Raw genomic sequence first — 72,089 nt, forward strand, 5'->3', positions numbered from 1 at the left:
GGCCGACATTTAGTGGCTCATATACAAATAAAACTTGAATAAAATAACCAAACATAAAACGAAAATGCAATGAAACGACAATTTATGTAGGATGTCTTTTAAGATGGAGGCCACAGGTGTCACAAAACATTCTATTAATTGATATTTAAGTGGACAAAATATTTTACAAATAAAGACAAAAATGATTGATTGATTGATTCAATCATGAGATCAATTGCTGTAATTTATCTTTGGGTGGGTGATAAAGAGGATTATGTTGTCATTATTATTAAGAAATCAACAAATATGTCACAATTAATAGGGGTTTGTGATAAAATGACAATCAGTGATGAACATGATAACACATATGAAAATGACTTATTTTATGTGATCTCCTAAAGTTCACACACCAGACATCATCACATGTGAGAACATGTGTTGACATCTAAAAACCACAATCTTTGACTTTTTTTTTTCACACGTTAAGGTTCAAATTTGCGAAACATGTCAGATGTCTGATAGAAAAGAAAAGGGAAGTCAAGCTCAAGATTTCAACAATATGTCTTACGCTCGTCCTCTTCGATGGAGTTCACATGGTTGTCACTAATGTCCTTTTTTCATAACGGTGTATATCCAACAAAACAAAAACCCTAAACAAACAAACAACCAATAAAAAAAACATGACAAAGACATTACATTAATTTCTTCTGACTATAAAACTAAAAGTTTTCTTGCCTTTCAGATAACATGCTCCTGTATGGATTAGGAAAGTGTGGTTAATAATTTGCTCATCATGGCAATTTCTCAACCTTTTTAAAAAAATTACAAATCACTTTGAGTAGTGTCCCAATGCAAATAGTCAGTGATAGCTCACTAAACAAATGGCACCTCTGCGCACTTTTGTTCTACTGTTTGCTTCTACTCAGGATACATTTATAGTCTGTGGTATAAAAGTAGCAGCAGGCTGTGATTTCGCACTTGTCTGACTGGTTTAACCTGTTCACCTTTGGCGTGTATGATGTTAGAAAAGCCCAATAAAAGCTGTTAACGCTCTGCAATTTGTCCTTTTAAGAGTGAAACTCGACTCAGGGCTGAGAGGTAACACAATAGTTGCACACTAATACTTCCTAAATCTCTGAAAATACAGTTTAAAGTTTGACAAAACAAATTAAAGTGCCAGCCACTTTCAAATCACACTCTGAAAGAGAGAATAAGTAAGTGCACTTTGTTAATTTCTACCTCAGGCAGATATTTTTATCCCAGTCAGATTAACCTAAAATCCTCTAAACCTGCAGTGTTGGCTCCACAGTCTGCTCTGAAAAACCATCAGTGGGTGAAGACAGACGCAGAACATTGCTGCATATTACAGAGTCAACTGCATAGAACCAGTCAGATCCTGTAGATTAACATTTAATAATCTTAGATGCACAAAACACAGTTATCTCTTATATATGTATGCAGTTAAACTGATATTATCCAGAACAAAGCAGTCAGCCTTTTAAACCAAATACAAATACCATCATAAGCATGTGGACATAATATAAAGTATGCAAACTTCATGCAAACTACAGACAAACCATACCATCACATCTCAAGCCACTACTGTTCAGGACCTCACTATTCCCGAACACACTTGTTTGTTTAATGATGAAACTTTCTCGTAAGAAACATAATAAATGCAGATGCCATCCGCAGGGCACGAGGGGTCACTGTGCCCTGAGTATGAAAACGATTTGAATCAGATGTTATGACCTATAGGAGACTTTGGACCAGTGTGTTAGACGGCGCCTCCTCTCCACCAACATCATTAAAACACAAAATGAAGGAATGTGTGTGTGTGTGTGTGTGTATGTGTGTGTGTGTGTGTGTGTGTGTGTTTGCGTGTGTTAGATATACACCAATTATAATTGTTAAAAAAGAACATTACATTAAATATTAGTTTATTCCACAGATACAAGACCAAAGTATTGCTATGATACAGTTAAAGGCCTATAAATCTCAATAAAGCACAGATTTTTAAACAGTTGCCCCAATGTATAGTATCATCATTATTTTACCTGCTGGATTTAAAGCAGTTTTAACAGGCATTAGTTTGAATAAATCCCAGGAAAGATGAGAGAAAATGATACATTGATGTATGAAAGATCAATACCAAAAAAAAAACTGCCTGGAAAGGTTGTAATCACAGCGTGTGGCTGCAGTATGAACAATAAAACATAAAAACCTTCTTGTTGTGACAAGAAACTGAACAAATACTTCTTTTTCATGGTGGTAGCAGATTCAATACAAAACAGACAAAAGATATAGAATAAATTAATAATGGTAAAATCAGTTATACACCATGTTTATAAGGGCGTAACATCGCTCTAACATCTCATCATGAGTTGGCATTTTTAATTCAGATTCCTGAAACCACAATGATCTCAACACATCTCTGTATATCTATAACAAAATATAATATATAACGAAAATAACAATTACTTTCTCTGTAGCTGATTAAAAACAATTTGAACATTTGCACATAAAATCAGACATCCGAGAGGAAAAGATCAATCTGAAAGGTTTCTTTAAGCACTGTTGTTGAATTAGCAGCAAAATGTACAATAACAGGAATAGAAACAGCTTCATAGTGTTTTATTTGAAACACAGTGATCTTATCCATGTCTGTTGGGACTTTTTCAAAAGAACCAGTGGTTTGGCACATTTAGTTTGACTAATCAGGGAAAGTCCCAGAGGCATGGAGTGATGCTCACAGTGACAGAACTCACTGCCACTCTGCCACTGCTTGTTGTTTGAGTAGCCTTTACACTGTCGAGAGGTCCTGATGTCTGTCCTCTGTCCTCGCCTCGTCTGGGACTTGGAGGTCGAAGGTCAGAAGTACAGGTGGCTGGAGCTGTCACTCATTTCTCCTCACTATAGAACAAAGAAGATGATTTTTGCCCCTTTGTCATTCAGGTAACAAAGGACAGATCAGTTGGTGTTAAGAGTCAAACTAATTAAGACTTGAACATTTACAGTGTTGACACAGATGGATCACTAAACAGGCTTACAGGCCCAGGGGCCACAGAGCGTCTGTTTGAAGTGACTGACATTATTATTTCTCTTTAGAAAGTCAAACAGTTTAGTTAACACTGTCCTGATCACTTTCTTTTTGCCCCTGAACCTTTAACATTGAATTGTCTTCCTGTGACAGGTCAAACTTTTGCCTTTATGTTTTCCCTACCTAATACAGTCAATGAGAAATTAGCATCTAAAATATGTTTTACAGCAGCTATGGGTGGGGTTGTTAGTCTACATCGTCTTTAATACTCATATTTATCTTGTGACAATTGCCTACAGCAATGCAAACAGTTTTCTTTATGATTGTAATGTTACAATAATGCTTCAAACACACACACACACACACGCACATAGCGTGCTCATCCACTCCCAGTCGTGTACAGGTGCAGAGCAAAGGGTAGCTTGTTAAGGAAAAAGCAAAGTGGTCAGACCCCAACAAATTGTCAGGGCTCATGTCTGTTTCAGGTTCAGGGTTTTAAATGTAATTCATAAAGATATTTCTCTCTTTCTCTTGACTGTTTTAATTGTCTGTGTTTGATATGCCATGTTCAGTGCATGCTGGGTTCAGGCCTCAGACACATATTGGTCTGTCAATAAAGCAAAAGTGTTTCTGGAGCTGAGAGAAGCGCAAGCAGTTCCTGAACACTGACAACGTTTCTGCCATCAGAGTCTTCAAAAACAATGAAGGAGAAAAACATGATATGACATGATAACATAATAAATAACATATTGACATTCACATCTGTGTATCCTAAATAGAGTTCAACTTGTTTTTATGAACACTGTGTATTAGATTTTTTTTATTTTTAACATATACTGTGCTGCTGTTTTTTTTTTCTTTGCGTGTATGTTTTGTCCGATGAAGATCTTATTAAAGCGTTTCCTCTTTATACTTTTAGAAGCGTGCTATATTCACTGTGTGGACCATATCGCTTTATCAGGGTGTGTGGCGTTACCGCTGACCGGTTTCCAAAACATCCTGCAGTGTTTTTTATTTACTCATTTATTCTTTTCCACCCTTCAGGCAGCAAACAGATGGTCCATCAAACAGAACATCAGATATGAAAATATTTTTGTAAATATTGCTGTGAGTATAGACCACGCAAGAAATATTTGAATGTTGGCTTTTGTTGATTTTCAAACCGTACTGATATCGCTGAGAACCAGTGGCTGCCTAAAAGGAAGGAAACAGATATTCCAAGATTTAAAACACTAAGACAGCTTTGAAAGAATGGTCCGCAGAAATGTGAAGTGTATGCAATTAGTAATAAATTGGTTGCTAAAAAACGTTGCCATGATTCTTTTAGATAAATACTAACAGTGATATAATGGAACAAAGAACACCTCTGGCTTTGTAATATAGACTGGACTTTATTCTATTTTGGGGATTAAAGTTAAAAAATATCTGGAAATGATCAGATCCACTCTCTGAACCAGTTAAAATTAAAAGTTCTAGATTTCCCTTCCACCCTCACTATACTGTAGTTTTTTGAATCCCACTGTCTCCTGTCAAAGGCACTGAGAGTAGATTAACTCAACGTCTGCAGACTTCCCACAGAGCCTGAGTAGAACTGCTTAATGTGGGCTGAAGAACGGCTTCACATAAGCCTGAATGAGGATTTGTTGATTATGTAAGAGAAGTACTGTAGAAAAAAGGGATTCACGAGGTTTCTCAGGCTGACACAGATGCAAGGACTGAAGAGTAGGGGGGGTCCAGGGAACAGGACTGAGCTGAGTCATACAGTATAAACGTCACATGATGCCAGCAGGGCCTCTAAGACCAAAGCTACCGCAACCAAAAAAAGAAAAAATCTACATAGAAGTGAGAAATTGCATACTGTGATAGTGACAAATGACAGACAGGAAGGTGTAAGCATTGTCTTCTGCTGAGGCAAAACTGAGTCATCATGAAAAAAGACACGGGCATCCCCGTTGTCAGTGCAGTATCACACAGAGCGTGATTGCCCAAAGGAGAAGAAGATTTTTTTTTTTTTTTAAATCAAAAAAATAGTCTATAGATACAATTTGCTGCTTACAGTTTATGGATGCTGGGACACAAACGACTGATCAGCTCCAGCTGGGTCGTCTGGGTGAGACTGTGTGATGCTGAAAATGCAGAAACACCCAGTAACCCCTGGATTCATCATGGATGATGTTTCCAAATACAGCAGTACAACAAAGGCCCCCAAAGACCCACTATATTTGCACCCGGGAATACAGTTCCACCAATAAACACCTCATTACCATTAGATTTTAGAACATTGAAACGTTTGAGCTTGATCACCCCCAATAATTCATGACAAAATAGTATAGCTTATATCAGATTATGTTGAAAGCCTGCTATCAGATTTCCCTGAGCAGTGGGTGTCTCAAAATCTCAGTGCTCACACACTGCATGTACTACATTAATTATCATCATCATCACAATATGTATTGAACAAGCAGTATTTAACCATTTCAGCAAAAGTTTGATCATTTCTGAAAAATACACTTATTTACTTTCTTCATAACACATGATACCACTGTCATAATTGTACATATGAGGCTAGCTGCATAGCACGTACACTAACCACTTGTTGGATGTAGCTGTGAAGACAGTAAGCAAGAAAAAAACTTTTTTTAAAGAAATTTTGTGAAAAGCTGTGAGCTTTAGAGGTGTTTGAGGCAGATTGTGTTACTATTGGACAGATCCAGACAGCATAGAAATGAAATATAAGTCAAACCAAGACTATGCTGTGGTGGTTGCTGCTTGCTCGTTCATCACTCAGGCTTTGACCAAATTTGGATTTTCTTGCTGCGATATCTGATAAAATGACAGCAAGTGTAAATCCAAATACACGCCTGAAGCCATCAGAATGTTCAAAAATTAGTGGTTTGTCTTTAAAATAGTAACCTTGTGGTTTTATTGTTAGCAAAATATGAATTTACATTATTGGATTAATGTCTCAAATTCAAATTCACCTGCATTCCAGCAAGTATAGTTATAGTTAGTATAGTTTAAAGGATAAGGTTGGTGAGATTTTATATTTTCCTTGGGATGCTATAATGTCACAGAGAGGGTAGAGAAGATATTGACTCAAACATTGTTTGGGGATTTGTTGATAATAAGATAAATATATCATAACACCAGCCTTATCCTTTAACACCATGTACTTGATTAAGTTTTTCATGCAGATTGTATAAAATCAAATATTTCATACCAAGTAGACATCCAGTTCAGAGTCTGATTGGCTCCTGCTGAGAGCCGCCAGAGGATCATCCAAAGCGATCGTTGAACTGGAGTCTCGTCGGTCTTCACTGCAACATAAAAATATGAATAAATATGTTTTCAGTTTTTAATGGTGTTTTTTTTTTGTGAGTCAACTTTAGACACACTTGATCAGATTCTCTTGGTAATGTACTACTTAATGTAATGCATTTTGATTGGTCGGGCCTTTTTGAAGAAAATAAGTAATTTTCTTTATAATCATTTAATAATGTTAAAATTGTGTTTACATTAATGTCAATAAAGTTAATTAATGTCAATAAAGTTTCTGGAATGTTTTTGTTTGAAAGTGAATTCTGCTTTGATGTTTGAACTTAAAAGGCACGGAATGGAACTGAATGATGTCAGACCGCCTTTAGTGTCTGCTCACTTAACTTCTGGTTACCTTCAGAGTAAGACAGCAAGTGCATTACACTGTGTTTGGAAAGTATTCGGAAACATTTGACTGCAAAAATGTCTTCCTCAACTTCATCCTCCGAGAGTCCAAAAAAAGAAAACACAGACACGCCATTTGAAGTACAGAAGCGTGATATACTGCACAGCAGCAATACACGCTATCTGCTACTGGACTTCAATGGTGAAGGATGTTTTGGCAAAGTTGCCAAATGCCTTGATTTAACAACAGGCAAGCTAGCTGCGATAAAGATCCACAAAAAGAGCCAAGACCACGTCATTCAAAGAGAAGTGGACATGCTGCAAGCAGTTGGGACTCTGGACCCAGACAAGAAGAACATTGTCAAATTCCTAGACAATTTCAGATTCAACAACATGTCCTGCCTGGCCTTCGAGATGCTGGACAAGAGCCTGTGGCACCTCATGAAAGAGAGGAGGTGGGCACCACTGAACCTGAATGAAATCCGTCCTGTAATCCGCCAGCTCATGGTGGCATTTGATGCCCTAAAAAGTATCGGCATCCTACACACCGATCTGAAACCTGATAACATCATGCTTGTTAACCATGACGATCAGCCTTTCAGAATTAAGCTCATTGACTTTGGACTGGCCCTGCCAGTGAGCAAAGTGCGCATCGGGATGACGATGCAGGCTTGTGCATACAGGGCTCCAGAGGTGACCTTGGGCCTCCCCCTGTCCGAAGCCATGGATGTCTGGGGTGTAGGATGCGTCATGGCTTTCCTTTATTTTGGGACTAACCTCTTACCTGGAAACTGCATGTACAACTGTGTTACATCAATGGTGCACCTGCTTGGTCAGCCGGATGACCACTTGCTGAGTGCTGGAACACAGACCTTCAAGTATTTCAGCATGAAGGAAAACAAGTCCGGTCCAGAGTGGATACTGAAGACACCAGAGGAGTATAAGGAGGTAACAGGTGTCAACCCCAAAGTTACGCAAAGGTTTTTTGACCTGGCCAAAAACCTGAATGATGCGGTACGGAGATGCCCAACGAAAAGAGACATAACTGAGTACAAAGATAGGATGGAATTTCTTCGCCTCCTAAAATCATGTCTTCGTCTTGATGCTGGAAAGAGAATCACACCGAGGGAAGCCTTGAAACACCCTTTCATCACTATGGCTCACCTAGTAGATGTGATGAACATTGGCTCACATGCTGACAAGGCACTTCAGCTTATGTCTGTGTCTGCCTGGAATCATCTAGATGAATTTGATGATTCTTTCAATGACACAGACATGGACTCAAGTGAGACATCTGACACTGACTCCAGCTATGAAGTTTCAGTCTTTATGGAAGAGCCATCTCCTGCCAGTCTCAGTGGACCACCTGAGAATTCCAGTGCTGAAGGTTCAGGCATTGAAAGTAGTGATCGTTCAGACACTGAGGATTCCAGCAATCAAGATAAAGACACAGAGGGATCTTCGGATATTGAGAGCTGCATCGGTTCACACATCGACAGTTCCAGTAGCAATGAAGAGGACATTGAGAACAACAGAGAAAAGTCATCAGACATAGAGAGCAGCATTGGTGAATCTTCACACACTGACAGTTGCAGTGCTTACAGTGCAGACATCGAGAGCTCCGCTGATGATGACATACAACCAGCCAGAACCAGACATATCCGACGTTCCACTGATGAAGACGACACTGAGCCCGCTTCAACTTACTCCAGTGGCGGAGACTCGTGCAGTCTTTCAAGTTCCAGTGAAGAAGAGAGAACCAAGCCAACCGAGCCAAGTTTTCATTTTGATGAAGCTTGTGTAGACGACAAACAAACTGCTGAGAGTTCAAGTGATGAACTCTCAGAGGGTGAGATTTTGATGCTTGAAATTTCACCATCATCAGGATGCAGTGACTGTCACGAAGAAGTCAGAGAGCTTGCTGGGCTCAGTAAAGAGTCTGGTGCTGCTCCTTCTTCTGCTACTGTCAATACAGTTACTGACTGTGGACAAATTTCCAGCAAAGACAGAGTTTCAGCAGCAGCTGGGTCAACTAATGGAGCTGCAGCGAACATTCAGCCTGCTGACATGGAGAGGAAGACTCTGGTACAAAGGATCAGGAAATTCTTTTCAAGACTCAAAGAAAGAACAGTTTCCATCTTCAAGCCTCAGAAGCACTGAGCTACATTTTCTTGACTTTTAACCTGATGTAAAAAAAAAAAAAGAATAGAAAATAAAAATACAAAAAAAATGTATTTGATTCATTGTGCTTATTGAGAGTTTCAGAAAAAAATAAGAATGCTTGCAGTGTCATTTACTGGGTACAACATTTACATTTCAACAGTACTTTGTTGGTTTACAGGGAACAATAAAATGAAAATTCAAACATGTACGGTAACTGTAAGACTAAAAACTGAGTAGAGCCAACGTGAAAAAGCCAAAAAAAGTTAAATCAACTTCATTAAAATCATTCATTATCCATTAATTAATTAAAACAACTATTAAACTATCAAACACATACAATACTGATGCAGTGTATACAGTCACACCATCACCATACGCACAACTCAAATAATCAAACAATCAAATAAGGACTACTTTAACAGTCCATGCAGTGTCATGTGTTATGTATGTGTAAGTGAAGTACATAGCTTGTTTACAAATAATGAAATTATTAAGTTTTCATTCATTTAAGTGTATAGCTCTAAAGCATGTTTATTTGTAGAGTACCAATTGTGGGTATTTGATTCAAACTAACAGCACCTTGACTGGATCATATATGTTCTGGAGGTTTTCCAGCAGAGTTTAACACTCTATAATGAGCTAAAACTAAGGTTAAATTAAATATATTATCTATTGCACATCTTGTCTCTGCTCAGTTACAGTAAATATTTTTGGCTAAGCTGATTTAAGATCAGAGGACAGATTTGAGAGCTGCACACATAAAGTACCTGTTTTTAAGCTCCTCTTCATCTTTTCTGGTAGATTCGAAAGAAACCACAGATTTTGGCAGGAGATCTGGTTGCTTGGAGGAACTGTAAACTGTTGCAAAGAGAAAATACAGAAATATGAAATCCTCTCTTAAAGTTACATGATGGCATGATAAATGTATAGGCTTACAGTTCCCATCCAGGTTGTCCAGGCTCTGGGCCTTCTTCTCCTCCTTCCTTTCCTCCTTGTCTGGAGACAGAAACTCCTGAGAGGCTGACTTCTGTGCATAGACGGAACCCTTTTTCCTCTTTGAAGAGGCTCCTCTTAAAGCTGAGAGACAGAAGAGAAAGAAAGTTGGAAATAAAATAATAAGCAGAATAATATGCAGAAAGCAGAATACAGTAGTTATGTCAGTTCCACCACGACTTACAATGAATCTTTTTAAATACAGTCGATCCCATGAATTTCAGAAATCTGTCCGCATAAAAACTGGGCCTGTGAACCGACACCGTGTCCTGAAAAGCAAAGAAAGCAGTCAGACACACACACACACACACACACACAAAGATACACATGTAGACATAAAAACCACGTAAGGAGGATGTGAAGTTACATACCCCATCATGTACAAGAGCTTTCCAGGAGTGTTCCACCTTCTTAATGAACCTGAAAATATAAATAAAAAAAAACATGTTAACTGTTTCATTATAATAATCATACATACTGTAAGTCTATGGAGCCTAGTGGCAAACTCCAGACTTATTATATATTATGTGTATGGAGTCTGGATTCAGCCATCAAAATAATGCTAGTTTTTAAGATATCCATTAATTATATGAATTATAATCAAACAATGAAAAAGTCCCCTCTGGCAAAAGTGTGTGTGAGTTTGTGTGTGAAAGTGTGGGTGTGAAAGTGCGTGCTCACCTGTAGGACTGAAGGATGTCGATGATCCCTAAAAAGATAAGAAGGTTCTCATCTTTATGTTTGGCAGGAATTCCACCGAATCTACAAAAAAAAAAAAAAACAGTCTTCATGAATTTGACAGTTTTTAAGTAACTGAGTGTGCCTTCTTATTTCATCAGTTGTTCGCACATTTTGGTGAAATGTAGCACATACAGTGTTGCTGTTTTTTTAATGAAGTGGAAAGTGTGTAAAGCAGACCGTTCCCAAAGACTGTCACTTTAAGTTAAATGTTTTTTAACACTGCATAACAACATGTCTGGAAACCACCTACTCTCAGGTGGGTGCCAAAAGAACTTGTGAAATATAAATACTGTACTTTTCTGTGTTTTCTGCACTACAAAGGGGGAAAAAAAGCACAAGAACAGTGTTGGTATAATGTTGGTATAATGTTTTCTCACGTATCGTCATCAGCCACTGGTTCAGGGTCCTTCACAGTCCCCTGAATGGACTCCAGGGCGGTGGAGTAGAGGACTTTCTGTCCTTTCCTGCTGTCACACCGGCTTCCTCTGCCCAGCGGCTTTTTGTCCAAAACATGAATCCCCAGCAGGAGACTGTAGTCCATGATCTTAAAGCTCTCCAGGACCTGACAAGAGACAAAAACCCAGTTTTAATAAGCATTTAGACTAAACGTCTAGAAGGTTTTAACCTAAAACACCTTAGGACAACAGCTGTGTCCTCATTTAGGGGCTGAAGTCTTAATAAAAGTCACAACAGGCTGACAAACATGTCACATTTGTGGAACAAACTAGTATATCCTAGCTGCCATACAAGGTTTTGTGTGAAAAGTCTCAACTGTTAAATGGGTCGCCATAAAATTTGGTAAACATGTTGCTCTCAGGATGAATTGTAATAACTCCACTGATCATTTAACATTTCATTTAACACCAGCATGAAGCCAAAGATTTAAATCCAAAGTCCAAATCTTCAGGAGCAAATACCACATCACAAGACAGACATGGTACATGATGTACCGCACTGACTTTGACATTTGTGGTTGTGAGTGAAATGCCTCAACAACTATCGTGTGGGTTGCCATAAAAGTCAGTACACACATTCACGCCCCTGGTCTGGATAAATTATAAGTAGCTTGGTGGTGATCCATTAACTGCTGAACTGGCACTATTAGCAGGTTAAAGGTTGTCCAATACTTTGGTTTCAAATCAAATACCTGCTAAACTAACAGCATTCTCATGTGCTGGACTTTGTGTTTAGTGCTAATTAGCAAATGTTACCATGCCAACATGCTAAACTAAGATGGTAAACATGGTAAACATTATACCAACTAACCGCTAACAGCAACTTCACCCTGTTAAAGTTGCTGAGTCTGTTTGCAAATTCAGTTTTGTGACATGCCCAGAATCAGCATTACCAACATCCATAAAAAAAAAAAACTTTCTCTCTAAAGATTTAATGCTTCTCAGATCTTCAAGTGGTCTCACTACAGTTGCATCGAATAAATTTAGTCTAAAGATATGTCTATATTCATAAAGACATACTTTATGAGAAAATGGAACACGTGTTCAGGATTATTTTAAGTATGTACCAAGCAGATCTCAGTTAAAGAGATTAAACCTGGATCTGCAAATCAAAACTACAATGGAACACTTACAGTATATTAGCCTCAATCCCTCCGACCAAACAACTGATGTCATGAGGTAATTCCTGTAAACAAACAGGCCCAACCAGAGCATGTTGCACCCATTTGGGTCGGTTTGTGCTCCAGAGTCCAGCTGCTCAGCCTGATCATATGATGCAGGTGCTTCGCTCTAATGGACGTTAATCCTCCATTAAGCGGCAACTGTTGTTTCACACTAATCAAGTAACAGGCTGACGCTAATGAGGTTGTCACAACAGCTCAAGACTGAGCAAAGGGAGCGGGGGCTCAATGATGTGGCCTGTCATGATTGTGTAATGTTATGGAAAGTGAGATGAGGTGATCATGAGCTGAATGCAGTTCAGGCTGGTCAAGGAAAGATTTAATCACACTGTGAGCACTGAAACAAAAAGTGAAAAATAATCAACTTGGCCACTTTTCCCTGGTATATATCTTTGACTTGTAAAAATGAATGACTTGATACAGTCTCTAAAAGGATGCTACCTGCAGATTTTTCAGGTTGGTGACAAGCCTAAGGTTGGTGAAGTCAGATGTTCAACACTGTAATCCAAAGCAAGATATTTGGAAAGCCATGGTCCAGAATGTCATTTAATTTACAGTAGATATTTATGATCCCTCACTGACCACTGTGAGGTTATAATTCCTTTTGACAAACACCATAAAAAACATCAATCTTCATATCACTCTGCTACAGAGAATGGTGTGGTGTCGCTTACTGACTGGACAGGACATTGTCGCCAAGAATTCTCTCCACTGACACTTCTGTACTGGGATCTCACTGCATCAGGACGGATAGACACTATTAAACTTTCCTTTTGGACTCTTTGTGATCATCCTGTTCCTAGACACAGTTGGACCTATGTTGTGTGTATGAATTTAAAAACCACACATTACTTAAATTCAGTACCTGTGGTGGTGACAACAAACAGATCACATTTAGACCCCATAACTAACTGTACATCTGCAACTAATCAGCTCCTGGAGTCAACAGGATAAACACTGGAAGAAAGTTTATCTAGATTTTGTATTAATGGTCCCCAGAGGATGAACTATTTTCATTTTGTAAACTCTCTCACCTTTCCGTTAGATCCACTCTCAGGTCACAATGTCAACTGTAATCCAAAATGACTCAAACTTCAAACAAAACTTCTGATCACATTCCTGCTCCCCTGAGGTTAATGGTCCTATGATGACTGTATGGACAAAAAGGGTCCTAGCAACACTCTCAGCTCAAATTTTATATTTTTAGTTACTATTAACGCTCTTAGAAATCATACAGACCACCAGCTACTAATCTATGTTTCTTCTGTCCAACAGTATAATGGATATCATAGCCTTTAGAATTTATGTCGTGTTGAACATGTTTGTTTTTTTTTAAACATGAAATTTTCTTGTTAAATGTTAGGATAAAAATAAGTAATCTCTTATGTAGTAACAAATAGCTGTAATGCTGATTGCCCAAAGGCCCACTTCTAACAGAACAAAATCTTTCTGTGCACACACCCGACAGTCCCTCTGCAGAGTCTTGATTAGGGCATTGTAGGTATCCGAGTCAAAGTGCAGGCCCTCGTGCATATCCTGGAAATCCAAGTCCTTGAATGTGGGCGAGTGCTTGAGACGCTCTTTTCGCGAGGCACGGCGTTTGTATGAGGAACCCTTCAGGTCGTACTTATAGTGCATCGTCATGGCGCGTGGCAGCACATTGTTCATCACCACAATGCGAATGGTGGTGCCACTGGACTGGATGCAGTAAAGGCCATAGAACTTTGGCAGCAATGTCCTCGGGTTTTGATTCAGATTCTGTAATAACAAAGACAAAGCAGGCTTATTATTCTTTATTTTTATGAATAAAATGTTAAAGAAAGACATCTCTGGTGCAAGTCAAACCATCAAACAAGTATCATGAGAGGAATCTGATTTCCTAGTTATACTTAACTGTGTTATTAACGTGGTTTAAAAATGTGTGTAAGTTCATTCATTAAAAAACTCAAACTTAACAACACATGCACAAACAGGAAGAAACAAACACTGTCTCCAGACAGAACCTGCCCAAAGATAAAGTCTCGGTTAGAAGAGAAAAGGGTGTACCATCCGATTATGTCATCAGAGTTGCAGCTGCAACCGGTAAACAAGAAACCTCCTTATTCTCCAGATACTGCACTTATACTGGATATATGTATATTTTAAATGGAATATCTATGTTTACAAATTTTTGTTGTTTTTTCAACATAAAGTAAATTACACTGACATCTCAGTCAATAAACTATACATGTGATGCCACCTTTACCATAAATGTTCTTTTTGAGCATGCTTAAGGAACAAATTTGTATTTGATGCTCAATAATGCTACCTGTGAGAGCAATACTTTTTTTATTTGGTCAAGTAATGTAGCAATCTGGCAATAAATACTGCAAGCTGGCAAAAAAAAAGATGTAAACAATCTATGGCAGTACATTTTGGTGAGTAACACTCAGTCTTAACAAGAAAACTCCAAAGGGGACCTTTAAACACCCAAAAACTGAGCTCACCATGTAGTAACCAGGAAGCAGCTTTTGCAGGAACTCGGCCTCTTTAGGCTGCACTGTCTTAATGATGAACTCATCATCGCTGGTGAGGTAGAACCAGGAACTGCTGGCACCGGGGTTGGACAGCTCGATCAGAGGCTCGTTACAGATGGAGTACTGAAATTCAGAAAATGCAACAGTCTTAGCATGAGCATAAGTGTTGCAATTGAAATCAACCTAAACTTTCGCCAGTGCTGAGTCAAAGGATAATGGTATGAATCTTCACACTAACCAGATAGTCATCTGGTTTGATTCCAAACAGCTCTCTGAAGTAGCGAAAGGCCAGCGGTGCATATATTTTCAGACGGAAATCTGGAAAGTGATGTGCTGGAGTCAGGTTGCTGCCATCGCTGTAGAACATATTGTTATTGTGCTATTGTAAGTTGTAAGACACGTCACAATCAAGCAGATGCAGGAAATAAAAAAAATGAATTCCTTTTAGCTGCTTCAGTTTCTGAGGCCAGAAGAGACAAAGACTATTGCTGAAAAAAAATGTTTTCTAAGTGATTCAGCATTACATTTTCAAAATTGACTTCCCTTTTTCTTAACATTGTTACAGATCTGTTTGCTGCCACACCTATAATTTTGAAAAAGTTATGTTTGGTAACATCATTTTACAAGTCCCATTGGTTTCTGAGTCATTTCCATGAAAGAAACTTGTAACATGAAACATTACCAAGTATTTTTCATTACGGTTAACAGTAGTTTAAAGTTTGTGTAAGATCTGTGTTTGTGCAACTGCCGCATACCACATACCACATTGGCTCACTTGTACTGTACTGTATTTTAATCTTTTGGATATACTGTGTTGAGCAAGCGCTTTAATCACTGAGCAGGATAATGAGGCAGATTTGTGAATCTAAATGATTAACACATTCAAATAGCATTCCATGTTATTCAGGGGGACTTTTGAAAAAAACACCTAAGAGTTTTTCAAAAGTTTTCTATTCTTAGATATCAATCAAGATAGGTGGAAAAATATTACATTTTTAACATCTTTTACATGTGTAATTTGGGTGAACCTTTATTAACTTGAAATTGACTTTGAATACATGCAATAGCTTAATGTCAACAGTATGAGAGTTTACCTGGGCAGGAAAATGCTCTCCACCACAGAAAAGTCCTGCATGAGAACATCTCTGTCTGGTTTAGAGCTGAGGTTTCCCACAGCATAACCAATACCCAACTGGATGGCTCCTTTCAGGGCAGATGCCGTCGGCTGACAAACCATAACAAGAAGAAGAAAACATATTTGTTAAAAAAAAAAAAGAAAAAAAAAATCATCATTGTCATCTAGTTCTTTCATTGAGTTGCCTAACATTTCATCAGACTCTGGTAAAAACTGTGAAATACTTTGTGAAATACACCAAACTTAACAACACACCGCTAATGTTTGCTTATTATCCGGAATGCCATTAGTTTTGAAGTTTATAAACCAAAGTATTTGACAAGGTAAAATGTTGACCTTTTGATGGTTGTACAAGAAAAGTTAACAGATCGGCAGAGATGGTGGTGAGCTGGGTGAAAATGAAAATCCATCCAATAGTCGTTGAGATTAATTTAATTTCATTAAAAAATAAAACTTTCAATATGGAAAAATCAGGGGATCACTAAGCTTGAATGTGCAAAATGGCAATTAACCCAATTGTTGTTGAGCCAAACAAATCTACAAATGTCAACCTCATGATGGCACTAGATGAAAAGTCTGAGGATTGATCCCCTGGGAATCATGACATATTTTATGCCAATCCATCTGATAGTTGTTGACATATTTCAGTCTCAACTAAAGTGGTGAGTGGTGACAGATAGATATTGACTTCCCTAGAACCACAAAAACACTTGTGGTAATCAATCAACTGATTTATTATTTATTGAGAATCGTTTAAATGAAACCTCATTGTTATGAAATTGATATTTAAAATCGCAAGTCTAAATCAAGCTCTTCAGAGTTGAAAAGTACTTTAGTATGGAGACATTTGACTAAAGCTAAAGGTATCTACTATAGCATTAATGCATAGAAAATAGATCCCTCAAGTAAATTGAAAACCATTTCCATTAAGCTTATTTTGGAATTTTCCTCCAGCAAACTGCACTAAAACTAATCAACACAATCAGCTTGGTTATCACCATTCTGTTCCCTTCATCAGCAAACAGCACTGTTATGCAACACAGCTGACTAACAGAAAAAACACTTAGACTTTAGAATAGAATTAACAGCAACAAGGATATCAAAGCTTTTCTTTCTACATTTATGAAAATGATTTGTCAGGAAGTATGAAATATACAGAAAGGTTTTATTCATGAGAGTAAATAAGTCTAGGCCGATAGATTCAGTCTACTAAACTGTAATATGTTTGAATCTGAACTTTGTTCAGTGTTGATACTAGCAATGATATTGTAACAGTGGTTGCCAGTGTACAAACAGAGGATGTTTGAAATCTTCCCTTTCCTGAAACGAATCAGATGATTAATAATGACCTTTGCTTACCTTTTTATGATCCTTTGAGGTTTTGGTTCCTCTTCCTATACTGTCTGTGCTGGATGTTGACATCTTTTGAACAGACAGAACTTGATCAGAGGGAAGCTTGGATGTCCTTCCTCCAACTGTAAGTTCCTTTTTTCCCGTCAATGATGAATGACCAGATGCAGTGATTTACTTAGAATGGCCTTTACCAAAACTGCATTTTCCAGGTAGGTCGCTCCTGTGGAAGAGGTAGAGAGAATAGGAGTTATGCAATGTGTGGCATTTGCATGAATGTCAATGCAAAGCATGTGTCAGCTGCACTTCTACAACCGATTACCCAAGGTGTTTTAGCATTTCAGGTCTCACAATAATCTTTTCCTCAGTTTATCTGTCTAGTTCAAATGTTTTTTTTTCATGTGACTTACAGAGCTTTCAAATGTGTAGACCGCTCTGTCCAGACTGCTGCTAAGTTCTGAAGGACCACCAGTGTTTGTGTGGGTCTTTTGCTTCAGAATCCCTCACAGAAACCCTTAATCCCAATTAAGAAGGATTTGAAAACCATGACATACCAAATTCCCCTGTTTTATAACAGTGGGACTCTCAGTGATTTCCAAGTGACCCTCAACTCAAGTGGAAGTAATGATAGCTAAAGAGGAGTAGCTATGGTGATTTCTGCATAAATGTTGCTGGAAAATCCACTTCCCCCGTCATATATTTGCAGAAGGATCAATTAAATGTTTGTCATTGGAAACAATTCATGCAAATTAACTGGGGTTTCGCAATGGTTTTGTATTCTAAACTATTGAAGGACAGGTCCAGAAAGATCACACATATTCAGATAGCTTTATTTAAAATATATGAAAGGAATATCTGTATAAAGAATACTCCTGAAAGTATGTTGTGTCACATTGGACTGTGAATGATATAGAAATGACCATGTTACAGTGACGTTCTGTCTTTTATAGATTTACAGGTTACAGCGAACACTGCTATGACAATGGGTTGTCTGAATTGATCTGCTACAAGCATTTTGTCAATGAGCACTTTAATAATAATAATAAAAAGCCTCTGCAGAGGCCAGATCGGTGGCCAAAATGTAATTGGATTGGTCATAACAACTGTTAACTGATTGAGAAGAACAAGGCGGTTGAAACTAATCATAAGAACCGTATTTGCAGTATTTTGTAGTCTGTTAATGATTAAACATGTTAGGAAAATAGAAAAACAAATACAGTACTAATGATTACTTCCTACTAAACAGTACAATAGAAAATACTTTTGTTTTTGACCTTATATGATCCATGATTTCTGCATTGGTAGGTAACAGTTAGTTAGTTATTTGTTGAAGTAGTTTTGTTAATAATTTTCTTGGCTTTCAGTGGCGATAGATGGGGACCTGAAGGGGAAGCCCTCATAAAAAATGGTACGTTGTGGTTTGGTCGCCGAGGGAGAGGGGGGATCCAGTGTGGGGGTGGGAGATGTAGATAGTCAGTCACATGGGAAGGTGTGCACTGCATGCTGCAGGTTAGCACACAGCATTAGGCTACCCCTCTTATTTGGATGGATCCCATCATGTTTAAAAAGAGAGTCACGATCCCAGAACAAGTTAAAATTGTCAATAAAACCAAAGTTGTAGATCCTGCTGGCAGATTGGAGCCAAGTGTGAAGGCTGAGGAGTCTACTAAAACAGCCAACTCCATAACCCACAGTCGGGATGGGGCCAGATATGAAAATGGACTTTCCACAGTTCTTCAGAGCATCAAAAAGGAGTTTAAAATCATTTTAGTGTGCTCAGACTCCTGACAGGTGGTGTCATAGATAGATGGTAAAATGATGACACAATATAGAATCGAAAAAAACTTTAATGAGGAAGAACATATGGTTCTACCCCTAAAAAATATACATAAGAAAATATACATTAAAAAATATATGCATAAGAAAAAAATATATATCTATAACACTTGTCAGATTGCCTTTATATTGCTGTACTTGATTGACTACTATGTGGCATAACTTTCTTTAAAAACACAGGAATAGTACTTTTTTTCTTTACCAACTTGTATGACTTGGGCCAAACACAAAGCCTTGAGCGACTCCTTAAGTATATATATATGTATATGTATATATATATGTATATATATGTATATATATATATACATACACACACACCTTTGTTTGATGATAATGATGTACTTTCTCCAATAGACATTAGTAAACATCTCTATCAAAACTTTTTTTTTTCTGTACTAAGCGAACTTGCAAACTCTGGTGCAGATCCTTACAAGCCCGTTTATTTTTAAGTACTGTCTCAGGATGTGGTATTGTGGTCTGACTTGCGGAGAACGAAACTGCGTCATGATGAGAGAGCTTGTTTCACAAGGATTTGCCTTGCAGTTCTCCAGGTGGTAGGGGGCTAAAGAGATGAAGAAACCTGCCAAATAGTTTTCGTTTTTTTATGAATAGACTTTGTGATTAGTGTAATGAATGGGATTATTATATGTGTGGAGTCTTTGAAAGATCATATAAGGTTTTCTCTGTAGCACTTAACATATTGAAAAACATGCAGAGTGATGTAACAGCTCAACACAGGCACAGCATGTTGGATCAAGCATTAAGTAAGTAAGTACATACTGTAAGTTTGCTTTCTGCATAGTTAGAAAGATTAAATGCATAGCTTCACATTCACAGAATTCAAAAATACATTACTAGTCCGCTTACTTGCTGATTACTGTAATAACACTAATATCACACCAGAATACAAAAAAATAATAACAACAAAGCATGTGACTGTGCAGTAATTTGGATTGTGGAACTAAGTTATGGATTCAATTCCCACCTGGGACAATCGTCATAAATACAGAACTGCAAGGTGTTTTGTAAGAAATTGTCCAATTGCAGAGTATTTATGTATATATTTAATTATATTATATATTTATATAGTATTATAAATTATTATAAACTTGTTATTTTAAGAAATTCATTTAACCTGGGCTCTACAGTACTCAGTAAAAAGTACTTGTTTCATGAAAAGTGATTACCTAATTCTTCATAACAATGATACAGATTGTTTAGATTAGAACATCTCAGAGACAGAGACTAGATACAAAAATGAATACTATTCTATGATACTGGGGATGGCTGTGGCTCAGGTGGCAGAGCGGGTTTTATAGAAATCAAAAGTTCAAGGGTTGATGCCTTGCCCGGTTTGGTGCAGCTCCCTGAACTGAGTTGAGTTGAAGCGTCCTTCAGTGCAAGACACTAATAGCTTCAGAGCTTAGTATCATTGTGAGTGCTCTGACTAGGAGGTGTTAACATTGCTTCTAATGAACAGTTGGCAGAATGTGACAAATGTTATATGAGCGCTTTGAATGGTTGGTAGAGCAGAAAAGCATTGTGTAATTTCCATTACACATTTGAAAATATATCCTTGAAACCCATTAGGATGATTAGATTACAAATTTTTAATAGCCACAAGGTTCTTCTGCACTTTTTGAACTTTGAGTGACAGTTGTAGCTGTGGTTATCAGTATGAAAGATACAGATTAAACTTTTATTGTGTAACAGTTTTTATTCTTTTGATATTTTTTCATATTTTATATATTTTTTTTGTCATTTTACCATGCATGCATTTATTTGTAACTGTAATTGAAATTAATATTAATAATTAATATCAAAAACACACACAATAATATCAGGTGAATGACTTTAGGCCAAATCTTTCTATTCTCACTTCGTGGTTCACACACAAACTTATTGCACAGTGATGGTCACAGACTTTCTCCCTACCTGTGTAATTTGAATGTAATTCTTTTATCAAAAAAGAGATGAAACACAATAAACATTAAAGATAAAATTTGGCTCATATCGTGAAATCTTCTGGCCACCTTCATCATGTCGTAAACACTACCTCACACTGGCTGCTCTGCGAGGCTGTACTTTGGCACAGTGGTGCTCTGAGCTAAATGCTATCATTTACTAAGTAGCACAAAATACAAAGGATTATTGGACAAAATTATATTTTGACCTGATGATATCGATGTACAGTCATTACATGGGGACATGAATTCACAGCAATTCACCACACACATTCTCATTTTCTAAACACTCTAATGCACATTGACTGGTTGCAGTTTGACTGGTTGCAGGTTCATCAACAAAGATCAAGAATTACAGGATCACAAAGACAAAGGACATGTTTGCGAGATGCAGTACTGTAAAAATAGGGGTACAAGGAGGAGGAAGAATAAAAAAATGAGCAGAGTAGTCATTTCTGATCAATTTTGAACTACTATGATAGAACATGTTTTTGTTCATCAAAAGACAATGACGGAAAAATATGAAATTTGTTTTGAGATTAAAAATGTTCTTCTCCCTGAGAACTATATGTTTTGAACAATGTGTTTTCTATTTTTTGGTGTATTGTTTACTGACTTCTTGATAGTGTATGTCATTATAAATGCTTTGTTTATGATTTGAGAGCAGTGTTTGGTTTTGAGCACACTTTAAACTGTTTTGAGGCGAAAGTTTGATTTTGCAAGAGGAGTCAGAGGTTTTGTAAATAGTGCTTGAAGATGAGGTTTTGTTTTTAGAAAATGGAGCAAGGTTTCAGAAATTGTGTCTTAGCAATTGAGAAAAACTGTAAAATCCAAAAATGTCCTCCTGGTGGCATGACAAAAGCCAGGGGGATCACAAAAGTCATAAGGATCCATCCTCTGGGTACCATGAATGTTCATCCATATAGCAGATGTTAAGATATTTTACAGAATAAGTACAAAACATTGATCTGTTTGTGGTGCTAGAGTAAAAGATAAGGGATCACTGAAGTAATTAGCATTAATCCTCTGGGAACCATGAATGTGTGCACCACATTTCATGACAATCCATTCAATAGTTGTTGAGATATGTAACATGTGAGATATGTAATGTTTGTACATGGCAACCCATGACATGGCAGGCCTAGCTGTTGAGCTACTCACTCCACTGGTCTCCACTGGTAAGTGGCCAAACAACACGTTTTGCTATCTACAAAACCATAAAATAAATACGAATGTAGAATAATTCATCCTCAGTGGAGACCACACTTAATTTTAATTATAGGAAGCATTGAACCTGAACACCTCTCAGTATAATGCACAGCCTCCGAACTGACCACAAAGTTCAGTCATGACCTCCTGTCTTTATTACAGCCATGTCTACTTCTAGACATACATAAAAGCTCCATGAAATTAGGATTAATTCCAGGGCTGTTGTGTTCACTACAATAGTTCTAGCAGGCTGTCTAGTGTATATATAACCTGTCAGGCTCAGGTGAACTCAGGTGAATATTTAAACCTGGACACTCTCACACGTCATGCACACTGCATCTGTTTTGCATGCATGTAAACGATGACAACCCCATCCAGCTTACTGCGGACATTTTACTTTCTGTCTCTGACTGAAGGGAAGTTGAGATGGTTTCCTCTTGTGATACCATCACCAGCTCATTTTCCTCCAGAGCACACACAAACGGCCTGCGTGACACCAGTTCTATTATTATTATGAATCATTCACAAGAAGAGATAAGCAGCTACAAACAACTGAGTGCAAGTCACACAGAAATGTACACAGAAAAGTTAAACAAGTGGCTTCCATCCTCACTTCATAATAGACAGGAAGCGAACACAGTCTGTCTTCTTACCTTAACAGGCATGGTCGTATGAAGATGATGAATGCAGGTCAGTGAAACATCTATGTTGTGTGATGTAAACTCTGTGGCGGACTGACTGACTGACTGAGATGGAGCAAAGTGCTGCAGTGACAGAGCATCCTCACCACTTCCTCCCTCTCTCTCTCTCTCTCTCTCTCTCTCTCTCTCTCTCTCTCCACCCACCTGTTGTATTATTCCCTAGCACCTATGAGTCACAATCAGTTGTTGTTGTTAATATTGCACATAGAGGCCTGTGGGAGAAAACGTTAGTCTGTCGTCCGTTTTTTTTTTAACTTTCTTAAACTTTTTTAATACGATGTTTAATCTGGTGACAATGTTAGATTATAAATAAATTAATTCACCACATCCAACTCCATAACTCCAAATAATTTGCTTATAGAAATAATGTTTCTGATTATGATAATCATGATTAGTAATATTAATAGCTGAGGGCTGAGAGTAGCACATGTCACAGTTTCTATTTAGTTTTATTAGACGGAGGACAATATGAGAGATGACAGGAAATGAGGCTAGAGAAAGAGAGAGAGAGAGAGAGAGAGAGAGAGAGAAAGAGAAAGAGAAAGAGATGGAAATAATATGCGACCTCAACCGGACTTGAACCAGTGGTGTTGTTAAATTACTAAGCACTGTACTTAAATACAATTTTAAGGTACTTGTATTTTACACGATTGACTCAATTTTTTTTACCTATTTTACTTTACCACATTTCAGCTGCAAATATTGTACTGCATCCATTACATTTATAGTGGTTACTAGTTACTGTTCGGTAATAGTATTTTACACGCAAACATACAGATAAAAATATTATGCATTGTCAAAGATTAAAATCAATGGTTTCCATATTATTTTAGTTAGTCCACCTTTGCAAAGAAGCTTAGTACCCTGATCTGCATACTTCTCAGACCCCTATGAGTTGTTTACAGTTCCTCTGAAGAGACACTTCCCCTTTACATTTGTCGTGTGGTTTCATTTAAATAACAGTTTATGGCCCAAAGACTCATGACCTATTTTTTTTACAGTATTTCTCTCTGTGTATTGTCTCTCTCTCTCTCTCTTCCTCTGTCTTTGTCTTTTAGTCTGGTTAATTCTACTTCAACTTAGCTACAGGGACATTATTAATAACATTGCATAGTGTACACATGCTGAATATTATAAAAGCATAAACGTGTAACACATCTGTTAACAGTGGTGGCAGATGAACAACAAATCAATATTGTTTTTGGTATATTTCCAGATTTCTCATTAAGTCCCCTATTATTCCTGGAAACAGTGGCAAGGCAGATACATGAAGCATGACAACATAGACATCTCAGGCTGGAGACCAGTGTTCACTTTGCGGTGGCATAGCCATGTTGTGTTCTGCATGCACCATTCTAAATTATGCTTTTTACCCTATAGGTTCTTTTCTTATTCGTTTCATTGTTGTAGTTTTATGTTTTTACTTTTCTTTTCATTTCTAGTTTTTTCATGCAACTGCTCTGTTGTCTATTTCTGTTTTTACTCTGTTCTGTGAAGGACTTTGGGCTACAATTCAGTATGAAAGGTGCTATATAAATAAATAAAGTTGAAGTTGAAGTAGGACAGACATTTTTAATGATAAAGCCCGCATTAGATAAAGTAGTCCCTGATACTGTTGTTAAAATATCAATCAGCGAAAAAAAAAATCTTGGTATTATCTCAAATTAGCCCACATTAGTCTTTTGAATATGATGATGACTTTGTGCATGTTGATAAACCTCTGAAACTTCTGAAAATGTCTAATAGCCCCATAAATAGGTCAAAATTAGCTGCTGGCATGAGCACAGCTGGAGTCTGTTCTTTCAAACACGAATGAGCCCCAAAGCAGAGGAAGAATAAGAAGAAATATGTAATGAACTTAACAAGTCTCGAGAGACCTTTAAATAGACACATACAGTAGGCCAGGCATAAAAATGACTACTCAGATACATCAGGTGTCAGTGTTTCCCTCTTACCTCTAGGGAGTGCTGTTGCAGCTCTGGCACACCCGCCAAACCTTTCAGTTCTCTCCATCTTCTCCCATATACAGTAACACTGCTGTGTGGTAATAATTTGTACTCATCTGAGCTGCTGTGCTCTGTGTTCCTGTTGTTTGTCGGGGAATTTACAGTGTAATATTTTCTTCCCCCACTTAGTCTCCTTCTCTTGTTTTAGCTTCTTCCTCATTTTTTTGCACATTATTTACTTGTGAAATTCTCTATTTCTAACCCCCCCCTCTTTCTTCCTCTTTTTTTTTTTTTTTTACTCAAAGGCTATTTGTGTTTTTTTCCTCTGTGAGAAGTGGGCCAGAGTTCGTGTTGTCGGAGGTTTGTTTGGGAACACCAGAGGGGACAGGCTGCCTGCAAGTCGGCTGTCAAGACTTGAGGCCATCAGATATCAACTCAGTCGTCCAAGACACTCAACCTTTGTCATATTTGTCTGCAATACAGCTGTGAGACTACAGGGCTGCTGGTTTGGGCCTCATGCTACAGGGTTTTCTTGTGTTCGTTACATATGGTTCACTGGGCACAGAACTCTCACACAGAACTGAGTTTCTCAATGAAGATCCCCAGGGAGCATTATGTAAAGTCACAGCTCTGAATTGCTCAGACTTCACCTCTTATGAGCAAGCTGGATACATGTATGTACAGAGGTGAACAGTTATCCAGGGACAGAGATGTCCTGATCATGTTTTTTTCCCCACTTGATCCCAATTCAGTTATTATTTCTTTTAGAATGTCAGAATTGTATGCATGTTTTCATTTTTTTAACCTCTTAATGCATTTTCTAAACCTTTGGCCTTTGTGTATGAAATGCAGGGCTTTGAACCAGGAACCTTCGTGCTGTGAGGCAACTTTGATGATCTCTATAGTGCGTTGTACAGTATGCGTGAAGAGGACCTTTCTTAACAGATTTATGTGTTTTTTCTTGTCAACATGTTGTGCCTACATTGCCCACAATGCAAATTAACCATCAAAAGCCAAAGGATCAGGTGTGTTATTCTAATGTAGCCTTAACCTGCTAGCCTCAAGCAGAGATGAGGTGCAGCCTCACTCCTTTCTACGCAGATTTCATTTTCACATTTGTAGTCTTCCATCCTGGCTGACACTGACACATGTGACATCACTTGAGGCAGTTTATCAGGCTGCACACAGCTCCCTCTGGTGCAACAACAACTATTGCATATATGCAACAGTAACACCCGTAAACAGACTTTGACACAGTGTCACATGGTTTCAGGACACATTGACTTGTGATTTCATTTCCAGAAAACTCACGAAACAATGTAAATTATATGTTTCACTATGATTGTACCTCTGTGATTAGGTGTGACAATTAAACTTGAAATTGAACTAATGATTTCTTTCTTTTGTTTTCTACAAACCACTGAGTACAGCATTATCTAAGAGCGCCTTGAGTCTGACCTCTAAAGACTTTTAGATAAACAAAAAAAGTGAGGTTATGTAATGGATATGTCACAGTATGCAGACTGTAAACAACATGAAGATCTTGTATAACCAAAGAAAATATTTTATTTTTGTATTGTAACCTTCGGAAGAAATATTCCACAGCCTTCACTGAACATCGAAGACAAACTGTCATTGTCACTGTGTGCATGGCTTCAGTCGCTGTGTTGATGCAGCTGTGCTCATCAGACACAGTCGGAGTCGGAGTCTGCTCTCAGTGCTGCCTCTCAGACACCTGAAACAATCACAACAAACACAGACAGGTCACAAATTAAAAAATACACTAATGTTTAACCAGAGAAAACCAATATGCAACATGCCCTCACCAGCAGGGCATCCTGTTAATAACACTCTGCAGTCCTCAGTAATATCGTTCACACATCAAGCATTATAAATAAAATGTGTCACTTTGATTCTATAGTGCTTGAACATTTGAAGGAATACTTCAAACTCATCTCATCAAACCTGCTTCTGTCTAAAAATATTATTATGTTTTACCACTCCTACAGTATGTGTTGTTATTTATTATTATTAAATCTTAATTAAAAGCATCCATCTGTCTTGTCTATATATATATATATTCATCATTTATCATCATTTAGTACATTGTTCTTCATCATTTTGGATAAAATGTACAAATAAATTACAAATGATTATTGTTATTAATGATATTATTATTATTATTATTATTATTATTATAACATGACCCACTAACACTGCTGATATTACTATATGCTATAATATACTATAATATATTTATAATACAAAATAAACATTGGATAAAATATATGGACTCTATAGACACTAGCCTAAAATACACTTACTACTACTACTACTACTACTACTACTACTACTACTACTACTACTACTACTAATAATAATAATAATAATAATAATAATAATAGGTCAGAGGTCATGCTTCAGTTTAAACTGACTAAACACTACAGTGTAAGCATGAGGGAACATTCCTGTTTCTCCAAGCGCTCAATGTACTGCAGGCGTCTGTCAATCAGTCTGTCCTGGGCCTGTGAACCTCTGAGGTCAGGCCTGCGAGCCGTCGCGCCTGTTTATCAATGAGAACTACACACAACAAAGATATCAGGAAGAAAACACAGTCAAATCTGTCATGTCCAACAGGTCTACTGCAACACATAAACTGAAATAAATAAAAATATATATATATATATATATATATATATATATATATATATTATTATATATATATATATATATATAATATTATATATATATATATATATATGATGGACTTATTTAAGTTTTTGAACACAAAATTAAGAAAGCAAAAGAATGCAATCATATGTTAAAGTATAGTCCTCAGGCAGAACAAAATCAGTCTTTGTGTCACCTTCATGGAGCTGACGTCGAGCTGAGTTTGATCCCCCGACCTCGGCTCGGTCAGGCTCTTCACTCTCTGGAGGATCCGGTTCATTCGGTGCTGAGGGGCTACCTGCTCCGTCTCCAGATCCTCCAGCCCCTTCTGCAGATTTTTGACCGCCCTCCACACCTGTCCCCCCTGGCACTCAGTACTTGCAGGTCCTTTCTCACCTGAACATTATGTCACATTATTTATAATAGTTTGCACAGTAGTTGTATTCTTCTTGGTGGTTTACAGTGTTTTTTCAATCAATTATCAGAAGTTAACTTATTTTATGTTGAATGTTAATGAACTGTTAACATCTCAATGATGTTTACTTATTTTATATAATTTTTACCCTTTTTTAATTATTTTCATATATTTCTTTTTAATTCCGTGTTTGTTTCACCTGATGTTGACTATGCTTGATTTCATTTGGATTTGTCTTAATTGAGCAAACAAATTAACAATTACAAATGTTTTTGCTCAGAGCAGCTTTCAATGGAAGAGACTATCAGTATCCCATCAGTGTTAGAGCTGCATGTTGCTGAGCATTCTTCAGACCAACAGATCTAAATGCCATAGTGCCACTCTAAAAATCATCTTATTGTACCTTTCATACAGGTTACTGCAGATGAAAATTCATACATGAAATAATTTAAAATAATTAATAAATTAAAATAAATAATTTAATAATAATAATTAAGACAATAGCAGACTATGGAGAAAAAAAATCAGGTTTTGAGTTTCCCTTTAAAGATATCAAGATAACAATTTCAACATAAAAGCATTGACTCTGAAAGATCTGCCTCATCAAAAGAAAATATATTTTCTCTCAGCATAAAGAGGACAAACCTTAAATGAAGTTCTTAAATAAAAGGAGATGTTCAAAAGAAATCTAAAAATTGGCAGATCTGATAATGAAAATTAATTAATTAATTTCAAAAAGCTGAAGAAAATACAGAGGGCCTGTAGGCCAAAGTTCGGATGTTAATCTGAATTGCATACTAAAGTACATTACCTGCCTGTGAGCCGTCTTGCCTGTAAATTCTGCTTGTGATGGTTCTCCAGAGTCTTCATGGTCCTGTCCAGCTCAGCTGCCACCTTCTCTCCCTGCTGCTCCAGCTGCTTGGTGTTCTCCTCCACCCCCTGCAGCAGGTGAGCGAGTCCCAGCGAAAGCATCCTCAGCTGGGACACGAGGGCCTCACCTGCCTCCTGTGAGAGACCACTTGGTGATGTGGTACAGTGGGCCTGACAGAGTCCCACCAGCAAAATAGACAGCTGCAGCACTCGACTCACGGTCATGGTCCAAGATTTCTGCAGGTCTAAAAATCTAGATCCTAAATATTAAGAGCTCAGAACCAGATCTGATCAACATACCAGGCCTGTGGCTTCAGATAGTGGCTAGTTAAAAGCTCGGGGTTTGTAAAGACATGAATCCAAGCCTCTCGTCTCTTGATGAGCCTCAGATGCCCTCTGAGGAGGTGTGGAATTCAAGAGTGGTGAAGGATAGAAGGATGAGGAGAGGGAGGAGAGCCAGACAGAGACAAAGGGGAGTTTCCAGACTGACGCATGAAGTATAAATTAGGAAAATTCGAATTATAAGCACAAATGTTCCCACGTCACATTTGCAAATGAGACACAATTTAAAGATTCTTGTACAAAACTTAATAAAATTTAAAAAATACAATTAAAATGACAAATAAATGCTGATAAAGTGCATCATTTGACTGAAAGCTGCAGGTTCCCGTCAGCACTTGGCTGAACTTTGGACACTGTTCAGGCTGTGTTGGATTTATACATGAACATAAAACAAGAGAGACATCTGTTGGCTGTTTGAGGAGCTACAATGAGTTTCTTTCTGTCTTGTTCTTGAATATACAAGACGTTTTCTTAGTGTAAACTCAGTCCTCCCAGCCAATGATTACCATTAGGCTACATTTTCATTTTCAAGTGTTGGTGATCTTGGTATTGCTTCAAAAATCAACCCCAATGTCAATCAGAGCTGCCATGATTAATGGCTCATTGTATCACTTTAAAGGACCAATGTGGAAGACTTAGTGGAAACCCCCTCGCCTCACCCTCTCCTCTGAAATGCATGGAAAATTTGAATGGCCCTAACTAGAGCCAGAGCGTCTTGTCTGTCTGGGCGACTGTAGGTGACTGTCTGGAAACGCTGAACTAAATGAGGCTAAAAACTCTTTTTCATTATGCACAGAGCCATGTATGTTGATACAGTATTTCCTGTACTGTACTGCATTGATTATTTACCAGAATGCTTTTAATCAAAATGTGATGCCAATAAAGCTTTGTTGAGCTGAATTGGATTGAGACAAAACATGACTTCCCACACTCAGACTCAGGCTGAAAGAGCTGCTTTGTGCCAGTGAGGGACAAGCCAACAAACTGTTCTTTGAATTGTTTTGGACTTGGGACAGGCCTAATGCACAAACGACACTATGTCAACTCATAAAGCCTGATTTATAAAGGAGAGAAAGGCGTCACTCTCAGCCCACTCCTTCCTCCTGGCATTCAGGATTCAAGAGAAAGCTGCAGGGAGGCTGTGTCACTGCATGAGCGAGGCGACGGACCACGAATACAGTAAGTCAACATGTTTTTTTTATCATTTTAAGAGACATTCGAAATGATATTTTATAAGGATTAAAGTAAAGGATTTGGTGTGAATGAAACACAATAGCAAATCTTTAATTAAAGATACTAAAGTCACTGTTGTCAGATGAACATCTTGTATCTCCAAAATATTACCTTTCCAAAAACTAATGAGGACGACTTTCTTTGTAGACCGACCATCACTTTCTGTATGCCCAGTTCATATTGTAGATGTATTAATAAACCAAAAGCACCATAGTTTCATCAGATTACTGTTCAGCTGCTTGCAACCTTTCAACTTAAAATGCAATGTGTAAACCTACTTAGTGATGACATGAAAAGAGACAAAATCAAAGTGGAGACGCACTGGTAAAGAAACAAAAGCTGATACTGTTGAAGAAAATATATATGCCAATGTTATGATTCAAAGCTTTTAGATATGGCTGGTTTATGGACAATCCTTGCTAGTTTTAGACGAGAAGAGTATTATCTTCTGTGAGTTATATATGCTGCTGGAGCCAGCAGGCAATTAGCCTAGCTTAGCATTAAGATTTGAAGCAAAACAACTTGTCTGGGTTTGTCAAAAGGGACCAAATGTAGGGTACCTACCAACAAAATCTAAATTTGAAACTTGCCAATTAGCATGTATTCATATTCAAACAGAAATGTTAAAACATGACAATTTGTAGTTTAGCTATTATTAGGTGTCATGCTAGCTGTTACCCTCTGCTTTCAGCCTTTATGGCAAGTTAGGCTAATTTCTTCATAGCTTCACCGGGGGACTCTAGAGAAAAGAATTCCAAAAAATTCACTTCCAGAGATTTTTGGATGATTTTCTATTTTTTTTTAATTTTTTTAATGTCAGTGGCCATTCTCTGGCTGCTTCATGCTACTGATTCCACTCTCTGACAGCTTGTTAAGCTCTGCATCAGCTAGCTAAATATGTTAAGATCATGATGTAGAAAAATGCTTATTTTTCCTCCGAAAAATAAAATAATAAGCATTTTCCTGCAAAAAGTGGTGAGTAGTTCAGAGTTCAGAGCTTTCAGCTTTGCAAAGTGTGCCAATAAAATGCTAGCCAGGCTACCCATTCTGCTAGTCTACCTCCCAAATTTCAGAAACTATTGCTGTAATTTGGAGAAAGCCTGTGTTTTTCAATTGGATCTGATATTTGCAACAGGTGAGCTTCAGGAAGTGGGTAACTTGATTTAGCGAGTCAGGAGGCGATGCTTGACTTGTGTTATTTGTTTTACAAGCGTGGACAGTTTGAGAAGATAATGATAATAATGATGTGTTCATTCATAAATGGATATACACTCCTGATCAAAATCCTAAGACTGTGCGAAAAATTAATAATATTTGCATTTTGCGCTGGTGGAACTTATCCAGATTGTAAGTAGAGCTTCAGAATGCAAAAAGAAGAAACAGGAGCAAGAGACAGCTAAATAGAATTAGTTTATTGAAGATTCTGTTTATCAGCTGATCAAAGGTTTAAGACCAAAGCTCAAAATAACCAAATATATCTAAAAGTGTCAAAAATGCACTCAGTAGTGCTCAGTAGTACTTAGTAATACTAAGTAGCCCCACCATTCTCAAACATTAATTTAGGCATGCTTGATGTGAGTTTTTCCAGAAGGTTGGTGAGAACATTGCCCATTTGGTGAAGATGGCTTCAAGAAGGGCATCCATGGTCTGGAACTTTTTGTAAACTTCCCTTGCCATCCATCCCCAAACATCTTCAGTGGGATTTAGATCAGGAGGAGACACAGGATGGTCCAAAAGAGCCTAACACTAACCCTGGAACCCTTGTCAGGCATTCGTTGTGAGCTGAAGCATTGTCCTGTTGAAAGACCCAGCCATCACTTCTACCTTCTAATGTCCGATTTGTTGGTGCTCCCTTGCAAAGTGCAAATGGGCAAGTTTGTGGTGTGGGAGGAGATGTGGCCTTTAAAGACATTTTTTGTTCTTTAAGCCCTTCCGTTGCAGATGCCGTCTTATGGTGATTGGGCTACAGTCAAAATGTACAGTACAGTAAGGATCCAAGTTACCACTTGACTTTTTTTGTCCCATAACCCTCAGGATCTTTTAAAAAGTCTTACTGCGTCCAAGCTCGGCAGGGATGGCACGATGAAAGAAGCCTTGCTTGTGCAGCTCAACAATCCTTCCACATTCAAATCCAGAAAACCTTTTTGCCTTTGCCAACCATGGACAGGAAGTACAACAAAAACAAAGAGCAAATTGCCCAAAGACACAGGGATTCTACTAGAGAACAGATTTCCTCCACTTTCCCAAATTCTGACTCCCCAAAAGAAAGCTCATCTTCCAGCACAAGAGAAAGGTATGAGACTAAACCATATGCTAAAAGACTGCAGAAAGAGCTAACAACTGGGCCTGAAACTCTGATAGTGGGTGATGGAGCTGTGGGTGAGATAAAACATTTTTGCAGCAAGAAAAACACAAATTGACATGTCATTTATAACATGTCAGTAGGGCTCTGAGATCTACTGACTCAGGTCAGATAGTGGAGCACAGAGTTCAAACCAGACACGGTGAAGCAGCGTTAAGCAGTTATGCTGCTCACAACTGGAACAAACTACCAGCAGGACTGAAATCAGCCCCAACTCTTAGCACTTTTAAATCCAGGTTAAAAACCTTTCTCTTTTCATGTGCTTATGGCTGAGCTCTTTTAAAGAATTTTTAATCATAATTGTTTAATGTTTTAAACTGTTTTATTCATTTTTTAATTAAATTTTCTTTTCTCTTTTTTATTTCTATTGCTTGTCTTAATGTCCAATGTTTTTCCTTGCCTCTGTAAAGCACTATGAATTGCCTTGTGTACGAATTGTGCTATACAAATAAACTTGCCTTGCCTTGCCTTGTCTTTGCCATCAGGGAGGTCATGACAACGTGAATGCCTGATAGAGAATGACATGAAAACCAGATTTTGACTTTTTAGGGCTGTGGTCTTAAACTTTTGATAAGCTGATAAACAGACTGAGTTTAAATGTAGTTTTCAATAAACTGCTAATTCTATTTAGCTGTCTCTTGCTCCGGTTTCTTTTTGCATTCTGAAGCTCTACTTACATTCTGGATAAGTTCCACCAGCGGGAAATGTGAATATTAGTAATTTTTCACCCGGTCTTAGATCCTCCTTTGATCAGGAGTGTATTTATGTCAGTCATCTATGTAGACATTTGTGTGTGTATTTTTGAGTGCGTGTGAACACTAGTAGAGTGAGATGAAGTACAGGGCAGTGAGGCCAACACGCAGGTATGTACTGTATGTGCTGATCAAAGCTCTGTCACATGATCTGATGGCGCCCACAGAGGCTGCTGATGGAGCAGTGTTGGCAACAGTCGGCCAATCACTTCCAACAAACCTAGAGCCACATTCTTCACACAAGAGGAGTGTGAAGAAGTTTTTTTCCACTGTTTTTTTTAATCGTTCATTTCAGTCACACAGATAACAACAGAATTTTGTTTAAATTTAGCAATAGTTTAGTTTGATAGTTTGTCTTCTACAAAGTTCTGTTTTAAAGGTATAATATGGAACTTTCCTTTTTGAAACTGACAAAAATGACTAGACCTATGTTATATATTTTGTTGAGTTGTATACTTACATTATCTCAAACCCAGTGAAATCTGTAATTTTATTAATTTTTTTTTTATTTTCGGGTTAATAATGTGTTTCGTTTTGGTCGATGTAGATGGCTTCTTGCTTCTAGCTGTTAGAACTTCCAGAGAAGATTGAGTAAAGAAGTCGGCAAATGTGACAAACATAATGGTAATAAATGGTGGTTGTTTACCAATGAAGACCACAACTCCCATGATCACATGCCACCCCATGACATCATCATCACTACATCTTTCGTTATAGTTTTGATGTGAGAGGAAGAAATTCCTGTGTTAAATGCTTCAGGGATGCTGCGATAGATGATGCATGTTTTTTCGGGACGTTCCATCAGGAGGAAATCTAAAACTGTTCTGTGGCAAAAATGACTTCTCGTCGCAAATATGGCTGTGTGTCTGTGCCCACAGATAATTTGATGTAAATTGAAATCCTATATTATGTTTGTTTGGTGTTCTGTCTGCTTTAAAAGCTTTGCCTAGGTCAGCTGATGGTAACTTGAGCAGATAATGACTGTCACTGTCCTCGCACTCACTGCAGACAATCAGCATCCTTTCTTCTCTGTTACTTGTATTGTTTTCGCTGTGCAGCCATGAAACAATAATATACATAGTTGGTAACCATAGACAGGATAAAATATGGAAATATTATCCCTGGCATCACCCACAGGTTTCTAAAGAGCCATTGTGAAGTTCAGAGATGTGTTCAGTGGTGGCTCTGGTGGCTCTGGTGCTATCTTGGCAGTCCTTCCTGTGGCTAATTTAAAAATGGGCAAAGGCTTTGGATAGTCAGTGGAGCTGAGGCGGGCTGAATGAAGCCTGGGTGCACAAACAGGCCACATGTAACAGCGCCCACCTGTCACTCAAAGTGGCCATGTTGTTAACTCTGCTTAACTTTAAGCCATAATTTGAACCGGTTAATCAGATAAAAAATTCAGCCATAGTACAGTTGTCATCCATTTTTGGAAGCAAGGAGAAACAGCTAGCCACACTGTATTCATAGATGATATAAATAATTAAATTAATTAATTAATTAATCAATCAATCAATAAATAAATACATGTTTTTTGTGCATGTCCTTAATAACTTATTTGTGTTTCTAAACAGTCAGGACAGTGAAACAAGCTCTAACCCCCCTAATGAACAACCTGGTCAACAAAATAATTGATTTTTTGTGATTACAAGAACACACAATTGTCACCCACAATACATAATTATTGGTGGCATGTGCTGTGGGAATCCTTGAATTTGAAGCTGTTCTTCCACCACAGTGCTCTAATGTTTCTAATACAACCCCTCAGTCACCAGGTCTCCACCCATCATAAAAGTCCACAAAGCCAAGCATGATTTGACTCCCAGGGGGTTTGGAGGTCAGAGGTAGGGTGGCTGAACAGCTGGCGGGGGTCACATGCCACGGTCACGCTTGGTATGTCATGCCTCTGTGGATCAAACATGTAAAAACTGAAAGCAGGATCGGGCCTGTTGTTGTAGTGTGATTCCCATTAAGTAAGCTCCAGCAGTCACACGCACCACCAACCCCTCGGCATAGTGCAGGGTCGTGTTATAGTTTAGCAAGAGCCTGAGTGCGTCAATTTTAGTTTGAACACGCTCAAACTCAGAGTCTTGCAGGGACTGAGTAAGAGCAAAGAATTTATTATGAAAATAATTTATGGGACATGAGAAACTGGGACGAGTGACAGGTTTAAAAGCCAGCTGTGGAGTGAAGCCATAAACCATAAATCATCACTGATTGGCTAAAGAGATAATTCATTTGCTGCTGGCACTGTGTTTCAATAATCCTATGATCAATAAGCTTTACCTTACAGACAAAAACAATCCACAGCAGAGTGTTAGCCTCCTGATCTGATTATATACATTTTTTTTATATTAAGCTTCACGCTCAAGCAATATGATTACAACGTGAGAGTTCATTCTGCATGATCATGTCTTCATTTAACCTACACTACACCTGCCAACACCACACATATATTAGTCTCAGGCATGTATTTAACATGAGCTGCATGCATCCATCGCCAAAACATATGGAATATTAACAAGACCTGGCACAAACAGTTTATTGAATCACAAATCATTACTGTGTGGCTGAGGATATGATTTATTCACTGCTCTTTTCATCCAAGAGAAGAGCCCAACAACAATCTGAATATCAGCATGCTGATGTAAAATGTCTGATTAATCAACATAATGAAATGATTACAACCTGTTACATTTAAACCTTCACCAACTCTTGCGAAAAACATCTGGATCTGGCTGATTACTCAACAATGGTTGCCAGTTAGTCACTAACTTGTTTGGAGTTGGGCAAGTAGTGTAAGATCTGTCAGGCAGAAAACAGCTGCTTTCTGCATTTGGAAAAAATGCTAACGGTATAGGCAAGCAAAGCAATAAGTTCTCAGTAGCGCTATCAGAAGGAGAGTGAATATCTGATGTGATATGGTGAAATGTAGGTACTTAGGTCCCTGCTATAGATCAACAACAGCAACAAATTGTAGCTTCAAGAACTACCACAAGTTTGACCAGTGTGGAATCATTTGTGTTGAATTCATGGTGTGTGTATCTGCGTATTTGCCCCACTGAGACACACTGCAGACAAGTTGAAAAGCTCAAGATGAATCTACATTTTTACAAAATAAAACTCTGGGATCTCCCACCTGGATCACAGCAGAATATGTAACTCTGAGTCTTTAGTTATCCAGAAGCTGAGATTCCATTGGTTGGTTTATGTTTTTTCTACAGCACACTGTATGTCCAGGGTCAACCCTCATTCTGTTTCTCATCTGGTATAGTTGTTATAAGTCTCAAGACAAGTATCATGATACTAAACTGGGTATTGGTATCAAAGTATGATAGGTCGGTCTGATAATGTTGCTCCCTAATCATAGAACCTGAACTTAACAGGGAGAAGGCTGGAGTAGATTGGATGGGTCAACACATGGGACAGCTACTGTTCCAGCAAGTTAGCATTGTCACTGTGAGCATGTTAGCATGCAGATGTTAGCCTCACAGAGCCACTAGCAGGGCTGTTTTAGGTCATTGTTGTTGGTGGTTTTTAGAGGTTAGGTAACACCTATACTGAACCCCCACATAGGGTAAACTTCTCGACCATAGTAGTGGTTACTGGTTGAAAACCAATTAAACCTCAAATAATTCCTCATCAACCATTGGAGTGCAGCCTGAAGCAACCTCTGGCCCAAGACATGTGTTGTCACAACCAAACTTTTGCTTCTAATTAGCTCTTGTAGGTGGTGCTTCCTGCGCCATGAGTCCCCCATCGGGACCAATAAAAGATTGCGATGGGAGCCAGGGCTTCGCTAACAGGTCACACTGCCTCTCTTCTCACTGCAGGAGGAGACACAGATGGATTTGACTCGATGATGAAATTCTGGAAGTATTGCTGGTATGTGGCAACAATGCACCTAGTTCTGTTTGCCATTAACCAGCCCTTCACTTTGCCACTCCATATCTCATGATGACCAACAGTGCAAGTATTTTGGGAAATATACTTGTGTGGGTGTGTGGTTAGATATAATGTGGGGACCTGTTTGGCCTACTCTTAGCTCAGGGGCGAGGTCTGGGCGAGGTCTGGATCCTATATTTACTCTATATTTACTCAGCCACTAGCAGCCGAAGTCCTACAGTATGATTCCCCGATGCTGCAGTTAATTCAGTGCCTAGCTCCATTCAGGACAATGTTTCTCCACTTAGAGAAGTGGCTATGAGCTGCACTCTATTTGAGGTGGGGAAGTTAACCTGACGTACAATTTTCCAGTCTTCCTCTCACTGGTCAGCCAAGCTGGAATGGGTTTACTGCACTTTGTAGCAGATAGAAAAAAAACTGTAACTGCAGCTGTGGTTCTCAAGAGCTTTGGACCATTCTGGGAACACTCCAGACAAACCTTTGGTGATGACTGAAAAACAAAAGACCACAATGAGTTGTATAACATAGTATAGTATAGTATATTTTAATTCAGGAACATTCCAGCTTTTATAGTGGAAATGCAAGTAAGAACCTCACAAGGATCTAGGTTGGGGTGAGCCATAAGTTGCTAATTTCCTGCTGTGGAAAAAGGCTATAAGCTTGATTCATATCTGTGTGTTAAAGAGTTAGTGTGCCCTAGTGAGAACCCGCAATCCCAGCCCTCGCTGTTAGGTTAATGTTACTGTTTGTCAGTCTGAAATATCTTATCTGTGTTTATTTCCACAGAAGTGGAATAAATCTCTTGTTTATGGAGAATGTCAGCCAGAGTTTGTGAAGGCTTGATAACATTTCCAGTAACCATGTGTGAGATGCAAAAACCAAGGAGGTCACAGTGAAATAGTGTTTCACTATTTACGCGTAGTACAGCAACTGCCTCTACAATCGAAGGGGTCAATGTACGAAGTATAGTCTTGTCTATTATGTCAGAATCAGGGTAGGCTAGAGGATTTGGCTGAACTCAGGTTTTGAGTCGAAGCTGTTAGACTCTGTGGTACCCGTGTTGGACCTTTTCTCATGCTTGCATGTGTTTGTGGGTAATTTTTTTGTATGTTTACCCAAGGTTTATCATGGGACCATTATCAATGGAAAGAATGCAGTCTGGTAGTGCTTCTACAGATGCCAAAAGCAAAAGACTGAACCATTTTACCAAATACTTACCAAAAAATAGCATGATATGTCAGCATAAATTCAAAACAGTCTCACAGCGGGTAATGGAATGCAGTAATTACAGACGACAGATATTACCTAGATGAAAGTGTAAACACAGTTAATATGGGGACTGTGTTTAAAGTATGATAAAGCCTATGATATGATACATCCATCTGACACTGTGGTGGTGAAATTTGGAGCTGGATTATAAATTAAAACCTACCTTGTAGGTATTCATGGCAACAATTGCTTCTGATGACAAAATAAAAAAACTGTAAATCTAGGTTTAGTTGCAAAAAATCTGCAAACTCTTTAGAGCCACATTTCATGCCAACTTAAAGTGATTTTTTGATAACAAGCTACTTTCAATTAACCATTCCTTTAACTTTCAAAGATGTCTATGGATCAAAATGAAATCCAGGTCTACGGCTCCTCCTGAATTTCAATAGTAAACAAGATAAGAGTAAAGACAAGAAGAGAAAACAGATGGAGTCAGAAAGGGTTTTCTCATTTCGTCCACTCAGTGACTGTTCTCGTGAGTGCACTCACACCTGCCATGAGACTTGCCCACCCAGCTGAGCGAGGAGGTGATTATCATTAGTTACTATCAGAGGAGCACGCTGTCATTTTATTTCAGAGCTAGACTTCCTCTGGCCTCTCTGGAGTTCCTGATATAGGCGTAGCAGTTAATGAGGGAAATACCCAAAGTTAAACCGAGCATGGGAGCCGGAGAGGGGAGAGTGGGGGGAGGGAGGACCGGAGAGACTGGAACGTGAGAGAAAAAGTATCAGGAGAAAAGAGAGAGATGAAGAGAGGAGGGCAGTGAGTAGTGAGTTTTTCCTGGAGGACGGAGTGGTGTCTTTGCTGTGGCTGTGTGGGTCTCTGGCATGATGATTTGGGACAGAAAATAAAAAATCACATTGCCAGGGATTACTACACTGCTACGGTGTCTGCTTCTGGAGCTGGAGGATACGTACATACCTGTTTTTGGACCCAAGCAGAGTGTCACTTTTTCTTCTGCCTGCTCTGTTTTTTTTTACACATATTTTTAGGACAGGAGTTCTTCCATGCTGTCAGTCTGTGGATCACTGAAAGAACAACTATTTTGAGGCAAGATCAGTGGATTAGTCTGTTTGTGTCGTGTACATCTGCTGTTTCTGATCAGGTGCAGAGCTTAGTCGACTGCTGAACAGGGAGTCTTAGCGATTTGTTCACAGTGGCTAAGTTCTTCACTTGTACAGAGGTGATGGGGATGTATGAAAAAAGGATCTATCGTTTCGGACTTAATGAAGATATGTACTTTAACGAACGCGCTATTTTCAATCAAATGATTTTAACACGTTTCACGCAAAAAAGCTAAAACATCAGACTATTCTGTGCTCGAAGTGTAAAAAAGTGAGAAATATTCCGTTACTTCCCTTCAGCGGAACAAAATCGTTACACTCTCGTAGTCATAAGGTTGTGGTTGATAGTCGGTCTATAGTTTTTTTATTGACAACATTTAGGAAAGATCAAAACCATTAATGAATGTATTGTCTATGTAGTCAAGGTCTGATATCTTCTTCCTCTGTTCCATAGAGCTCCATTGTTGTCCAAAAACTTAAAAACACATTAGTGAGCCACGCTGCTGTACTGGGTGACATGTTGCTTCATAACTATAAAGACACACACTTTTTTAGTTTGAGTCAACCCCTGCTGGATATAGTCAAATGTTATTAATCTACCGCTACACATAGTCCCCAACAAATGCACTATTTATATCCTTTTGAATAATGTTTGCTTGAACGATGAGCCTTTTTAACATGAAAACCTAATATCTGTGAGGTGAGGTGGGGTAAGGAGGAAGGGGGAGGTAGAGCCACTGCATGGGGATGTGGATGACCAGGGGAAAATATGAAGTCGAACTAACTATGACGTATGTGGGAAAAATAAATGAGTTTGATGCTATCACGCTGACACTTGGATCCTTTTTTTTGCTTTCCGGGTCATTGTTGTTAATTGAAACAAATTGTAGAAATTGTGGGGTTTCTCAGCTTTTGAAGAGGAGCATGCCAGGACAAGTTTGAGAACCTGACTTTTGTGAACTGGGCTAAGTGCGGAGTGCCACATACAGGGTAGGGAAGTCAGAAATGAATGGAAGCACATCGTTGGTTTTGGTCTTTTCTAGGGATTTGTTGTCAGTAAGAAGAATAAAGAATAACTCCAGCTTTGTCCTTTAAGTGCTCCTCACTGCCATCTAACACCAGCTCTGTCCAATGACAGCCATAGGCTTAAACCCCTTGAAGGCTCGATATAAGCCTCCTGTTAGTCCTGGAGTTACTCTAATCTTTTGGTTACTTTGAAGTAGAGAATGTAAGCTAAATCTAGAGCTTGAGCAGCACCTGAGTTAAGCACAGCCAATACTATAAGCTTTAACAGAGAATCAAAGGGCTCATGGAGAGAACAAGGTTGTGTATGTAAAATACTTAAACAAACATTCCTTTCTATAGGTGCTTAAAAAATATAACCAGCCAAAGCATTTTCATACTAATATCATAACCGTTTATCTGCTCTTTGCATTCTCTCATGTTTTTCATCTTCCAAATTATAGATGCTAGTTACTACAACATTGCCGGCTGTTCATATAAATGAAGATTCCATCAATGAAAGTATGTTCATGTTTACATAATATATCATTTGGGTGCAGCAGTGATTCACAATTATGCATACAAAAATGTATATTTATATCCACACCATGGTGCACAAGTACAAGGAGAATTACAAATTGTTGTGAGGTTTATCTTAACTATATTTATTGTCAAACAAAAAACTACTAGCACATATTTTCAGTTTAACACATGCAATGTTAAATTGCATCAGTATTTCTTGTATGAGTTGTAATAGGCAAAGTCATATTGCAACAATAGTCACTTTCTGTAATTAGTGTTGAATTACATCCAGTTTCATATTAATTCAAAATGAATACATGGACGATAATGGGTTGGTTGTGCAACACATTTGTGTTCTCACGACAAAAGATTTTAGAAAGATTCACATGCAGCATTGTTTTAATCTCAGAGTGGGGCAGAATTTGCACCTACATGTTTATCAGATGTTTATGTGAGGTTTTGTAACATCTTCCCTTTGTGTGGAATGAACAATCTGTAACATTGCCAGCTGAACTCATCTCTGAGAAGTTAAATGAAGTTTTGCTTTAATGATAAGAAGATTATATTCAATGCGAAATGGTGTTTACTTTTCCTCAGGACTGTTGTTAGGGGATAAGATAATACCATCACAAAGGCTCAGTGGAAAATATGAAGATTGTTTGATGTTTAGCTCCATGTGAGTAATTACAATAAAGTAAATGTGTTTTGCATGGAAATTAAATTCCTGCCATGTTTTGTTTAATGTGCAGAATTCCACACTTCTCTCATCGGCTTTGAACGGAACCACCGGAGGGCCACATGTGGAGTCTCTTGACCACGGTCTTGACATGACTCAGAGGAAACATCTGGCCTCCCTCTTGTGCCTTCTGAGCTGACAGCAGTTCGATCAAACACACTGGCTCAGTTCAGCAGGAACAGGAGTCTCGTCAACACACAACGCTGTGTCATGAAGAGCAAGGGGATGATCAGTGGTGACATCTCACAGAGTTTCACTGAGTCTGATACAGTTAAGGAAACTGCTGTGACATTTAGGCATCTTTTCTCCACCAGTGCTATGAGCTCTCTGATGTTTGGTGTTATTTAGGGACAGATTATGTTTAAAGACTATTATTCAAGATGCCACTCATACAAGGAATTATTAACATGAATGTTATAAGATGGTGACCTGCATTTATTGCCAAATAAAATTCTTTCTCAAACTTCTTTTGAGATGTGTCTACTTAGAAGCTGGTGCAGTTGATGATTGTCCTCAGTCCACCCTACTGAGAATCACGAGTGCCCATTGTCATCTAGTGGTTCCAGTGGGGAACTACAACTGTAAAATAAAATGAACATCTGTACTAGTAATAACTGTATTATATTAAGGATTTTCTGGTCAGAGTGGTGTAATCTGTTGGCAGTGTTCCTACCAGCCCGAAGAATGAATGAACAAAGAACAAAAACCAGATGTATTTCTTAAGTTTGTTTAAATATATAAATAAATGTCCACAATTACAGGTCCAGCGTGTGAGATTTATGAGGCTCTATTTACAAAATAGGACAGAAATGGAATATATTAATGCATAATGACGTCGTTGTATGTTTTCATGAGTGGATAATCATCTGAAAATAAGAATCAATATGTTTTTGTTACCTTAGAATGAGACTTTTATATCCTCAGATGCTGCAGGTCCTCTTCCACGGGGTCCACCATGTTTCTACAGTAACCCAGAATGGACAAAACTAACCACTGGTTCTCGATGCAGCCTTACACATTTTTTTTGTATGTTTCCCAGGCACATAGTTTGTCCTTCATTCTATAAAGGACAGAATGAAACAAGGGGGTTGCAATCTGCAGAGCTACATGCTACTAAATACTGTGCACTGGTCCTTTAAGTTAGAGGATTTTAAACACAGTAGTATGAGCAGAAAGCTGGGCTAGTCATTTTTTCCAAAATGAATAAGAAATGATCAGATTTTAATGTAGTAAGAGCTAAAACATAAGTAACAAAAGAAAAAAAAAACCCGCACTTTGTTTGTTATGACCACTGCCTCTCCTCTAGATGGCAGACGTCTTCCTCAAATAAAACCAGTCTGCCATAATCACGTGAAGAAGAAATGAGAGGCACAGCAACAACAACAAGACACTTGGACAACTTGTCCAGTACAGAAAATTAAAGTCAACCAAACCGTCAAGTTACTCACAAGCATGTTCAGCCTGCAGTGTGCAGAGAGTCAGATATCCGCTCTGATGGAGACTCTGGTGAAGGCGGCGGTGACGGAGCTCAGCGCGCTTCTGGACGAAGCTACGGCCGCCCAACGCCGTCCTGCTCCGGCTGCAGTAGCTCCTATGAAAGACGGAGAGGGGAGAGAAGTGACTACACTGGAGGAGAGACAGCACTTCAATAAAGATATAACGGTAGCACACACACTGTTTTAACGGGGGTGAGGGGGCTAGTTAGCGGTTTTGTTGTTGCAAACAACTGCGTCACTTCAAGTAAAGTTAGCTTTCTATGCAACGGTACTTTAAAAAAAAAAAAAAAAAAAAAACTACATTACCCATAAGCCTTATCGGTTGTTGCCATAGAGAGGACGCTATCGGTTCTCAGTACCTGTTAGGGAGAGCACTGGGAAAGCATGAGGGGGAATCTTGTTTTTTCCAAGACAGCATGGGAAGGGGAGAGGGAAAGAGCTGGTGCTGGGCCCAGCAGTTCCACCATTGCTTGGAAGTAGACCTATTCATATCAAACCAAATCAAGCATTAGTTAGTGACCATATCTGAGCCAATTACATACAGATTTAAACTCATGCTCCAAGTATATGCATAATAGATAAGTTTCAGTGTGAGTAAACATTCTGCAAGTACACATGCAGCATGGAAAATCATGTGTCGGCCTTCACTGCACAGCTCGAGGCGCTCGGTGGATGGAGGAAGTTAGACCAAGAAAGTTAATTATATGTTCAGGTTCTGCTGCAGCTCTAATGGCACTACAGACTGGGAAAAGTGGGGCCAGACCAGATTTAATGGTAGAAATTAGTCAAATGGAATATCAAAGTTGGGGATCTCTGTAAAAAGGAAATTAAAAAAAAGCTGATAAGAATGCAAAAATAACTGCCAACAGGAAGGAATTAAATCTGGAAGTACTGTGTGGGATTGTTGAGTGAAAGCGTTTAATAAAAGAAGGAAGGTTATAGCAAAAAGACTGTTATTTTTCAGTATAGCCAACTCTGACACACAGGTCAGATACAAGAATGGTCAGGAGGGATAGTGTAGTCACTGTACACTGAATTTGGGCTGACACTGGATGGTAAGCACCAGAATGGAAATTGCACCTGTGGAGAGGTATAACCCATGATTCACAGAGCATAGTCTGATGAAATGTACCAACTATCACACAGAGAGAAGCCTCATAAGCAGAGCTGTCAGAAATACGAGTTACAGACCGTTACTTGAAATCAATACTCATGGTGGAACATTATGAAAGAACAAAAACTGTTTTTAATCTGGACATTGACTGCTGGGCTTGCAGCAGTGTCATGGATGATACAGTGAGTAAATACTTTGAGTAAATGTTTGTTGTTCTTTATCGACTTATCAACTGCTATTTGCTCCTAACTTTTTAGATTTTATGGATCTATGACTGCAAGTATGTCCTCTATCAGTGGACCAAAACTAGTTTTTACAAGTAATCTAATAATTATTTGTAATTGTTGGTTATTTTGTTTTTCTCATCCACGTCGTCACAGAACCAGTTTGCATCCCTCATGGAAGTGTGGGCCAAAGGTGCAGTAGAGAAAATATTGATGATGTTGAAAGTGTCCGTGTGCGAAGCAGAGGACAGTCCTGCCACGGAGCAGAGGGCTGGGCTGGGTCCCAAGACGAAACGGACCAGGACAAAAGCGGGGCAAGTGGCCGGGCCCAAAAAAAGTAAGCCAGAGATTTTCATGTTCTTTCACTGGCATTTTTCTGTACATTAAACAAGGTTTCATGTTCTTGTTGTTACATTACAGACTCTACATCCAGGAGCTCACGTCAGAAGAAAAAGAAAATTGATGGAGGGCTTGAAACATCATTAAGAAAGAAGAGTGACCATATGTATAATCGAGGTATTTAACCAGCTCATATGTTGTTGTTTTTTATTGAAATAAAATGCATGTGAAGTACCACAGCCAAAATGTTCAGGCCTCTTAGTGACATGTAAAGGCATCCGCTTCTGCCAAAACACACAAGAAGAAGCTCTAGCTTCTGTCTGTGTAGTTTCACATTGGACAGTTGTCCTGGTTACTAGTAGTTGTGATTGGACAGGGATGACCAACTTTACTATGTATCTGCAAGACAGCTCTGAAATTTGGATGTGTGTATCACGCATGTAGCATCATTCTCTACATTGCTGCCTTACTTAAACTCAAACTTTTCAAACTTTCTGTCACTGAAACAACTTTAAGACATTGTACTTTAGTGAGAGATTGTCTGAGGTTAACAGAATTTTTTTTTGTGTTTTCAGAGGGGCAACGTACTGCAGCAACAGCTGGTAAATACTGCTTCTTAACAAACAAACAAAATCTCTAAATGGTTACTTTCCATTGCTGTGTAAGTTATTAAAAAGTCAGTGAAGAGATTGGTCAGTGAAGTTTTCTTTCTGGTTTTTGTTTTTTTAGCTGATGCAGCCACAGGTGAGACTAACTCTGGATCCCATTTTGAAACTGAAGCTATGTTAACAGAACCCATCTCAGAGCTGGCCTCCGATGTAAGCGGGGAAAACACTTCAACCGCCACATCCAAGATCAAAAAGAAGAAGACCACAGGGCCGTTCAAATGTCCTGCTTGTGACAAATCATTTGCTCTGAAGTGTTTGATGGACAGACACTACCTGACTCACTCCAAACCTCACCTTTGTTCTGAGTGTGGTAAATGTTTTGCTGGACTTCGGGGCCTCATCGCACATACGAGACGTCACACCGGAGAGAAGCTTTACAAATGCACAGACTGTGGGACTGAGTTTGCGTACAAGTACACTTTTGACAGACACATGCGTCAGCACAGCCTGAAGAAGCCGAGCATCCACATGTGCACGCTGTGTGAGAATCAGTTTACCGGGTTGCCAGCGTTTCAGCGACACCAGTGTTGTGCCTTGAAAAAGACGTTTGTCTGCTCGCTTTGCACAGAGACCTTCGATTGCAGACAGAGTTTGGCCGATCACGAGAATCTACATTCGGGAAACAGAGACTTTGTCTGCGAAATTTGTGGCGAGAGCTTCTTCTCGTCCTCGTCTTTGGCCACTCACCGGGTGACTCACATGCAAAAGAAAAGCTGCTGCGACGTGCTTGGCGTCGGATGCAGCGATTTCAGTGTCCTCAAAAATCATCTGAGCAAACACACGGGAGAAAAACTTTTCTCCTGCGAGGTTTGCGGTAAAGGTTGTAGCCACCTGAGCGCTCTGAAGCACCACATGCTGACCCACACGGGAGAGAGGCCATACGTCTGCGAGACCTGTGGCAAGCGATGCAGCCATGCCAGCGCGCTTCAGAACCACATGAGGGTCCACACCGGGAAGAAAGCGGGGCAGCAGCCCGTCTGCAGTGTGTGCGGCAAAACATTCCGCTGCATGGTCAATCTCAAATATCACATGAGCATCCACACAGGGGAGAAACCTTACGCCTGTGATCAGTGTGATAAAAAGTTCAGCAACCCCAGCAATCTCAAGTTACACATGACGGTTCATTCAGGGGAGAAGAGGTACGGCTGCAACGTCTGCGGAAGGAGGTTCACCCAGTCCAGCAGCCTGAAGCTGCACAGACGGATCCACACAGGAGAAAGGCCGTACCACTGCTTGGTCTGCGGGAAAGGGTTCACACACAATGGATACTTCAAGAAACATCAGAGGAGTCACCTGCCAGATGGAGATGGACAGTCTGAAATAACTGAAGTGACAACCTAAAGCATTTCACTGCTGTACAGTCACTTCCTGCACTTATACACTGACATACTGTATACGGAATCTCAGGCTGGCTAATGTGAATAAATACTGTGAGATGACAGAGATCTGTCAGCAGTCAAAGATTAATCAGTTCTGTTCATAGAGTTGTCAATGCCTTTAATAACCCTGGCAGTATTTTGCCTTGATTTCCTGTGTTGTCGCAAATACAATGCTGTTTTTGTCTGTTATCCACAGGGTTTAATATTCCACCAGTACTGTTTCAGAAGCTTTTTGACACCAGACTTCGTTAACTTGCTTAGATTTGGTCATTTTTTCTTAGTTCATGTGCTTCTGCCATGGATAAGGAGGCTACATAGTTTGTCTGGTTCTTTTGTCTGGTATTACTATCTGCACAAGATGTTTTATTTTGAAAAAGTACCCAAATTCAATGCCATTTCTGTCTGGCTCGATCTGCTTTGTACTTCTTGATACCACTGGTCGTGGCATCTATAGAAACCAACCACGTATTCTCTACAGAGTAGAGAGATGCTTCTGAAACACACTGCAGTGCTTCTGGTGGACTCGCAGACATGGCAGAGATAAACTCCAGTTGCCATATTACAACCGTGCCTGGTTGAATTACTTTATAATAACAATATTAACTTTGTTCATGTAGTTATATTGTCTATAAATTGTTTATCACTAAAGTTTCCAGAAAATGTTCTATAACACGATGTAAAATTACAGACAAGTACATGTCCAAAATTCTGTAGAGACACACATATGTGATTGATTGTAACAAGTCATTCAAAAACCATGAACATCCCAGTCGGACACAAGAGCATTGGTGAGGTCTGGCATACAGTTGATGTTCCAGTCCATCACAAAGGTGTCGGATGGTGTTGAAGCCTTCGTGCAGGGTGGCTCTTCCTCACAAAACTAATGAAAAATATTTCTTTGTGGGTTGAGGTGCACGGGGAGCATTGTCACAGTTGCCAGAAAGTTGGAAGCTCATTAAGACTTCTCTTTGTTGGAACTAAAGCCCCAAACCCATAAAACATTCCCAAGACCCAAAGTTCACTATCTGTGTGGTCTGGAGGGTCCACATACTTTTGGCACTTTTCGTCCACTTCTAACAGGAAAATGTTTGGCCAAGACTTGAAAGCTGTTTTGTTCACACATTGTGATGGAAAATGATAAAGTTAGACAGGTTTTCCTGACGGCCTACAAAATATTAATAAAGTAATTATTGTGTTCAAACTGACTTCTCGGAAGTTGTTTAAATATCATTAAAGTTAGTTCTGTGCTGTCTTCATTAGTAGCTCTTGACTTGACTGCCCTCTTTCTCAAAACAGTTTCTCGCTTTTAGTTTAATGTTGTTGTTTTTCACTTGATTGGTTTTACTGGAATCACACAAATTACTTACATGTGGGTAATTTCCTTTGTCATTAAACAAAGGGGAGGTGGGGGTAAATAGGTCAATAAAGAAATCAGATAGCCTAAGCTAATTAACACTTCATTGTGCCTGAGACCTTGTTTAAAAGTACTGGGCAGACACAGAGACTTAGAACAACATTGGGATTCTGGCAGGAGCTGCAGTTTTACAGCTCGGATTGTTTTATGAGGAACAATACCTAAATTTATACTGGATGAATATGCAGGTTGTAAATAATCAAATTAAGATGGAGGTCGAAGAGTGCTCCTTGCCTGTGACTCTACTGGACTGAGGGAAACCTGCCAAGTGATTCTGAGTCACTTCAAAATGAGTTTTACATTACACTATCTGTTTAATCCACCACTGTGGTGTACACTACTACATCTGGTTTGAAACACATTAAAGATAAACTCCCTGATTTGTTTACAGTGTCCTATATCCTGTTGAGATTTGAATCAACAGGTCAGAATTAAAATTAAAACATCACCACTGACTTTAACAGATTGGAAAATACACTGATTTACACATGGCCATTTGACATATAGCCATTTAGTGTAGCTTTAGCATAAAGACCGCAAACAGGGGTAAACATCTAGCCTGACTGTCCAGAGGTAATAAAAACCATCACCAAGATCACCAACTAACATTTCATATCACTACACATGGGCAAGAAATAGTCCAGTGCATAACCCCAACAATGTAACCCCAAAGATAATGCTTTAGAGGTGCTGTCTTTATCCTAAGCTAAGCTAACTGTCTCCTGGCTCCAACCTCATTAAACTGTCACATACTGTATGTGTGTGTGGTATCAATTTTCTCATAACTCTAACTCTCGGCAAGAAGGCAGATGAGCCTTTTTCTCAAGAGTATTCCTTTGACTTAAAAATACATGTTTGAAAAGGATTGTATTCAAAATAGGGAAAAGAGAAAAAACATACATATCTAAAGAATAAGAATATTCTTTAATATAAAAACGACAGAGTTCCTTTGTCCTGCACTATAAGTAGTCTGCAAGTGATATGGTCTTGGTTTGACAGTAAGTGTTTAAGTATTCTTAACCCTTAACCCTATAAACTAAGTTGATTTCATTAAATGCATCACATCTCTTAACTCAACCTTGTAGAAGTTCAAACCAAATATATTTAGCAGAACACCTCATTCCACAGAGAATCTCTGAAGGGTGATCACAGGAGACATCTGATAAACAGAAAATCACATAAAACAAGTGTGATATTCTCACAGTGTACTAGAATAATCATGTGAGGAGAAAACGGTTGAGTAAGGCTCTGGAGCAGCTCAATTTCCCAAGAATCTTAATTGAAACACCAAAAATACATTTTCTTGTAGGTTTGACGTTACCTTCTACATCTTCACTAACATATACTGTATACTGTATGTACAGTACTCACTCCAGTTTTCATCTTTACAGCTCACCTCTTTTGCATGTTGTGAAGTCATCCACTAGATGGTGGGAAAGGATCAACTTTCACAAAACCGCAGCAAAGCTGGTGGTGCAACAAGATGATACCTCAGAGATACATGCTATCAACAGGTATGCATACTGGCAGTGAATCTTTACATTGACTTTATTTTAACAAATCGTCTCTTTGAAAGATTTCTTAAATCTTTACCGCTATTCGAAGACGATGGGATTTAATTCTTGACCAGCAGGTTGCAGGTAGATTTGTTTCTTGAGTTTGAATTCATAGATGTTAATCGTGTTTATTTTCATCAGTCACCCTGTCCTAACTTTGCTCATAAAGACTTATCACAGAGCGCATTCGTAGCTGAATGGTTACAGTGGATGCAACATGGTTGCAACCATCAGTTTAATTCCAGCTGGGCAACCTTCGTTGCATGCCATACTTCTCTTTCTCCTTCCCCGCCTCTTCACTGTCGCTGTCTAATAAATATGTTAAAGAAAGAAAGACATATGAAACACTGTCTCTCTTTTCCAGCTTTTCAAGGTGACAGTAAAGAAAACAAAGATTAAAAAAAAGAATTCATATCACCACAAAAGCAAGATATAGACAGAGAAACTGCAAGACACAGAGGCAAGAGCAAGGAACAACTCTCACTTAAGAACCATTGAACGGTGCTGATCACATCAGTATGTCTCTAAACAGTTGCCGCATGAAGAAATCAAGTCAGTGAGTTCAAGAAAACGGAAATGAACCTGTGTCCTTGCATGTGCCAGTGCCAATTGTTTCACCGCGTGACTCCGTCTCAGCCCGCGCTAAGCAGGTCACACATTTTAATACCAGTTTATTGCATTTAGTATAACCTTTAGGCCAGCTGTGCTTAAAGCTGCTAAGAAATCAGTGTTTTTACAGAGATTAAACTCCCACTGACACTGAGGTGAAGTTCTCTTTGCAGGAAGTTTGTTCAAAATCACACACACACACAAACACACGCTTCCTCATTTAGTTTATTGTTAGAACTGTTAAAAAACAATCATGTAAAGACAGGATAGCAAATGTAGTTATTCGCTATCCAAGGCTGAGAAAACTCATATTCCATTATGTTACAGTATCCCACTTTTCAATTGTATTAATATTATATAATAATATATAATAGTAACCAAGTGCTTACTTTAATTGGTTTTAATGTAATTTGAGTATTTTTTATTTTTAGTCTCTAATATCAGATCAACAATTAAACAGTTGTCACTCATGAATGTTTCAAAATTCAGATCAACAATTAAACAGTTGTCACTCATGAATGTTTCAAAATGAGTGTGCTGTGAATGCTACAACCAGTTAGCCTAATAGTCACAGTGACAACAGTTATTATATGAAGCACATCAAAAACGTGTATGAGGACCATGATGCAACAACTTTTCTCCAAATTTGAATTAGCTAGAATTCATCAGTTTATTTATTTTTTTCTAAAGTTGCTGTATCTGAATCTATGATAGTTAATAATGAAGGTTTAAGCCTTGAAAGCACAATATGGAAGTTGGAAGAGTTCAAGAACGTTAAAAACATTCAAGAAAATGAGCAGTGAATGAACATTATCAGAGCAGCAAAGAGGTAACAGCTATGCCCGTACTTTCTTGTAATACCACTTATGCCTCAAGAGGTGATAGTAAGTCACTGTGACATTCAGTATGCCCTCAGTCCAACATAAGAACCAAGAAGTAAAGAGACCGGGCAGTTTGCAAGTTGTGCAGACATCCACTGTTGTTACTGTAGCCGTCTCCACTTATACAGAAGTGCATACAGTATATATACAGTTTATGCTGTAAGTGAGGAAGCTGGACTCCCTGGTAAGTGCTAAAAATAGGATGAAATGATTCCACTCCTCATTGATCTGGCCTTACTGCCATCATGATGTAGCTTTTTTGGCATCCTTTTGATCCATTCATTACAATCAAAATGCAGAGCTGACATTAAACAATCTTGAAGAGTACTCAGTCTTTAGCACAGATGTATTCAGGGACCTGGATACAGTATTTCATTATGGCAGCCTATTCGTTCTGATGAAAGCTGCACACCAAAGAAGCTTTTCAGGACTCCTTGGGCTTCTAGGTATTTGGGCCACAGAGACCTACTCTGACTGAGCCATTTGACTTCTTGCTCATTTCACACACATAAATGGCATGGAAAAAACAAAACAAAAAACAAACTTGGACTTAATGAATCAAAGTAAAAGTGTTGTTGTCTTTCAGAGATGTTTATTCATCATTGTATAATCATCATGTATGGAAAAGATGCTTTTTGGGCATGTGATCCTGCAGTACCAAATGTGTCCACTTTGCCAAAATCCCCTCGCAGCCTCACTTCACTGTTCCTGAGGCCTTGATCTTTATCATCAACCATATTGCACCATTGATCTGTTCGCATGCAGACAGAAATTACTGCTTCAGTTCATTTCAGTACAGACGTTCAGAAACATCGATTCTCTCCTGACGGACCCGCTGCTGCCTGCCAGCCTGACCTCCAGTAACTTTCATACCTCGCCCACTGCGGCTCCCTGCGCGTTGTCTAACTGTGATTAATGAAAGACAGTTTTAGGGGTCACTACCCTGACGGTCAGCTGGAGCCTTGTGGTGACAGAGTGTCACCGACTGCAGTGACAAACTGTGGGGTCAGAGAACAGGCAATCAGCATGCAGAGGTGCTTTCCTCCTGATCGTTTGATCCAAGGTCCAGATTTAGTCACACAGGTAATCATGCCTTCACTGGAGGAGCTCCTGGACTCTGGAGGGACTGTAGAAGACTCACCTTTACAAAACAGTGTAGCATTCTTTGTGATTACTTTGCGTATTGTGTTTTATCTTCAACTCTGTGTATTCATAATTCATCTCAATGAGATATAATTGTTTTACTCTTTTAGTCCTTTTAAAAGTGTTAGACGTATGTAATTTTTAAGTTTACTCAGATAGATGGATGAATTGGCAGGTGGATGGTGGAAAAGGTACAAGAATAGATGGATGATGGAGAATAAATGAGTGAATTGATAATGATTAGAAGGATGGATGATTAATGGATTGATGACTGGCTTGAATCTGGAGTGTTGTCACAGGCCAGGGAATCAGATCAATGTGCGTCACCTGACTTGGACATGTGACTGCGTGTGCAAGAGCTGAATGTGATCAATCAATTGTGAGGCCGCAGCTCACTGACATGATGACTCTGACCTTGGACAGACACCATTAATTAACTCTGTCGAGCTCTTTATCACTCACTGCTCCCCGTCATGTGGACTGCCCATCAGTCAGCAGCAGCAGCAGCAGTGGCGGCGGCGTTCGGCTGACAGCGGCGAGCAAGGTAATGCGAGTGTTTGGCGTGCTTGCATCACTGCATTATGCAACATTATCAAACATATGTGGGTTGAATTGTAAACAGCGGGTCAAGCTCAGAGCTGAACTGGTGTCAGTGATGATGTGGACTCAGCTCGCACACATTAAATCGATGCTGAGTCTGCAGGAAGTGAGAAAAAAAGAGAAGAGATACAGTTTGTTGTCAGGAGGTTTTTCACACACGGCTTTCAGTTTATGCGCCAAATAAAGCCTGAAGTTTGCCTAAACCTCATAAATCTCTCGCCTCCGGCGTACAAAATACTTTAGGCCACCTCAAAATATAGAAAATCATCAAAGTATACCTTTGATTCATGATATATATTCTTGCCATCTTGCTTTACAAATTTTAATACAACCTTTTTGTAGCCTAAATTTGTTCTGAGCTGTATTTTGTAGGTAAATAAACTAAAAATCTAATAAAAAGTAGATGAGACAGATTGGATCAGATGTTGGATGGAAAGATATCCAGTATTAATATTACTTGGATTAGGATCAAAACAAAACAGCAACCTAATTTTGACTGAGCTCAGTGAAGAGCAATGTTAGTATGTCTTTCTGGCTTAGGGGCCCCTTTAACCCCCTTGGGGGTCCCTAAGCCTGGATCTGGTAAGCTCATGGGGTAATCACATATTTAAGTAAATAAGTGTTTTCGAGAAGGTTTTAATTAAGTATCAATTGTAGAAGTATTAAGAACAAAAAAGAGGACACTTCATGCTTTTCTCATTAGACGAGGAAGCAAAGAAAGGATGGGACAAAGTAAATAATGAAGAAATGAAAGAATTGATTAAACAGAGTCAAGGAACAAAGAAAGAATGAAAGGATGCTCTGCTCTCTTCCTGATACATTTGTTCACATTTCAAATGTACAATATGTATTTTATTTTTATCAGCATGTGGTAAGAAGCTAAAGCAATAGTTTCTGGTTCAAACCCAACCAGAGTTTGTATGTTCTCCCCGTGTCTACATGGATTATCTGGCTTCCTCCCACAGTCCAAAGACATGCAGGTTAACTGGTGAATTGAAATTGTCCATAGGTGTGAATGTGAATGGATGTTTCTGTGTGTCAGCCATGTGATGAACTTGTGACCTGTCTAGGGTGTACCCCACCTCTCGCCCAGTGTCAGCTAGGATTGGCTCCAGCCCCCCACGACCCTGATAAGTGGTTACAGAAAATGAATGGATGGATGTGGAATCTCCACAGCTTTCAGTAATAGACTAAAAATTACAATATTTCCCTCTGAAATGTAAAGGAGGGAAAGAAGAAAGTCTCCCAAAATGGAATATTTTCCCCACACATCTAAACTGTACTTCCCGCCTGTGAAATTACACAGCATCAAAATACATAGCTCAACTGTGAATGGTCATTTTGCTAAAGAAAACACAAAATTATTCAGAAAAATGACATTTAAAATGGAAACAGTGCTAACTTATGCAGTATTGAACAGAAACTCACCGTCACTGCACTGCAGTGAAAGCCATTCATAATCAATGGATTCATAGCTAATGTGCAGCAGCAGAAAATGATGCATTATTTCCTCTAAGCCTTCTTGATTAAAGGAGGTTTCATTTTATTGACTGACAGAGAGAGGTCAGAGTGGGGGAATGCCACCCCGGGCCTTTAAAGATGAAGTGATATTTCGTATGAAGAAATCAAAACAAGGCCTCTAAATGGAGCCAATGGGGAACGGAGACCCAGCTGCACTATTGACAGGAGGAGAAGGGAAAAAAAAAATGAAGGAGCTTACTCAGAGACGAGAGCCGCTGAGGGATCAAGTCTGACATTCTGCCTGTCATTTAGCTGATTTCCCACTTGGTTTATATTTCCTCCTACCTGTGGAAGAGCCATCATGCACGCACATACAAAAACATTATTAAAAAAAAAAACATTATTAATGACTGATGGATCATCACAGATAAACATTCTGCTGTTGTATTTTCAAAATACATATATATACTTTGATCCTGAAATATTACATAAATCATTTAGAGAGTAGGACATGGCATACAAAGCTCCAGGAACAATAAAATCATGCATAAACATATAAATACATGTACAAAACCAGCCACTAAATAATACCAACATAGCTCATACAATGTTCTAACCACTTACAGGCAATTTTATGGAGCCTAGTGCACAGATTGAATTAAGCAAAATTAGTTTAAGTATCTTTATTATATTTACCATCACATTTTTAATTTTTTTTATTTAGTTTAGCAATTTTAGCTGTACTGGAAGATTGCAAAATGCAAAACTAACATTTAACAAATGTTATTAGTTTGTCATTTGGTTATGAACCAAAGCACTGGATAACCCAAAATGCAAACACAAGCCAAAGAACAAATTCAGTTAAAACAGTTTATTGAAACTAGCGGGGATAGTTTCAGCACAACCCTCAAAAGTGGATGTAACGGGGCGATGGTGATAGCAAGAATCCAAAAACAGAGACAGGACTGGACATGGCTGGAACCAAGGCACTGACCCCCTAATTGCTCCCAAGCCGCTGCTATGTGGCTACCTATCACTCCACCATCTCTTCACATTTGCATGTCTGTAAGCCCTTTGCATGTGTGTGGTTGTATTTCAGGCCTATAGGTGTAAAAATCGAGTGAAAAAGAATTTCCCCTTTGAGGGATCAATAAAGTTAATCTTCTTCCGACATAGTTTGGACCTTTAAAATGCTTGTAAACACCAGTCCGACCTACTTCGGACCATAGCGGACATCTCAAAATCGGATAAGAACACCTAGATAATTTGTTCATAGTTGGCAATTTAATGGCATGTATACTCAGCAATCGTATCTGAATACAGAAAAATAATGCACAAAGTGTACGCTGCTGTAACATCGTCCATCTCCTCGTACGCCATCTTTGTTTGAATGCTGTCAGATAGTTTGTTGTTGCTGATAAGTAGAGGTCAACTGGAAGTGGTTCTTTGTTGAGATGTAATCCATTTGCATGTAAATGTGCTGAGAGAGAGAGAGAGAGAGAGAGAGAGAGAGAGAGAGTCAGACACATAAGAGGAGGGGAAACAACAATAAAGGAGGAGGCAAAAGCCTCTATCCTAAAACTGCAGTTCATCAAACGGCCACCTGAGGCTGGCTACAGAACAAGCCAATCTCCATAAGCCTCCATATTAAAATGCCACAGCAGAAATAAACAGCCTGGTACAAAAAACTGTTTTTGTCTCTATGTGTTCAAATGATATTAAGCTTCACATAGAGGGTCTTTAAAAAGCTATAGGTGATGTCACAGAGACTATGTCCATGTTTTATGCTGTCTATGATCATAAAAAGTCATTTTTCATGTATATGTCGTGGACATCCAATAGTTGTTGAGATATTTCTATCCTGACCAATAGACTGACAATAACCCTAGAACTACACACCAGTGGCATGGGTGAAAACAATGTCATGAACTACAGTACTACAAACCATTAAACGTTAATATGAATATGGCCACCAATCAATTCTTTGTCTGTTACATATTTCACTTATCCCTCAATCAATTCATACCCTGTAAATATTTAACCAAACATTAAGTATATCAACATGTCTTCATCCGAATAAAAATGAAACTGTACTCAATCCAACTGGCTCAGAGCAAATGTGTCAGGGGAAAAAGCTTTTAATTTGAGGGAATGAATTAATTCTTTCGACAGCATGATTTAGTAATGCAATTGCTTTGTTAATTCAAGTGAGTGATATCATGATTTGTACTCTGTAATTACTTAAGAGAACAAAATTAGTCCCTGTATATTGAGTACATAGAGCAGGATATGCGATTGTACGAGACAAATTAGTAACTAGAGGGAACAATTAATCAAATAAACATTCAACACTTATGCTTTATAGAATGTTTACAGAAAGATTGTCAGATTTGATGTTTGGTTAGAATGCTAACGTTATAATTACAGCAGACATCTTGTTCTTTATTCAGGCCTGGAAGGCTTTTTGTATTATTTCTCCTTTGACAACAGGTCTGCCCTTTCCATGAACAGCGGCAGGTTCAGGGAACTCTAGAAATGCTCCTGCCATAATTGTTCCCTATATCATCAGTCACCAAAGACAGCTTTATGATGTCCATGTATTAAAAGGCTTTTCAGGGGCCAAGGACAGTCTAATCTTTGACCCATGAGGTCTGTGACATGATTTCAGTGGCTACTTTGTAAAGCAGGCATAACCTTCGCTGTACTGTACTCGTCATCTTTGATGCTGACTGAACTTTGATCTTCAGTTCTGTTCTCATTCATTCATATTATGACCATTATTATCATTCTGTATGAGTCATCTATAAGGATACATAGAATATAAAAGCAGGTTTGGCTTTTTGCTCTCAGTGAATCTGGTATAGGAAGCCCTCCCTGAGGATCAGAGGCTTGCAGGATCACTACCATCTTCTAAATCACTTCCTAAGACTTGTCTGCATTTATTTAATTATGTTTCTGTCCCCTCTGTTGTTAATAGAGTTCCTTTATTCTTCCTGACATTCTTTCTTCCCTCAGCCTCTCCTGTTTGATTATTTCAGACTCAGTTAGTAAAAATGCCTTTTATTATTAATGCAGACTTTCAGGTTCACTTATTTCTCCATAAAAAGGGCTTAACAACATATTAATATAACTTTCCTGAACCTCACAGTCAGGGGTTTTTCTGGAATCTCACTTTCTCTTTACTTTCCATTTCCAACTACATTCATAGCATGAACTTAGTGCGAGCGCATGTGAGCGTGCCCGCATGTGTGACTAATCTACCTGCTCTAATGGCACCATTAGAGTGTTTCATTGGGGCTCAAATAGGCTGAGGCCTGCTCTTAATGGAGCCTGCGTGGCTCTAAACTGAGAGCACAGTCCGGTGGCTAGAGAAGGACATTTCGCTCTCGCAGTAATACGGTATAACAAGATCTGCAAAGTGTTCAAATGGTATAATCAATACTAAACTGAAATGTTGCCATGGACACATGGATGCTAGAGAGAGAGGCGCCGCTGGTCTGGAATATTGGGGAATATTGAGTTTGAGTGTTGCATGGTTTTATCTTCAGTGATGGAACAAGAAAAATGGCTGACCTGAAAGTGCAAAGAGAATCTATAAATATGTGGCCTCGTTGAACTTAACGTGTTTGTTAAAGGTTCAACTGAATCGTGTGCCAAGTGCAAAGGTGACATTTTTTAACATTTTCATGTTGTCAGAGTTTCTAAAAGACTTGACTGTGTGGGCTTCACTCACCTCCACCAAGTAGTTTTTGGTTCACTTACTTTTTTTGTGGGATTGTTCATTAGTTATGTGGCTCGTAGCTCCTGAACCAAAAGTTGTAGATGTCCAAGATTCTTTGGTCCACGACGAATCTATGATTACAGGCCACACCAATTGTCCTACAAACAGATTTTCTACGTACTGGCGTGTGTGGTCACTTCTTTTCCAACCGTGGTTGCTCATTAAGTGGTTGTTGAGCTGCCACTGCTGATGTTCTTTCTCTTTTTGGGTCTCTTCAGGTCGACAGTATTTTTATAGCTGGAAACTCATTATCCTCAGGTCTGTTCATTTAGACGCAGAGCAGCATGAACTGACAGGAAGACGTGTCTGTGAAAGTTTAAAATGTGGATATACTTCATAAATGTTCAGGGATGAGAGGAGAAGGGAGTCAGAACTGGAGTTTCTGGTTCTGAGATCAGTCAGAGTTTGAGTTCCTGCACAAACATACAAAGGTGTCCGCTGCCAGCTTTTCTTCACTTTTCTGTCTGCGCACAGCGCAATATTTCCTAACAAGTTTTAGCTGTTATTCAAAAATCCTGGCCAACATGTGTCAGTCAGCATGACGGATTCTTTAAGATTCTGAAGCACTTCCAGTAGTTAAAATAACAAATTAAGAGTATTGTGCAGCTGTGGTGGAAGAGTGTTTGTGTTAATGTTAAACTGTCATTAGACAATTAAGGTGTCAGCAAGCTTCAAACAAAATGTCATGTACATGCATCCCACTGCCTCCACGAACGCTATTAGAATTCTGGGTCTTTTGGTCTTTGTAGTCTCAATGTGATGAATCACACAAATGGGGATAACAGCAAACGCTTTCGGACAGTCTATCCTCCAAGGCAATCATTTTGTTGCCCTGCAATGTAAATGTGAAAAGTGATGGATATAGTTGTGTAAAGAATAAACTGTTTGGAAGCAGTTTAAATCCTGCCTACTGGGTGTGATTGTTGGAAGCCACATAAATTGTCAGACGCAGCTCAGTGATAGAAATGTCATGTTTTACACCTCTTCATCGTGTGTAATCATATATGTGTGTTTGTTTTGTGCCTTTTCACATCACTGAAATAAATTGTGTATAAACAACTGTGGTATTAGTGAGGAAGTTCAAGGCTGGTCAAGACAACAACCTCCTTTTTCTGATTTATTTGCTAAATCTTCTGGAATAAAATTTGGTTTCCTAAATCACAAAGGGTTCATCTGTAAAACAGCAGAGTTTACACAACCTAAGTTTGCATTACACTGTCTAGTCTTGATCTCGACTTCGTCTCATCCCCTCAAAGTCTTGGTCTTGTCAGGTCATGACGTGGTCTTAGTTCATTTGGTCTTGACAACACTGTGCATAAATAATCACATATTAAATTTGGACTTATTTACATAGAATTAAGGAAAATGCTTTTAAATATTATTTTATATTTTGCTATTTCCATTTGTTTTTGTTTTTTATGGCTCTCCTGTGGTTCCTCTCTTTCAGCTACTTTTACAAATGTAGTAAATTTAAACAGTGAAATGCTGTTAAAACACATTCAGGCTAAACACAGACTATTAAAAAAAAAAAAAAAAAAAAAAAAACTCACTTTCAGACTCTGCGGCTGAACCGCAATTCTGCAACATATAATCTCCAATATTACAGGAATTATGTTCAATCAGTGCAACCAATCACCAGTGAGTGATAGTTATTCATTGATCCTACGTGTCTGAAGCCTCGTATTGATTTTTAAGAACTTCCACTCGACATGCAGAGGTTTTATTCTGAGCTGAGGGTAACTTTGATCATAATGCGTTGGCCCGTTCATCTCTGTTGCTGTTGCAGTGTTTTGGGGGGGGGTTTGTCAGTGGAAGCATAAAAAGTCATTTGTGTTGTATTCAAGCACAGTAAATTATATGAACATGCATTGTGAAACAACTATAAGTGATTTATTTGCATTAAATCTGAGCGGGAACACTATTCCCTCGCTCCTATTTCCCCTACTGATGCAGCCATTCACTCATTTTAAACATACTGAGGCCTTTACACAGCAACCAGTGTCATGCTGCACTTTCAGGTATGAATATAGACACACCTGATGAATGATTTTCTTCCCACTGCAACCAGCTGGATAGTAAAACTGCTGTACGTCTCACCTGACAGGTGCAATGATAGTGAGCTGCAGCTGAGAATTACATCTGTATTTCTGCGTCAAAGGTTTTAAATAGAGCATCAACAGTCTCAGACATAAATAACACCCATATTGCTGCGGTGAGATTAATGCTGTTGACTCAGTCGTAGAACAAAGAATTACAAGAGGATAATGAAGAAGTTGTTTCTGTCTGTCTGTCTGAGTGTCTACCGGTTTTAGAGGTGAAAGAGAGTCACAGGAGAGCGTTGTTTTCTCTTTTTTTCCTCCTTAGAATGTCAGGTACTCCGTTAATGAGAAAAGCGTGGATGTCAGAGCCTGAACTCTTGGGCAGTTTCTGCCCGTCTCCAAGGAAACAATTAAGACTCTCTCTTCATGGACAACCATAACCCTCGCTTTCAGCATGCAGGAAATCGCTCTATTTCCGCTCTCCATATATATGTATCATCTATTAGGGATGTTTCTGAATCAGAATGCAATGCACAATTAATAAGTTCAGTACAAGTTCTTGTCTTTCTTTCAAAATGTGTTCAGTATTATTCAGATGTTGAATCCCATGACGAAACTCATGTAAAAAACTCTTGTGTTTTTGTGTGTTTTCGAAATATTCTTTACATTACAAGTGTGATCTGTTACCATAAATATATCCAGTTTTACTTTTTGTTCTGAATTTCTTGTCAGGAATTATGCAAATGTCCTCTGTTTGTATGTGGGCATGTGTATATTCATGAGCTGGAGCAGCTAATAGAATAATGAACTGCGAGAGGTTACTTCTGGCAACCAGAGGAGTTCATTTTCTCAGAGACAATATTAAAATATTAGACAGCTGAAGCACTTCAAGGCTTGAATGCACATGAAACTCTCATAGTTAACAACTGTGTTAGAAAGGATCTTATTCTCTGATGAGAGTTTGTGTAAATAAAAACTTCAGGACAGAAGTGAACTACGACTCCCAGGGGCATGTCAGCATACATTCCAATCACAGAGCTTATAATTCTGTTGTGTGTGTGCTGCTAACAATCACACTTTGTAGAAACCTGATGAAAGTCAGTCCATCATAAAAAAGATGGATTCTGGGTCCATTGGATGAATTCAGTGATAGAGCTGTGTTAACTGGATCATTGAAGTGTTTCATTTGAATTTGGTTCATGCCTCTGACTGCCCTCTCTCCACCACTACAACAGCCAAGGCTTCATCAGCTTTGTCACTGATTTTTAGTGTAATATTAGCATGATTGTGTGAGCTGCATAAAAATTCAATCCATGCCCACCTGTAGAATAAGTGTCACCTCACCTTGTGTCTAAATAGAACTCAGCTCCCATTTTACTTTAACTTACCTGCAAGCACTGAACTATTAAGAGTCGATATCTTATGAGAGTGAGAGAGACTCTCCAGATTTGTCCTGTCTGCCATGTTGTTTGATGCTGGACATTTTGGACCTGTCTGACCGGCCGGAGTTGAACCACGGATTATCATGCGGCTCACCCATAGTTCCCTTCTCCAGTTTTCGGGTTCTCCCTCAATCCTCTGTGATTCACAGAGTTTCCTGACAGACAGAAAACATTAGGCCACTTGTTGTTGAATTAGGTTAACCACTAAGCTAACCAAGTGCTCATGTTGCCCAGAATGGGAGCTCAAAGCACCTGGAACAGTGGGTATTTACACTCTTAGCCAAAGAGCTCTGACCTCCAGGGAGAAGGAGGTTTTCAGGCCCAGGGCGAGGGGCAGCCAGTGGGGAATGCTGATGAAGAGAGGAGCTGGGCAAGCCAACAATGCAACCAGGTTCAGCAGTTTCTGCAGACAAGGCAGAGGCTAAGACACCCAAGATGACGACCAAGCCAGAGCAGAATAAATCTGTGACTGACTTCTAGTCCTTGGCCAAAATTTGAACATGAAATAAAAGGCCGTACTTTGTGTATATTAACATGCAGACACACCTGCTTCACTTCAGCATGTTAGTGTTTTAATTACCAGCCACAGAGAGCCTGTAGCGTGGCTGTAGACTCTTCGTCTAGTTTTGTGCCCTTCAATAGTCAGCTCCTCCTCTGCTTCATTAGGATCTGCAGGAGTCTCCATAGTCACAATCGACCAGCTGTTCTATAAAGAACTCTGCAGCCTGGAGAGCAGTCGGACAGGAGGGAAAGCCATTTCTTTCTCCTACTCCCTTGTGTCTTCCTCACACACTCTCTCTCTCTTTCTCTCAGACAGTTTCTTTTTCTCACACTTTCCATTCATTCTCCACCATTGTGGGGTCTGTCTCAAGGTTATCCTTTAACTGCAGGTGTGTGTGTGTGTGTGTGTGTGTGTGTGTGTGTGTGTGTGTGTGTGTGTGTGTGTGTGTGTGTGTGTGTGTGTTATGCTCAAAGAACCTGTTGTATTGATTTAGACTGCTGGGCAAACCTGCCAGCAGCCTTGAGTCCCTGTGAACAGCACAGGGACTCACAGCTTAAAGGTTTCTCAGTTTGCTGTATTTATACACGTTTCTTCTGTGGGCTTGCACTCCATTGCCACATGAATACAACTCATAAATGCTTCTATTATCTTTTAAAAAATATATGTTCAAATGTTTGACATTGGGTACTGTTCATTGGGAAAGAATATGTAAATACTGTGAATTTATCTTAATTACCTCTATGTTCATCGTCTTTATTCATACATAATCAATGTCTAGATGCCCATGTGACATGTCCCAACACTCACAGTGAATTAACTGAACAATACAACATCGTCACCAGTGAGCAAACCTCTTCCTCGTCCTTCTACCTCTTCTTAAACTATTGGATATTTTTACTCCGCCTGAGTTCCACATCAAGTTCATTCCACAAAGTCACCCAACAAATTGAGGTAAACATTCTTTGACTGGCATGTCAAGGGAAACTTCTTCTCTATAGAGAGATGGTGGAGTTATGGGTAGCCACATAGAGGCACCTCAGGAGCAGTTAGGGTATTAGTACCTTGCTTAAAGGCCCCAAGGCAGTGCTTAGGAGGTGAATTGGCAACTCTTCAGCTACCACTCCGTGCTCCATACTGTAGTCCATGTTGGATTTCAACCAGCCATAAAAAAATAAAATGTCATGTTTTAATGTGCTTTATTGGTGCTAATTTGTTCATATAAATTCACGATATCATCTTTCAAACTTGTAACCCAGGTAACAAAGTCTACTATCTGTTCTCGACCTCAGTGAACACAGTGAAATATTAAAGTACATATTACTGTAGAAATACTTTCCCTTTCTTTGGACTTTGTTCATTCACACTTCTCTGTGTGTCCCTGTTGGGCCTCTTGTCCACCCACATCTTTCCATACATACACTTTAATTGACAAAACAACAGATGCTCTGCTTCGTACCCGCTGTCAGCTTTCCTCTAAATAATGCGATGAATGTTTCACCTTTTTTTTTTTTTTTTAACAAATCTGCCAACATCTGAATCACCGTAGCAGCACAAGACCCAGCGGTCACCACACAGATTGCTGTCTAAGTGGATTTATTTGATGTCATCTCTGCTGATTCATAGGGAAAACTGCTTGCCAAGATGAAGTGCTGGACCGGAGCTTTTCAAATTTCCCCTAATAAATTTCTTAGAGAAGTCTGGAAAATGGCTCGGCCGTATATCTTAACCCTTATAAAGTCATTCTTCACCACAGACTGCATCTCCCAAACACTTAACCAATATTACTTTCATTCTTTCCCTCAACTTTAATTTGATTTATTGTTAAACGGGTTGTAACACTGTTAATGACGTGGACGATAATTAACTTATAAGTAACTGTTGTAATTATAGCCTGCGTTCATGATTGTTGACTGTCACTCTAATTAAGTGATAAAGTAATAACACATGTGCTTTTGGCTAATAAATGCAAATTATCTTGTTGTTGTGATTTTAGTGCTTGAATTAGTTCACAGCAACTCATTCAGTTGATGGCAGCATGTCGCACTCTGAACTAATTAGCAGTTAAATTAATTTCTGGCATTGCCACACATAAGTTATGTTTGTACTGGGAAGAAAAGCAGATCTTTTATTGTGTAAAATTTTAGTATATTATCCTTTCTGTCTCAAACATCGCCTCCATTGTCGACTGTGTGTAACCCGTATTGTCACAACACAAAGTGACAGACTGGAAGCTCCTACACTGTGAAATATGGTGTTTCACACTGTTGTTTACTTTGTTAAAGAGACAGTTTGTCATATTACAAAAAAATATACACATTTTCTTTCTTGCTGAGAATTAGAAGAGAAGATTAATATCACTCCATGTGTCAGGTCATTTGAGTTAGGTGGAAATAGCTGGCCTGCTCATAGACAGTGTAAAACATAGACGTTGTTTCGATGATGTCATCCACAAGTTTCTGTGGAGGCTCAGGGTGTGGGAGGGGCTGTGGTTGTCACCATCGTGGCAGTCCTGCCTCTGTCGCCTCACCACTAATCCAAAAATGGTTAAAGACATGGATCGTGAGTGGAGCTGAATAAGATGGGCTGAATGAAGCCTGACTGCTCAAACAAGCCACCTGTAACAGCACCCACCTGTCAATCAACGCAGCCACGCTGTTATTATGCATCACTTTAAGTTTTAATGTAATTTGAGTTAAATAGAAATTCAGACTCAGCTGTTATGAATGAGTACTTTTTTTTGTACCAGGCTGTCAACATGTTTACATGTTTGTGAAGTTGGACATTTGAACATGGGGAATTATGGAGATTGACTTTTTCTTTAGCCCGCCTCAAGTGGACGTTTGAGGGACTGCAGTTCTTGGCACTTCCACATTGGCTTCACTTCACTGGAATGGAGGTTACTGTCTAAAGGTTCAAAATAAAAAATACCAGCACCTCTAAAATTTACAGAGTAACATCTCCATTGTTTCATTTGTACCCAAAAATATAAAGTTCTTACCCAAATACAATTAAAAACACATAAATGAACTCACACACTGTAGTATATACTGTGCTGCTGCTATAAAAATGCACTACAACACCAAATATGTATTAATCTGCAGGTGAAAATAGTCCCCAATTAAGCATTGTCCTATCACTAAATGATCTGGAATATTAAGGTTGAAGGATGTGGTGACGTGAACATGAATGCAACAAAGGCTAGCAGCAAGAAAATTAAACCATTTTATAAAGTAACTATAAACTAAACTGTATTATCTAACTCACTTATTTGAAGGTTAAAAGAAATGAATGTTAAAGCACATTTCATCATTTATTGTCAAAGGACATAATTCTATTGAGCTACTTCCTTGAACTACTGTATTTAATGGAGTTATGGGCTATCCTTATAGTCAGTTTTAATAATTTATTTAGTGCTTCAAGTGATTTATGAAGTAAAAATGCCACAAAGCTCAAAGCTTGTTTTGTTGTGCATTTAAATTGAATCCCTCTTGATTCTGAATTCTGAGTCACCTTGGACTCTGGGAACGTGCAATCTGCATACAGTTTATTTTCCGACACATTATACATTCAAAAGTTTGATAGAATATGAAATTAAATTAAAAGTTAATATTTAATTACATAAATAAATTATGAAAAACACTTAATACTTTCAGTTTTACAATGCGGTGGACAACAAACATTTTAAATCTGTTTACCTTTCTTTCTTTCTTTCTTTCTTTCTTTCTTTCTTTCTTTCTTTCTTTCTTTCTTTCTTTCTTTCTTTCTTTCTTTCCCACATAACTGCATTGTAATAATCTGGTGTCTGCTGCTCATTTTGATTAACCTGCTGGACTACACTTTGTCCTCTGATCCAGATCTTAGTGATGGACTACAGACTTTTCAGCACTGATGGTAAAAATAAAGACACCAGTGTCGTCATAAAAAAAAGATTTTCCTCTTTATGACTTTACTAAAATAAATAATGTCCCTGAAGATAACTCAATTATTTATACCCATTGGCATAGCTTTATGGAGATTGTTTTGTTATTTTTACACAAAAGCCAGCGTGTGGTGAGTGACATACGCAAGGATGTTTGCTCCCTCGGTCGTGCCGCTGACTGTCATGATGGCTTTTGCTAATCCATACATCACAGTGGGGCATGAATACAGGCTGCTGGCATCAGGACAGGCAAAGACAGTCCCCCACTGTCTCTGAAATGAGAGATGCAAAGTGATGGCTTCTCGGAATTAAAAGACAAATTCATTGGCGCTGAGCGGGAGCCAGATAAGCCTGTTAAACAAAAACAACGGCGACACCGAGCGCCCATGATGATGAGCCGTACAGATAACAACCGAGGAGCAGACATGATGTCTATCAAGGATGGTGTCAGAACTCAAGAGCTCTCTGAGATCTGCCAACAGCACATTATTTGGATGTTTGTGTGTGTGTGCTGATTTGTTTTATCTCTGCGTGTGTGTGAGGAGGCTGTGACAGGGTTTACAGAGAGAAAGCAGGCCTGCAGTTAATTTCTGGTAATTAATTTTAATTACCAAGCAGACAGGCGTTGTTCTGATAGCAGATGGAGGAGTCTGGTGTCCTGACACGGCGCGATTCACACCGGTGACTTGTCTGACTTCCTCTGCTTCCTCCCTCGACACACCTCCTCCTCTCTCCTGTCAACCTGCGGGGTCAAGGGGTCGCGGTTGGAGGAGACAAAGCGCGAAGACGACGCCCGTCGTACTCCGGCGAGGACTCCTCCGCGATTTGAGGACGTAATCGACACCCTGACAGCTGCTCAGAAAAAGACAAACAGTGGGTTCTTAAATCTTCATTAGTCAACAGTAAATGAGGTTTGTTTTACACTGCAACACACACACACACACACAGGTCGACGAAAATGCACACAAAGCGGCCGTGCACGTATCCATTACGCCTCAACTGAGAACCATGGTAATGGTGTCTATTGATTTCCTTTCTCTCCTCGACTAGTCAAGCATGTAGAGTTTGGATGCTGGGTAATGAAATTACCTTCTCTGTGGAGGATGTCAGGAAAATGTTACAGCTGGAGAGAGGCCCCTCAGTGAGCGCGTGCAGTAAACACAGCACCTGTTTGCGCCGCTTTAATTCACAGCCAAAGGCAGAGCTTCCTGTCTCAATCAACTCTTTTTTTCCCCTCCTGCTCCCATCAGGACACTAATTCATTTATTATTCATCTCATCAGTAGCACTAAATGATGTAAATGACCTTCTCTGAACTGTATGGGAGTCCATTTGGACACTGTCAAACACCATTAGACATTCAGCGCCCGGCTGCTCGAGAGGGTCAACTCTCTTAGCTCAACACTGACAGATAAAGCGTGACTGGGCTTTGTGTTTATGAATGAGCCCATGGCCAGGTAGGTATAGTTGTGTGTGTGTGTGTGTGTGTGTGCGCGCACACTTGCCTGCCTGATGTGTTTTTAACCGTATTAAAAGCTTTGGACGTGAGCTCTAATGGAAACACGGGCTGAAATGATAAAACGCTATGATTCAGAAATGAACCCATGATGTACAAATACGTGGTTCAGTCTGTGCTGAGGACATTTGAGTCAACAGGAAGTGTGTGTGTGTGTGTGTGTGTGTGTGTGTGTGTGTTTGCTGTGTTTGTTCCCCCCTGAGCTCACCGCTCTGAGTCAGTAAACACAATGCCGCCTTTAATTAGCTCCGTGGTTCTAATTGATTAAAATTCCCTGCAGCGCAATTATGCGATTTCATAGACATGCTTTCCTTTCTTCCTTTCTTTCGACTTTCTGCCTCGTGCATTTTTTTTTTTTTTCTGCTGTCTGATTTCAGCATTATTTATACTCGGACAGATTGGATGCTCAGGGAGGAAACACAGTCACTCCTCTGCTGGTCATGGTCCCGATGCTTCTGTAGCATAACAAAGGTGAAAGGCCATCTGTCAGTCTGTTGACAGTGAAGCTGCTCTCACAAGGCATTCCACACGTGCATTCAGAAAAATTAAAGGTCAGATCTGTCAAACAGTCCAAGCTAACAATAAGTGATTCTATGCTTTAATGTCATTTTCACATGAAAGACAGCTGACTGCAGTCAAGTTTGCTTGATTTTTCCCGTTCCTTTTAATTTTGCCAACATGATATGAAAGCTGGGCGGAGGTAAAGTGGGTCGTCCACTAATCAGACGATCGGTGGTTCGAATCCCTGGCTCCTCCAGTCTGCATGTCGAAGTGTCCTTGGGCAAGGTACTGAACCGCAAATTGCTCCTCAAGGCTGCACCATTGGTGTGTGAATGTGTATGAATGGTTAGCACCCAAAACTGATGAGCGGTTGTACAGTACAGTCCATTTACCATCCACCTCTCCACTCTCCATCCCAGTATGTTCTAAACAATGCTTTGTTGCTAGCAAGGTCATCAACCATTTTATACATGTGATCCATTCATTTGTGACCGAACATAAGCAGCTCAACAGGTGAACAAAAGAGCAAAGACATGAATTATGCTGAAGGAATTCAATTAAAGTTTCGATGGATGTTTTGATCGAAGGACTGTTCCTTTAATAGGCAGCTGGGATGAAGCTGTATAGTGTATGGCCAAATGCAATAACATGAATGCCTTCAAGGAGAGACTCTCTACCATGCAAAGCTGTGTGGCGTAGCAGCCATAGTTCTGTTTTAGTCCGTTCTCCATGCAGCTTCATGCCTGTGTTTCAGAAACAGAGCATTTCCTCGCCAGCATTTGCTCAGATTCCGTCATCTTTCCTTAGTTCATGTGCTTCTACCATGAGACAGTGAGCTACGTAGTCAAAAAGTTGTGTATTCTCCAGAGCAGAACGGAGCAGAGTGGATTCTGGGAAACTTTTGAAACGTGCTCAATTGTGGTGGAATCACAAACATTGCAGAGAATCATTGACAGTATGAAACATAAAACATAGTACCTCTGCCATGCCAAAAACTGTTTAAAATAAAATAAAATTCCATATGCTGATAATTATTCCAATTTATGTCAGATTAGTTGTAAAGAGCATATTTTTGTATTTCTCTTTATAGAAGCTGATTTTTGACAGATGAGATCAATACATTTTAATTGAAGCTGTAAGTTATCAGCCTTCTTAGGTGTGACCATGCCTTGACTCTGTCTAACATGTATAGCGAAACAGGTTGTAGCGGTTAAAAAGGAGAAATCCACACTGGCTCATACATTTCATCACTAAAATTTGTTCCATGTGAGAAGCGTTACTGCTGTGTACATCCACTGCAGGCTGCTGGCACAGATATGACACATCAACAAAGCATCTTTGCTGATATGTCAGCCTGTGTGCACCCTGTGTGTGTGTGTGTCGCTGTGTGTGTAATCATGTGTTTCACCTCGTCGTGATTCTGTGAGCCCGGCAGCTCGCCGTCCCGGCGTTATTGGGAAGGGAAAAGGCCGAACGATGAGAAACCATTTCAGTCCATTGAAATAACACTCAGGAAAATTACTCTTTGAACTTGACTACAGGCTTAAGAGCCTCATCACAGAGTCATTGCGGCCAGAATGGCAGAGTAGCAATAAAGAAGCCTCACACACGTCGTGACAGCTCATGAATAACAATGGGGAGCAGGACCCAATCAGAGCGGCAGAGTCTTAAACAATGGGGATGGGAAGGAAGTCTTTATGTGGCTCCTTCATTCGTCTTTTCTGTTCCTCACGCACGTACACAGGTAATTAACCTGTCGGCACGCTATTGGCTGAGCAGAAAGGTCAAGAGGTTAGGATCAGGGTTGCACCTGAGCTTGTGTTATTAAAGAATCTTAATTCAAACAATGAAACTGGAAACAAATACGACAGAAAGATTCTACATAAGGACAATGTAGGAATAGATATTTAATAATGGAACAAGATCTGTATTAAAAATAACAAAGTGACATTCATCTTCAATGCCACTCCATGATTTCATTTTAAATAAATACTTCAATAAACTTGAAGTAATGTGCATGTGCTTATTTTAATGACAACGTGGAGACAATCAGGTCCCCACAAGGTGAACCATTAAGTTTCAGGGTTACAGCTTGGTATTTGGATAAGGTTAGCAGATGGATTGGGGTTAGGCATGTAGTGGCTGTGGTTAAGGTCCAGGTAAATCTCTGGGGAGTTAATGTAAATTGATGTAATGTCCTTTTAAGTGGCAAAAATGAGTAAGTGAAGTGAGAAAAAGGGCAACGTGATGATCGCACCTGCTGACACACATTTAAATGTCGCTAACACTCCTGCACTCTTTTCTTTAGATTTTACACTTAACAGTTCATTTGCTCCTCACTTAGTTTGCTGACCTGTTGACCACATGCACATTACAATCACATACGTGCACACTAATGCAGCAAACAGATCAGTGAGGGCTGTAGCTTTTGTTTGTTTCATTAGTTCAGTACATGAGCTTCAGTTTCTAGTCCACATTTACTTATCCTCTCTACAGTCACACAGTTTTGTCTTTTGTTTAGTTTAAGTTCTAATCTTGAGGAACCAGTTCTGAGGGTGCTGCTGCTGGAGGGACATCTTGTCAGTATGGAAATAACGATACACTGACCTGGAAGCAGAGCCGCTAATTACAGGACTCTCAGTGGACTAGAGAGTAGACTAAAGTAAATGCCCGGCATATCATGTAGGGATGGAGATTTGGTTTATTTCTTTAGGCCATATTAGGTTGTAGGTGCTTTTGGTTTGGTTCAGTGTTAAATACATATCTATACTGCTAAACTAATCAGTGTTCTAGGCAAGATCACCTGAACCAAGGAGACCAAGACCAGACAGTATATAGCCTAACATGTCAGCCAAATCTCTTTGGGTGAAGCCGTCTCTGTAAGCATTACATACTGTTGTGTGTTTTACTTTGATTGCTGTCTTGCATGAAGGCATGAACTCTTTGCGGTTTGGGATTTTAAGATTTGTCATCTGATTTTGCCTCCGAAGATTTGGTTGACGCCTCCCCCCAGACATCCACAGCTGCTTCTTCTGTCTCCCACATTCACTTTCTTGGTGAAAAAGCTGGTTGAATAGGGGTGAGAGCCGTTCACAGAAACAATAATTAATTAACATGCACATAACAGAATAAATGAGTCTAGTTATTGGTTGAATTTGAAGCATCAAGTTTTACATGCAATCACAGAAATGTCATTACCAATAGTGGTCTTGACTGACAAGTACTACACTGAGACTCATTTTCATGTTTTGTTTAACGTGTATTTTAGTTGGTAGTAAACGATACAGTATTATCCTTTTTATGTTCAGTTAGTTGGGTCTAGTTGGGTTTAGTATATTCAGATTAATATGGTTAGCAAAGCCTGGATTCTGTTCAGTTGACTCTTTTATGGGCCTAGAACGGTTTTTCACATTTTATTAATCGTTTACATCATTTGACCTGGGTATTATTATTAAAAACAATGGGATAGAATGCTAACACCAATGCTAGGCTTG

General features: G+C 39.1%; 3 protein-coding genes across 10 annotated transcripts; 1 reads left to right on the forward strand and 2 right to left on the reverse strand.

Annotated features, from left to right (window-relative positions):
- Window positions 1–1,902: 1,902 nt before the first annotated feature.
- On the reverse strand, window positions 1,903–26,186 carry pip5k1ba (phosphatidylinositol-4-phosphate 5-kinase, type I, beta a). Of its 8 annotated transcripts, none has more exons than XR_003462378.1 (15): window positions 22,876–23,009; window positions 17,223–17,436; window positions 15,823–15,953; window positions 14,967–15,084; window positions 14,699–14,851; window positions 13,674–13,970; window positions 10,954–11,138; window positions 10,517–10,597; window positions 10,207–10,255; window positions 10,020–10,104; window positions 9,779–9,919; window positions 9,610–9,700; window positions 6,240–6,336; window positions 5,076–5,842; window positions 1,903–2,892 (listed from the first exon to the last, which is right to left on the reverse strand). XR_003462378.1 is itself a non-coding variant. In XM_019272831.2 (15 exons), the coding sequence occupies exons 2-14, from the start codon at window positions 17,283–17,285 to the stop codon at window positions 5,107–5,109; spliced, it is 1,530 nt and encodes a 509-aa protein (XP_019128376.1). In that variant the 5' UTR covers window positions 17,286–17,436; window positions 22,876–23,009; the 3' UTR covers window positions 1,903–2,892; window positions 5,076–5,106. The 8 variants fall into 8 exon arrangements, 7 of the variants coding, with proteins under 7 accessions (XP_019128376.1, XP_027134457.1, XP_010734152.1 ...); XM_019272831.2 differs by having other exon boundaries at window positions 5,076–5,145; XM_019272832.2 differs by lacking the exon at window positions 1,903–2,892 and having other exon boundaries at window positions 5,100–5,145; window positions 5,763–5,842.
- A 1,553-nt stretch (window positions 26,187–27,739) lies between these two features.
- On the reverse strand, window positions 27,740–29,264 carry LOC109141646 (uncharacterized). Its single transcript, XM_027278643.1, has 2 exons — window positions 28,766–29,264; window positions 27,740–27,935 (listed from the first exon to the last, which is right to left on the reverse strand). The coding sequence occupies exons 1-2, from the start codon at window positions 29,047–29,049 to the stop codon at window positions 27,932–27,934; spliced, it is 288 nt and encodes a 95-aa protein (XP_027134444.1). The 5' UTR covers window positions 29,050–29,264; the 3' UTR covers window positions 27,740–27,931.
- Window positions 29,265–42,986: 13,722 nt separating this feature from the next.
- On the forward strand, window positions 42,987–47,902 carry LOC104928479 (oocyte zinc finger protein XlCOF6). Its single transcript, XM_010742769.3, has 5 exons — window positions 42,987–43,674; window positions 45,003–45,183; window positions 45,267–45,362; window positions 45,761–45,787; window positions 45,915–47,902. The coding sequence occupies exons 1-5, from the start codon at window positions 43,465–43,467 to the stop codon at window positions 47,192–47,194; spliced, it is 1,794 nt and encodes a 597-aa protein (XP_010741071.2). The 5' UTR covers window positions 42,987–43,464; the 3' UTR covers window positions 47,195–47,902.
- Window positions 47,903–72,089: the final 24,187 nt, after the last annotated feature.

Source organism: Larimichthys crocea, chromosome IV (genome assembly GCF_000972845.2).
Source record: "Larimichthys crocea isolate SSNF chromosome IV, L_crocea_2.0, whole genome shotgun sequence".
Taxonomy (NCBI): domain Eukaryota; kingdom Metazoa; phylum Chordata; class Actinopteri; family Sciaenidae; genus Larimichthys; species Larimichthys crocea.

Bases quoted from the DNA above. Each gene is read 5' to 3' on its own strand.
- LOC104928479 (XM_010742769.3), top strand. From the start codon at position 43,465: ATGTTCAGCCTGCAGTGTGCAGAGAGTCAGATATCCGCTCTGATGGAG. The intron at 45,184-45,266 runs GTAAGCCAGAGA...GTTACATTACAG, and splicing joins AGTGGCCGGGCCCAAAAAAA to ACTCTACATCCAGGAGCTCA. The intron at 45,788-45,914 runs GTAAATACTGCT...TTGTTTTTTTAG, and splicing joins ACGTACTGCAGCAACAGCTG to CTGATGCAGCCACAGGTGAG.
- LOC109141646 (XM_027278643.1), bottom strand. From the start codon at position 29,049: ATGACCGTGAGTCGAGTGCTGCAGCTGTCTATTTTGCTGGTGGGACTC.
- pip5k1ba (XM_027278656.1), bottom strand. From the start codon at position 17,285: ATGTCAACATCCAGCACAGACAGTATAGGAAGAGGAACCAAAACCTCA. The intron at 11,139-13,673 runs GTGTGTGCACAG...GTCTCTTGTCAG, and splicing joins CTCTGCAGAGGGACTGTCGG to GTCCTGGAGAGCTTTAAGAT. The intron at 10,105-10,206 runs GTATGTAACTTC...TTTGCTTTTCAG, and splicing joins AAGCTCTTGTACATGATGGG to GACACGGTGTCGGTTCACAG.